Source organism: Microtus pennsylvanicus, chromosome 2 (assembly GCF_037038515.1).
Source record: "Microtus pennsylvanicus isolate mMicPen1 chromosome 2, mMicPen1.hap1, whole genome shotgun sequence".
In the NCBI taxonomy this organism is placed as follows: domain Eukaryota; kingdom Metazoa; phylum Chordata; class Mammalia; order Rodentia; family Cricetidae; genus Microtus; species Microtus pennsylvanicus.
This window is the reverse complement of record NC_134580.1, coordinates 32,458,630-32,525,328: the sequence shown is the minus strand read 5'-3', so window position 1 is coordinate 32,525,328 and position 66,699 is coordinate 32,458,630. Positions and strand designations below refer to the sequence as shown.

Genomic DNA, 66,699 nt, shown 5'->3' with positions numbered 1-66,699 from the left:
TGCTGGGATCAAGAGCATTTCCATCTCCCCCAACCTGTTATCATCTTTTTACCCTATCCCTTTTGTTTATCCTGCAGACCCTCCTCTGGCTGTGCTCAGGTATTATCTCACCCTGGGCATACACCGGTCACCAGCTTGGCTTGGGCCCCTAGTGGGGGGCGGCTGCTCTCAGCCTCACCTGTCAGTGCTGCTGTTCTGGTGAGTGGTTCCCACCTGTCTGTGGCGGAAAGCTTGGGGGAGTGAGATTGTCTCTCTTCAGTTTATCTAGTGAAGGAGCTATCCTCAGATCTCACACTGAGGTAGCCGACATTGTAATCATAAACCGAGGTCTTCCCTAGGCCTTTGTGCATCGAAGAGGGTGGCCTGAGTGAGCTGATTGATAACACTGAGTTTCTACACCACCTCCTTTGATCTTAGGTATGGGATGTCTCAACAGAAATCTGTGTCCCCCTTCCTTGGTTCCGAGGAGGAGGGGTTACCAACTTGCTGTGGTCCCCAGATGGCAGCAAAGTCCTGGCTACTACTCCTTCATCTGTCTTTCGGTGAGTGGGTGAAAAGCCAAGATTCCAGAGAAAGGGCACCTGACTCTGGGGACTGCAAGATGAGACAGTCCAGGTTTGAAGCATGAAGGCCCCAGGCTGTAATCTTTGTCTTTCTCTGGCACAGAGTCTGGGAGACCCAGATGTGGACTTGTGAGAGGTGGCCAACTCTTTCGGGGCGCTGTCAGGTAAGAGGGGCCTATGGCCCACAGACTTTGGGAGGAAGGGGATGTTAGTAGGCTTGGCTCCCCATCTCTGTTTCTCTCCTGCTGTAGTCCTCTTCCAGACCTCTTTTCTCCTGGCTTTTCCTTCCTGTCCCCAGACCGGCTGCTGGAGCCCAGATGGAAACCGACTGCTCTTCACTGTGCTGGGGGAGGCACTGATTTACTCCTTGTCATTCCCGGACCCGTGTGGTGAGTTACAGCACTGCAGAGGGAGACAGCAGCCTGTAGAGTGCACCGGGGGTGAGGGATGCACGGAAACCTAGGAACCATCACTGCACATTAGAAACCTCTGCCCTTACAGGGACAGAGAAGGGACACGTTGGAGGTGCGAAGTCAGCAACAATTGTGGCAGATCTTTCTGAGACAACAATACAGACACCAGATGGAGAGGAGAGGTGGGTTTCAGTGCCCGTGGGAGGAGGGGTGAGAAGTCGGGAGAGCCACACTGACTGCACCTGTCCTCGCACAGGCTCGGGGGAGAGGCCCACTCCATGGTTTGGGACCCTAGTGGTGAACGCCTGGCTGTGCTCATGAAAGGTAAGGGTAAAGAGAATGGGGCTTTGTTGAGACCGGGTCTCTGATTAGCCCTGGCTGTCCCAGAACTTCCAGAACTTACTCACTGGATTAAAGGCAGGTGCCATTACACCCACTAGAGAAAAGGTGCCTTTCTAGAGTTTCCTGTATTAGCGGAACCGTTTCTTACAGGAAACCCACGGGTACAGGATGGGACTCCCATCATCCTCCTTTTTCGAACTCGGAACAGCCCTGTGTTTGAGCTTCTTCCGTGGTAAGTGCTGAGCAGACGTGTAGGTCTGGCCTCCGCAGCCCGTCCCCACATACAGCTACAGAAACTTCCCGCTGCCCTTGGCCTCACCTCTTCCCCTTCTTGCCACAGTGGCATTATCCAGGGGGAGCCAGGGGCCCAGGCTCAGCTCATCACTTTCCATCCTTCCTTCAACAAAGGAGCCTTGCTCAGTGTGGTGAGTAGACAAGGGCTTGGCCGTGTGCGCGTGAGCATGCTCTGTAGGGTCTCCTGGATGGCTAGAGACCCAGTGGTTTGAGCCTGTCACAGGCCACTTCTAGGTCCATGCTCTTGACTCCTTTTCCTACCCGTTTTCTGCAGTGCTGGTCCACAGGCCGAATCGCCCACATCCCTCTGTACTTTGTCAATGCCCAGTTTCCACGCTTTAGCCCAGTCCTTGGCCGGGCCCAGGAGCCCCCAGCTGGAGGTGGAGGCTCTATTCATGAAGTGCCACTATTTACTGAGACACCACCAACCTCTGCCCCTTGGGACCCTCTTCCAGGACCACTACCTCCTCAGCCCCACTCCCCTCACTCCCACGTGTAAATAAAGTCTCTGGGTTCTGTTCATTTTCTAGTATGTTGCTGGGTATAGTAGGAAAAAAGGAGTTGGACCACGGGCCAAGACTGTACTGTCTCTTCCTCGCTACCTGCAAATTTGATCAAGTTATTTAGTCCTCAGATGGCTTCCTTTTTCTTGTTTTTTAAAGATTTATTATGTATATGGTGTTCTGCCTACAGGCCAGAAGAGGGCACCACATCTTATTCTAGATGGCTGTGAGCCAGTATGTGGTTGCTGGGAATTGAACTTAAGACCTCTGAAAGAGTAGCCAGTGTTCTTAACCTGTGAATCATCTCTTCTGCCCTTTATTTTTTAAAGATTTAATATTTATGTGTGTGTTGCCTGCATACACATATGTGTGTGTATCACATGTGTCCAGTGCCCACAGAGTCAGTAGGGGGGTTGGATCTTCTGGACCTGGAGTTATAGACAGTTATGTGAGCCGCTGTGTAGGTACTGGGAATCGAATCTGGCTCCTCTCCTAGGGCAATAATACTCTTAACTGCTGAGCATCTGCCCAGCCCACTGACGGCTGTTGGTGTTTGCCAAGCTGAGAATGCTAGGGCTGTCCATAGGATGCTGTACTTACTAAGTCTGAGAAAATGACTGGGCTGGTAGATAAGGGCCTGGGTCAGTGAGAGATGAAATTTTATTGGACTACAGAATTTGCAAGGGGCGTAGTTGCTGGGTGCTGGGCAAGAGTGGCACGGGCCATGTTTAGGGCACCTTCTCGAGTGTGGTGCCCACCAATGAAGCCACTGGCATGGACGAAGATGCAGCCAGGGATCCCACTGACTTGGTCCAGGGCCTCATCCCGAAGTCCTCGCCATGGCTCTGGCAGGGGCAGCCTATGTAAGAACAAAGGGAGGCATGAGGAGACTCCAACAGAGCTGAAACACCTGAAGGTAGGCAGGGTAGTTTTGGGGGACTCACCGGCTTTGGAATGAGTGAGGCTCCTTGGGTACACATTGGACTCGCCACTGTCCGGCCTGATCAGTGTAGATAACAAAGGTGATGGCTGCTGGTGGGGACAGCTCAGATTCTAGGTGGTAAAGATGCTCTTTCCAAGGGCATCCGCCTTGTGCAAGTTCCACTATCTTCCCACTTGGGTCCACCTGGAAGGGAAACAGTATGTGGCTAGGTCTATGTAGGAGCAGAAGGCCCAGTTGACCAGATGGCCCAGAAGCATCCCTGGCCCTCAGGCCACCTGCCCAGTTTACCTTGAATCGCTGGGCCAGGGCCTCTTCTACCAATGCCCGGGCTGGCAGCCAGCTATGCTGGTAGAAATTCAGTCTCTGCAGAAACTCTTCTTGTACCAGGTCCATTGCACGCCTGAACCCTGCCTGGGAATGGTGAAATCACAGAACATGATCCCAGGCCTTGGATGGAAGGCATCTGTCCTTCCTTTGTCCTCGAGTTCTACTGTGACACAGGCCAGCTCACCTCAGTGTCTTGGTTGGGCTGGTTCCAGGTGGGATTGAGCCGAGCCACCCGAGCGCTCAGTGTAGTGGTCAGCACATACCGCGGCTCCCCTTCTTCCCACTGCGAGATCCCATTGTCCACTGCGTCTACCTCTTCCACGAAGTTCTCATACATCTAAAGCAGCAGCGGGGAGGTAGGCTTGAGCACACCCATCATGGTAAAGTTGGTATCGGTTTCAGAGTGTAAACACTTTCTCACAATAGCCAACTTTCCAGTCCTCATAACAAAATTAGCTGGGCACTGTGGCACACATGTTTAATCCTAGCACTCAGGAGGCAGAAGCAGGCAGATCTCTGGCCTGCTTGGTCTACAAGCCAACCTGGTCTACATTATGAGTTCCTGGACATCCAGGCCTACATAATGAGATCCTATCTCAAAAAAAAAAAGTTGTTTTGCTTGTATGTATGCCTGTGCACAGTGTGTATGCCTAGTGCCAGTGGAGGCCTGAAGAGGGCATCAGATCCCCTAAAACTCACAGATGTTTGTGAACCATCATATGGATGTTGGAAACTGATCCTGTCCTCTGGAAGTGGATCCTGTGCTCTTTTCCAGCCTGGCTATGATTTTGAACAGGGATTTCAGTTCCTATGTACGATTGTGGAAATGGATTCCTGGGACAAGGAAGGGAAGAGTATGTGGGCTAAGTAGGCTGCAGAGCAAATGAATGAGACAGAAGGTCTGGCAAATACAGTGGGAAAGAGATGGACATTAAGAGCTGAGACGTGGGGCTTTGAGATGAGGCCATGTGTTTCAGCTTATACAATACGTACCATGTGTTATCAGCATATACCATTATGTTAGGAGCTGCAGCATTTGAGTTTGAAGGAATAGTAGAATACACCTCAAATCCTAGGGCAGAACCAACATAAGCTGTTCTTGACAAACTCCCCTACAAAATGCACTTCCATACTAGTCCCATGCGGGATGTGTAGAAAGAACACTAGTCTCAGAGAGATTCGAAAAAGTTAACTTCTCTCTGCACAGCACCCCTCGTCTGTACCAAGCCTTGATAGTCACTTAAAACTGGCTAGCTGGGCAATGGTGGCGCACGCCTTTAATCCCAGCACTCGGGAGGCAGAGGCAGGCGGATCTCTGTGAGTTCGAGACCAGCCTGGTCTACAGAGCTAGTTCCAGGACAGGCTCCAAAGCCACAGAGAAACCCTGTCTCGAAAAACCAAAAAAAAAAAAAAAAAACTGGCTAAATCAGCTACTTAGAAAACCCATCAGCAGAGGAAACAAATGACCCCAGTTGTTTAAAGCCTTGCCATTCCCAAAACTGTTACCCTAATCACCACAAACAGGAGTAGATGCTGGAGAACTAAGCTTGAGGCCTGAACTCAGCAGCCTACCTGCAAAGTGAACCCTGGGGTGACGGAGACTGGATGGATCTGAGGGTTGACCAGTGAATTTCACAGGAATAGGGTTAAGTGTTGTTCTTGGTACTGTTTGGCCTGAACTTGGAGACGCTTCTGCAATCTGTCCCTTTCCTCCTGAGCCTGCCAACTACTGCGCACCAGTGAATTATGGAGATACTGAGAGATGTACGATAGCATCTCTGAGCCCAGTGCCTTTGAGTATAAGCAGCCTTATCTGTTTAGTTTGGTCAGGTTTTTGAGTCAGGATCCAAATTGGTCTGAACTCAAGATCCTCCTGTCTAAGCTTCTCAAGTGTTGGGTGAAGTGTGTATACCACCACGCCTGGAATAATTGGGTTTCTTTTTTTTTCTTTTTAAATGTATGGCACAAAAAAGACTAGAAAATGCTGCTCTCAAAGTCCTTCCCCAGACTAGTGTGGGAATGTACACTTATAGTCCCCACTTAAGAGAAGGAAGCAAGCATACTGCTTAAGTCACAAGTTCAAGACCAGCCTGAGCAATATAGGCAGAACCTATCTCAAAATAATAAAGTAGTAAGACCCCTTTCCTAAACACTAATGTCCAGTCCTCTCCACTCCAGGATGTAGACGGGGAAGGCACAAAGGACATACCTGATGGGGAGACTGACTGTTGGGTCCCTTTGGTGGGCTGAGTAAGAATGGCCCCTATAAGCTTATATATTTGAATGCTCAGGCATTAGGAGTGAGGCTACTCGAGAGGTTAGGAGGTGTGGCCTTGTTGGAGGAAGTCAAAAGACAAGCCTTGCCTGCCCACCTGGATGTAGAATTCGCAGCTACTTCTTCAGCATTGTCTGCCTGCATGCCAATATGCTCTCCACCATGAGGATATGGACTAAACCTCTGAGACCATACACAAGTTCCAGTTAAATGCTTTCTTTTATAGAGTTGCTGTGGTCATAGTGTCTCTTCACAACAACAGAGCCGTGACTAAGACAGTCCCCACAACCAGTAACTGACAGGCCTAGTCCAGTGCTGCAGCACCCATGCTGTTCCTGGCCAGCTGGGTGGGGTGTAGACAGTCCCTACCTTGTCATAGAGGGTGTCCACCACGCTGTCCTCTTCACCAGTGCCCAGCAACTGGGCCAGTAGCTTATGCCCGAAGTGCAGATAGATAAGTCCCGCACTGCTCAGCTTCGTCTGCCATGGCTTCCCAGGGCACAGGGAACTCATGGTTTCTGTGAAAGTCCTGAGGAGCACAGGGAGGGGCTGCAATGGAGGAGTTGGTCCAAAAGTCTAGTGTGTGCCAAGTTTATATCCTGGGTATCAGCAGGATGGGAAAAGGAAACCCACTCGAATGATGTTGGCTTTTCCTCCAGTGCCAACATAGGCCTTGGTTGAAAGTTCCTATTCCTGCATTCACTCAACAACGGCTGGAACTCATCGCTTACTGTATGCCAGGCTCTGTGTTTTGCAACCTAAGCTCCTGTCCTTTATAGTTCGCGTAGGGACGGCAAACAGCAGCAGCTGTGGCTCACAGGACCTCGAGGACCCGACCTCCAGGTGCTCAAATCCTTTATGTAAAACGGGACAGCATTTGCCTAGAAGACACACATATCCTCCTGTATATATATTAACATTTTTTTATTTATTATGTATACACTGTTCTGTCTGTCTGTATGCTTGCTGGCCAGAAGAGGGTACCATGTCTCATTACAGTTGGTTGTGAGCCACCATGTGGTTGCTGGGAATTGAACTCAGGACCTCTGGAAGAGCAGTCAGTGCTCTTAACCTCTGAGCCATCTCTCCAGCCCTCCTGTATATTTTTTGTTTTGGTTTGGTTTTTGGAGTCAGGGTTTCTCTGGGTAGCTCTGGCTGTTCTGAAACTCACTCTGTAGACTAGACTGGCCTCAACTCAGGAGATCTGTGTGCCTTTGCTCCCAAGTGCTAGGATTAAAGGCATTTGATACCACAACCGGCTATAAAATTTTTCTCTTGGGACTGGAGAGGTGGCTCAGTAGATAAGACCACTGACTATTCTTTCGGAGGTCCTGAGTTCAATTCCCAGCAACCACATATGGCTCACAACCATCTGTAATGAGATCTGGTGCCTTCTTCTGGCCCAGTAGGCATACATGCAGACAGACACTGTGTAGATAATAAATAAGTAAATAAATTAAAAATAAATTTTTTTTCTCTTGATGGTAATTTTTTTTTTTTTATTTGGTTTTTCAAGACAGGGTTTCTGTGTAACAGTACAGTCCTGGCTGTCCTGGCTTTGTAGACCAGGCTCAAACCTGCTCACAAATGATGACCTTTCTCATGACCTTCCTGTCTTTACTTCCTAAGTGTTGGGGCCTTATTCTTCCACCTGTATCTTTTCTTTTTCTTTTTTTCGAGACAGGATTTCTCTAGCTTTGGTGCCTGTCCTGGAACTAGCTCTTGTAGACCAGGCTGGCCTGGAACTCAGAGAACGGCCTCCCGAGTTCTGGGTAAAGATGTGCACCACCACTGCCTAGCCTCCTCCTGTATCCTTTCGATCATCTCTAGATTACCTGCGATGCCTAATAGGATACAGATGTTAGGTAGGTGGGTGTTATACTTTAGAGACAAGGAAAGTCTACATTCCGTGCAGATGCTCTTTACTTACATATTTACTTTAAAAAAAAAAGAAGCAGCGGCAGCAGCCAGGTGGCACACAGCTTTAAGCCCAGCACTTGGGAGGAAGAGCGGGTGGATCTCTGAGAGTTCCAGGGCTACAGAGAAGCCTCAATAAACTGCAAACACAACAGAAGGGAGTACATTTTCTTAAATTGGAAGGGAGAGTTGAGAAATTTTGAAGGTGGGAACATGAAGAAACAGGAAAAGTTTATTCTCTTTTAGGAAAAGTGGGGATGCTGACGGAAGTGTGAGCAAGGGTTTGGGGGGTGGGAGAAGGGTGACGATCATGCTGTGGTTAAGAAGGGGCTCACTTCATTTCTGTGATACAATGTCCGACAGAGGTCAACACAGGGTCAACACAGCAGAGAAGGGGCAGGAGCTTACACAGCAAGTCACATCTCACCCACAGGCAAAAGCAGAGAAAAAACAGGCGCATGCACGCTTGTAGTGCTTGGCTTCCTTCTGACTCGTGCAGGCCAGGATTTAGTGCCTCCTACTCTATGCCCACAGGCCAGCCTGATCTAGATAATCCCTCACTGAATCAATTCTAGGTGAATGTCAACTGAAAATTAAAACTAGCCATCACGGGGTTGGCAATGGTAAAAAGCTGGCTCCTCTTGCAGTAGAGGCAAGTTCAATACCCTACATCCAAGTGACAGCTCACAACCCTCCTTAACCCCAATTCCAGGGTATCCTGACACCTCCTGACCTCTGTGGGCGTCAGTACACTTGGTGCAGACATGAATGCAGGCCAGACATCCATACACATAAAATAAAAAAGCAGCCGGTCTGTGGCGGCGCACCCTTTAATCCCAGCACTCCGGAGGCAGAGGCGGGCGGATCTCTGTGAGTTTGAGAACAGCCTGGTCTACAAGAGCTAGTTCCAGGGCAAGCTCCAAAACTACAAAGAAACCCTGTCTTGAAAAACAAACAAAAAAAAATAAAAATAAAAAAGCAAAAGGTCCTTGAATTAGAAGGACTGAACTGCCTGCTGCAAGGCCATGGGTTAAAGCAGGGGAGGCCTGTGGGGGTTTCAGTCCCAGGGCGATTAAGGGCGATTCCACGATGAGGCAGCGATGAACTTGTGCATTTGAAGGAGGGATTGCGGCACAGACGGAAGTTAGGAAAGCCAGAGAGCAGGTGTATGTGAACTCACCTCTGGTGATGATCATAACGGTGTCTCAGAGGGTTGTACTCGCCACCCACATCCACCACGATGTCACACGAAGCCAGTTTTTCAGGGTCCCGAGTCCGCACAATTTCTGCATCCTGCAGACATAGAGGGGCTGTCAGGCAGCAGTCAGAGGATTGAGGCTAGGTCTCTAAGGGGATGTGTCTTGGGGAGGGTCGTGCTCAGGGGAAGCAAACACTAGAGGGTACCCAAACAGTTAGGTTCGCAGGCGGTCCGTACCCTGTACTCGGGCAGGAGGCGGAGTAAGGCGCAAGCCAAAGCCTCGTCGCAATGGAAGATGCCGTTGTGCGTCCCGATTCGGGGTGGTGCCATGGGGCTGCAGCGAGGCCTTTTAGGGGCCGAAACGGACTCTGAACCGAGCATACGACACTGGGTTTGGAGAACTGACCGCAGAGGCAGCACCAGTGTTAGAATACCATGCAGGAAACGAAAACCCATACGGTTCCCTCGACGGGAAGGTCGACCCGGAAGAGGAAGTGTCTAGTGCAGCTCCACTTCCGCCCGCAAGCCGTCCCCACGGCAACCCAGAAAAAATGCGTGCACTTTCTTCCCGTTTCTGAGAGCCCAATGTGGAACCTCTAAAGGCAGTGTAATTGGCCCATTTTCGGGTTCTAGGCAAGAGCACTCCCTTTGGACACTCCTCGTTCATCACCCGACCCTTTTTTAATATAAGAGACCACCATTTGCCCAGCTGGCACATTTATTAACATTAAACACAACTCTTCCCAGACACCAGTAGGCCACTGTCCACAAGGTCTCAGGCCCCTTGAAACAGGGCCCTTCACTGCTTCATCTCCGCAGCACATCCTCACGCCTTGGCCGTAGCCTGCGTCGCTCCCAGGGCTGTGAGCTGCTGGATCTTCTGGCTCATCATTTCCATGACGGCTAAGAAAGGAGGAGCAGAGTTACAACCCAGGGGGACTATTCCGGAGAACCCAAGACGGGGAACACACACACTCCCTGCACCGCGTCAGTCAGTATACTAACCGCTGCAATGTGGTACAGAATGAGACTCTGTCTCAAAACAAAAACAAAAGGCCACCAACTCCCCTGACTTTATAAATCAAGATCAGCTTCCCATACCCTTTCCAGTTTGACTTAGTTGGTGTGAATTGGATCTATGCTCTTTTTAAACTTCCTGGAGGATTGCTGTGTGCAGCCACTGTGGTTGTGCTAGGGTTTCCTTAGAATTCTGCTGCGTTTATAAGCACTTTATCCCAACCGTGAACAGATTTCTTCTCAATCACTCAAACCCCAAATCACCCATCAGGACACCAAAGAGAAAAAGAAACATCATTGTTGTTAAGACAGCACTCGCTGGCATTGAACTCAGAGCTCCACCTGCCTCTGCCTCCCACTCCATCCACAGAGACATGCTTTTAACCTGGAGAAGATACCTCCAAGTTTTATGTTACAACCCATGTTCTTTCTTTGAACTCGAGTGTGTGTTTATCTATGTCCACCACTAGACATACGTGTGAAGACCAAAGGAAAACATGGAATCTTATCTTGCTCTCTCATTCTCTGTCTATTCCTGAGATAGGGTCTCTCACTGAAGGTGAAACTCACCCAGCCAGTGAACTCCCAGGATTTATTTGTCTCTGTCCTATTAGCACTGAGGTTACAAGCATTTGGGTCATGCCTAGCTGGAGATTTGAACTCAAGACCACTGAGCCATGTCCCCATAGTTTAAGTATTAAATTTTTAAATGTTCCTACTCGCGTGTGTGTGTTCATGTGCACTTGAGCATATGCATGTGCACCATTTTCATGCAGGAGTACAGAGGTCACATCTCCTGGTACTGGAGTTTTAGGTGGCTGTGAGCTGCCACAGATCTGAACCTGTGCTTTTGGCAAGCAGAATAAATGCTCTTAAACCACTGAGCCATTTCTCCAAGCTGTTGTGTTTCCTGAGACAGGATCTTGGCAATGTACTCTAGTCTGGCCTCTACCCTGGAATCCTCTTGCCTTAGCCTTCTGAATGCTGAAATTACAGGAAATCCACCACATACCGCTGGATTACTCATTTAAATGGATAGTATTATACATGAATTATGTCAGTGTATGTGCATACATTTAAATCTTATTTATACATACATATAAGTAAATATTTTAGGTTTTTCTTGTGGGTTTTTTTTTTTTTTTTTTGATTTTTCGAGACAGGGTTTCTCTGTAGCTTTTGGTTCCTGTTCTGGAACTACCTCTTGTAGACCAGGCTGGCCTCGAACTCACAGAGATCCGCCTGCCTCTGCCTCCCGAGTGCTGGGATTAAAGGCGTGCGCCACCACCACCCGGCGGTTTTCTTGTGTTTTTGTTTTGCTTGTTTTTGTGGTGCCCAGGATTTAATCCATGACATTTACATGCTAGGAACTTTTATTTTTTAGAGAGAGGGTTTCCCTTTGTAACAGTCCCGGCTGTTCTGGACTTGATTTGTAGACCAGATTGGCTTCAAACTCACTGAGTTCCCTCTGCCTCTGCCTCCCAAGTGCTGAGATTAAAGGCGTGCGCCACCACTGCCCAGCATGCTAGGCACTCTTACTACTGAGCCATATATCCCCAAGCCTACACCAATTATGTCTTTTTGGAGGGGAGGGACAAGAGTTTCATGAAGTCCACAGTGGCCTTGAACTGACTATGTAGTAAAGATGATCCCCCTGCCTCTTCTCCTAAGTGTAAGGATTAAAGTGTATACCACAAAACCTGGCTGCTGTTTTTCTTTTGAGACAGGGTCTTGATATGAACTCTTGATTTAATCTCCCCTGTTTTGGGGTTACAGATGTGTGCTGTCACGTCCTATGCAATGAATATTCTTTATCACGGCAGAATGGGTAGGAAGTTCCCTGGGAGTCTGGAAGACAGCTTCACAGCTAAGAGCATTTGCCAGCCGCCTGGTGACGAGAGTTTACTCTCTAGAACCCAGGGTGAAAGGAGAAAACTGATTCCTGAAAAATTTCCTCTGACCTCCACACATGCACCACGGCGCTCATGTACCCCACCCCCACCTCCCAGAGACGGAAAGACAGACAATAGATATAATTTTACAGAAGAGGCGCTCTGGGCAGAACTCACCTTGCTTCATAGCGTGCTTCTCCTGCAGAGCTGGCTGGATTTTCTCCATCTGCTTGGTGAGAAAGTCTATCTTCCTTTTGAAGAAGTCCTTGGCATCGTCAGCTGTCTGCAAGATCAGAGGTAAAGGCAAGAACACAAGGAGACCCTGCCCTCCACGCCCTTCTCACCGCCTCACCTTCTCCACGTAGTAGCCAGTTCCCACATCGATGAGCACGTGTTCCACGTCATGGAGCTTCCCAGGGACATACATCTGAGACGCAGGGGTTAAGAAAAAACTAGCCCGGCATGAGAAAGGTTTGTCAACCAGAGCCATTAGCCCAAAGTCTCCTTTTCTAAAACAGCTGCAACTTTTTAGACCAAGGAACAGAATGCTCCTTGTGAGGACAATAGAAGCTAGAAACTTTCTTGTCCTGATCCCATGCCTCACCCTTGGAGGAGTTCCTGGATTTCCCCAGTAGTCTTTCCAGAAAGACAGAGCAGATGCAACCATGCTTTCCAAAGGTTCTAGAACCGTACAAGTGGAACGCCAACCATAAATCCTGATGGATCATTACAAATTCTTACGTTTTGTTTTTAGATTGCATGCAGTGCATCAAGGGCATGGCTGGCACTGCACACGTCAGAACAGATTCCTGCCTCATGCAGCTGCAGGAACCAAACCCGGTTCTCAACCACTAGGCTGTCTCTCCAGCCTTGGGTTATTACTTTCATGTTACACTTGCTAGTTTTGTGTATTTGTTTTCACATGTGTCTGCCAGGGAACATGCGTAGAGGGTGGGAGTGGTTTTCTCCTTCCACCATGTGAGTATTGGATGTTTCTGCATATTTTTACACACTAGATACTTTGCTTAAATTTGTTTTAGTGCATTGGTGTGAAAGCATCAGATCCCCTGGAACTGGAGTTACAGACAGTTGTGAGCTGCCGTGTGGATGCTGGGAACTGAACCCAGGTCCTCTGGAAGAACAGTCAGTGCTCTTAACTGCTGAGCCATCTCTCCAGCCCCATATTGATATTATTTTAACTTAGACATTCTTCACACATTGCTATTTTTAGGTTTTTCTTTTAGTCTGTCATTTCATGGATGAGCACTTTCAACAGATGGAAATAATCTAGGTTTCTTATTGAATGTAGTTTTGGAATGAGGCACAACTAAGCTAAAACTAACAGAGCCAAGTTCTCAATTTCAATGTCCTACTATTTTCCTATTGCTTTAGCCGACTGCCAGCTCTATCTCCATGTTAGATTAACATCCCCACACAGCAGAGACAATCATTACACTTCAATTCTCTTTTTTTTTTCTTTTGTTTTTCAAGACAGGGTTTCTCTGTAGCTCTGGAGCCTGTCCTGGAACTAGCTTTGTAGACCAGGCTGGCCTCGAACTCAGAGATCTGCCTGCCTCTGCCTCCCGAGTGTTGGGATTAAAGGCGTGCGCCACCATCGCCCGGCTACACTTCAATTCTCCAATGAATTCTGATAAAATATGAGAGAGACACTGGTCCTAGTTAGACAAGAGAACTATGAAGTGTGTATGACTCTTTTTGTTTTACAAGCCTGGGTTTCTCTGTGTAACAGCCCTAGCTGTCTAGAACTCACTCTGTAGACCAGGCTGGCTTCCAGCTCAGAGATCCGCTTGCTTCTGCCTCTCAATTGCTGGGATTAAAGGTGTGCGCCACCATTGCCTGGCTATAACTGTTCTTAAAATCATTGTGTTACTTATCAAAATTCTCCCCGTTTGTGGGAACTGAAGGGGAAGGCAAGGTAGCATTTCCTGTGGAAAGGATACAGAACTCGTCAGTGGGACCAGTAATTCTTTTCCTGTGAAAGTAATGAAGACAAACAGCTGGGGAAGGCTGGCCACTCCCACGTGAAGACTTTAAGGGGAGCTCCAACAGGACTCAGTATCCAGACAGTGAAAAGAACAGCAACAGAGGTGACGGAAGCTGCGGAATGTCTTGCGCATTTGAGCTTTCCGTAGGCAACATGCAGGGGCTCGTGTGGCTACACACAGTACGTAACCGATAGTTTTCTCTAAGGAAAACTGGATTAGGAAGAGGCGACAGAGAAGACGGTTCCCCAGGCGCCCTCACCCGCCTAACCCATACCCTCGTTGTTCTTGTTCAGCACGTTCAGACAGTCCTTGGCTTCCACATACTTGGTCTGTACCACCTTGAGCTGAGCAATGGACGTGGACAAAAACTCCACTTCCTATAGAAGCCAGGAAAAACGGTCAGCTTGGTAACCCGAGAGAGATGAGGGCACGGCCAGAGGGGGCGGGACCTGGGACCGGATAGGGGTTTCCCTGGGAAAGGAAGCCTCCCCCAGCGGGAAGGCGCGGGGACGAGGGACTTCACGCGGCCGGAGAACGTGAAGCGCGAGGAAGGTGCTGGCTCCGGTCCTCACCTGGTCCAGCTGGTTCTTGAGCATTTCCAGTTGTGGCAGATTCAGCTCCGTGATGTTAATCGACTGCGCCATGTTGGGAAGGAGAACTACCGGAGAGGAAGCCGGCTAGGCGAGCGGCGCTCTAGCCAGCCGCGGCGTTGGCTCTGTGGTGCCGCCAGGGGAGACGCTCTGCGCCCGTCGTCTCTATGACCCGCGCCTCTGATGGGAGATTAGGATCTCAAGCTAGGTTTGGAGAAGATCACAGCGCTTTTCCGCAGAGTATACTAGAGTAGCACGATTAAGTTGCAAACAGGACTTCAGGCTTCAAGGAACTGGAAACTATTGAAAGTCCGCAGGACGCAATCACAGAACTGTAAAACCGTATACTCTACTGCGTGTTGATGGGACACCCCTGGCGGCCGAGCAGGAGAGAACCACTAATGTGATGTGAAAACTGGGCTTTAAAGGACACCAAAGAGCCGCCACTGCCACCCAACGAGTGTAGCCAAGTTTGTGTGTGTGCTTCTGTGTGTGAATGTTTTGTCTGCATATATATAAGTGCGGTGTCAGGGACTCTGGATTGCTCGGAGCTGGGTTTTACCCTGATCGGTAGCCTCCACCCGAATGCTGGGAACCGAACCTAGGTCCTCTGGAAGAACAGCCCAGTGCTCTTAACTGCTGAGCATCTGTCTAGCGTCATCATAATTTGTTATTGTCTGTTGGATATGAATGGTATATAAATGTGATACATGCTTTCCCAAAACAACTTAGCTGGGGAGACAAGCCATATGTGAGTAGTCAAAACCCATAGAATCTGGGCTAAGTGTAGCAGCCTTAGTGGGAAGGAAGAATAGTGGTTTCTAAAATCTCTGAGGAAAGAGGCAAGAGCATTGGAGGCATTAGAACACCCTCCCCGCTCTCTCGCTTCCTCTCTCTCCGCTGCCTTTCCTCTCTCTCCATAGGCTTGCCTTTCACTTTGAGGGTTTTCAAGGCCTGCTGTCAGATCTATCGCCCAAGGGCCAGCCACACCCAACTGTTTGGAGTTGGGGCAGGATTCTGTCCCGATCTGCTAGGCGATTCAGAGGAGACTTTTGGTCCCAGAGGCAAGGTTCTCACTGGAGATGTGTGTGACTGAGGATGAGTTTCTTCCTTCCTTCCTTCCTTCCTTCCTTCCTTCCTTCCTTCCTTCCTTCCTTCCTTCCTTTCTTTTTTTTCTGATACAGGGTTTCTCTATGTAGCCCTAGCTGTCCTGGAACTCACTCTGTAGACCAGGCTGACCTCAGACTCAGAGACTGACCTGTGTCGGCCTCCCAAATGGTGAGACTAAAGGCATGCGCCACCACTGCCCAGCTCCCTACTGGAATTCTTTTTTGTCGTTGTTGTTGTTTAGTTTTTTGTTTGTTTGTTTTGTTTTTCGAGACGTGGTTTCCATGTGGCTTTGGAGCCTGTCCTCGAACTAGCTCTTGTAGACCAGGCTGGCCTCGAACTCACAGAGATCAGCCTGCCTCTGCCTCCCGAATGCTGGGATTAAAGGCCTGCACTACCACTGCCCGGCTACCTACTGGAATTCATATGCAGAGAGAAGATAGTATTCTGGAATGTATATTTTAGTCACACAAACAGAGCAAAAAAAAAAATTAAAGGGGGTTGGCGAGATGACTCAATGGTTAGGAGTACTTGCTGCTCTTCCAGAGGTACTGAGTTCAATTTCCAGCAACCACATGGTGGCTCACAACCATCTGTAATGAGATCTGGCGCCCTCCTCTGGCCTGCAGGCATACATGGAGGCAGAATGTTGTATACATAATAAATAAATAAATCTTAAACCAAAACTGACATGAAAAAAGGCCATTACAACTGAATATTAAAGAATGGCTTGTAAATAGGAATAGCTACAAAAAAATTTAAAGACCTATGTAAATAAGGTTTCTGAATTGATTCCAATAGAAAAATTGAGATTTTTGTCAATGAACAGGAATGAACACAACAGAAATTGTAGTATCTTTTACTAATGCTGAATTTTCCTCTATCAGCAAAATGAACATTGGCAAAGATATTGCAGTAATTTTGGGGGAGAGATTAACAACAAATATCCCAAAAGTAAGAGACTTCAATTTATAAAATGAACAAATTGGGTCCTTCCTCACATTGTACAGGAAACAGCAGTATCTGGAGCCCTTACAATCTATACCGCTGCAAAGAAATCTGGAAATTTAAGCAGAGTGGCTCAAAGTCCTTATGATTGTTGTAATTTAGAAAATAAAGATTGACTGGGCTACCTCAGCATAGGTTTCTGACTCATTCTTCTTTTTTTTTACATTAGTTATAAACTGACTTCCCATTAGCTCAGGCTTCTTATTCACTCTTTTTTTTGAAATTCTTTTTTATGCATTTTTTAATGCTATTAACATAGTTGAGCACATGTCCTTGTGGCACAATTGAGCATCCTTTGGATATATACCAAAAGTGGTTTTACTGGGTCTTGAGGAAGGTTGTTGCCTAATTTTCTGAGAAATCGCCACACCGACACCCAAAGGGGCTGTACCAGCTTGCACTCCCACCAGCAATGCAGGAGTGTTCCTTTTTCCCCACAACCTCTCCAGCATAAGTTGTCATCAATGTTTTTGATCTTGGCCATTCTTACAGGTGTAAGATGGAATCTCAGAGTTGTTTTGATTTGCATTTCTCTGATGACTAAGGATGCTGAACATTTCCTTAAGTATCTTTCAGCCATTTTAGATTCCTCTGTTGAGAGTTCTCTGTTTAGGTCTGTACTCCATTTTTTTTATTGGATTATGTGATCTTCTGGTGTCCAATTTCTTGAGTTCTTTGTAAATTTTGGAGACCAGACCTCTGTTTGATGTGGGGTTAGTGAAGATCTTTTCCCATTCTGTAGGCTGTCGTTTTGTCTTGTTGACAGTGTCCTTTGCTTTACCAAAGCTTTTCAGTTTCAGGTCCCATTTATTAATTGTTTCTCTCAGTGTCTGTGCTGCTGGCGTTCTATTTAGGAAGTGGTTCCTTGTGCCAATGCGTTCAAGTGTACTTCCCACTTTCTCTTCTATGAGGTTCAGTGTGGCTGGCTTTATGTTGAGGTCTTTGATCCATTTGGACTTGAGTTTTGTGCATGGTGATAGATACGGGTCTATTTTCATTTTTCTACATGTTGATATCCAGTTATGCCAGCACCACTTGTTAAATATGGTTTCTTTTTTCTGTTTGATATTTTTTTTGCTTCTTTATCAAAGATCAGGTGTTTGAAGATGTGTAGATTGATATTCGGTTCCATTGGTCCTCCTGTCTGTTCTTATGCCAATACCAGTCTGTTTTCATTACTGTAGCTCTGTAGTAGAGTTTGAAGTCAGGGATTGTTAAGCCTCCAGAAGTTCTTTTATTGTACAGGATTGTTTTGGCTATCCTGAGTTTTTTGCTTTTCCATATGGAGTTGAGTACTGTTCTCTCGAGGTCTTTGAAGAGATTTGCTGGGATTTTGATGGGCATTGTGTTGAATCTGTAGATTGCTTTTGATAAGACTGCCATTTTTACTATGTTAATTATGCCTACCCAAGAGCATGGGGGATCTTTCCACTTTCTGGTGTCTTCTTCAATTTCTTTCTTCAAAGATTTAAAGTTCTTGTCATACAAGTCTTCCACTTGTTTGGTTAGAGTTACTCCGAGATATTTTATTGCTATCTGTGGCTATTGTGAAGGGTATTGATTCTCTGATTTCTTTTTTTTAAAAGATTTTTTTATTCATTTATTATCTATATAATATTCTGTGTTCATGTATGCCTGCAGACCAGAAGAGAGCAGGCCAGACCTCATTACAGATGGTTGTGAGCCACCATGTGGTCGTTGGGAATTGAACTCAGGACCTCTGGAAGAGCAGGCAATGCTCTTAACCGCTGAGCCATCTCTCCAGCCCCAAGATTTTTATTTTTATGTATACAGGGTTCTTCCTGCATGTATCCTACCTACAGTACAGAAGAGGGCACCAGATCTTATTACAGACGGTTGTGAGCCACCATGTGGTTGCTGGGAATTGAACTCAAGACTTCTGGAAGAGTAGCCAGTGTTCTTTACCTGTGAGCCATCTCTCCAGCCGCTTCTCTGATTTCTTTCCTAGCCCCTTTTTCATCTGTGTACAGGAAGGCTACTGGTTTGGTTTTTTTTGTTGTTGTTGTTAATCTTGTATCCTGCTACATTGCTGAAAGTGTTTATGAGTTGTAGAAGTTCCTTGGGATTACTTATGTAAACTATCATATCATCAGCAAACAGTGAGAATTTGATTTCTTCTTTTCCAATTTGTATCTCCTTATCTCCTTTTGGTGTCTTATTGCTCTAGCTAGGACCTCAAGAATTATACTGAATAGATATGGAGAGAGTGGACAACCTTGTCTTGTTCCTTATTTCAGTGGAATATTTGGGAGTTTCTCTCCATTTAGTTTGATGTTGGCTGTTGGCTTGTTGTATATTGCCTTTATTATGTTTAGGTATGTTCCTTGTATCCCTGCTCTCTCCAAGATCCACCAGTATCCCGGGTTGGCTTCTGGGACTGGATTTGCTCCTGGCTTCTGCTCTCTGTCTCTACCTCAGTCCAAAATGGTGATCCTACCTCCAGAAATCTCAGAATGAGACAGCAAGGTTCTGTTCGGAGTCTGTCTCTGGTGGAGCCACATGGATTCTCATGACTCCCTGTAATTCTAATTTTTATACTTGATATTTGTTTTTATTGTATATAGTTTTATATTAGGTCTAGAACTCTCTATTTAGACAAAAGGGGAGATAGATATTATAATGATTTCAGCCATATAAGGCTGCTACTTCTGGGTTCTGGAGCCATGCAGGTGAAGAGGGGCCCTCGGGCAGAGGTGCCTGAATGTTAAAGGGCCCTGTGTGGCATCATCTGCATATGACGTAGTCACACCAACCCCGTGTGCACGTGCTAGGCAGCTTTTAAAAGCTGGAAGCCCCATCTCTCTCTCTGCACACTCCCTCTCATAAACTCCTAAGCGGGTTTGTTGCATGTTCTATTTCCTTCTCACTCGTGCCAGGTAATTTCAGATATGATAGGGTTAAAGGTAGATTATTGAATCTACTTTCAAACTGAAGCAACTACTAGCCGTAAATAATTTACATTGGTACAAACTTATTGCCTTCATATTACATGTTTCTATTTTTGCTTAAGGTATTACCTATATAGTTCATACCTATACAGATTGTTTAATTATACAATATAAAGTTTTAATCTTTAAACACTATTCAGGATAATAAAGAAATACAGGTTAAGGCTGGAGAGATGGCTCAGTGGTTAAGAGCTCAGTGGTTAAGAGTGGTTAACCTGCTCTTCCGAAGGTCCTGAGTTCAATTCTCAGCAACCACATGATGGCTCACAACCATCTGTAATGAGATCTGGTGCCCTCTTCTGGCCTGAAGGCATGCTTGCAGGCAGAATACTGTATATACAATAAATAAATCTTAAAAAAAAAATACAGGGCCAGGCGGTGGTGACACGAGCCTCCTTTAATCTCAGCACTCGGGAGGCAGAGACAGGCAGATCTCCCTCCCTCCGCGAGTTCAAGGCCAGCTTGGTCTACCAGAGGTAGTTCCAGGACAGGAACCAAAAGCTAGGAGAAACCCTGTCTCGAAAAAAAAAAAATACAGGTTAATAGTCACCCATAACTATCAAACATATGGTCTCCTTACGTTTTCAAGGTAATACAGAGGTATATTTTAGATGAGTAATCTTCAAACACTTCAAAGACCTACAGAATATAGCATTTAAAATGTTTTAATAATTTAGATTTTTCTCAACATTAGATGCATCTGCTCCTGGCAGCATTGACCAATCTACTTTGAAAGAGGATAATGGGCATCAAAGAAACTCCCCATGGAGTTTGCTTTGAGGCATAAGCTAGGCATTAGGGAAAGGAGCTGCCCTTGCCTCAACTGCTGACAATATGCTGTCCAACCAGGACAAGCAGGACACAAAGAAAGGCAACTGCCAACTTTGCCAAGATAGAAGTTCCTGCTTCTTACAAAGTCTGTCAGATACTCAAGGCCGGTAGACCAACATGGCAGAGGAACTCTGGTGACTGTGCAGGCACCAGTCATTTCTCACGTTTTTTGAAGTTGCTTGTTTGCACTTTCTGCTTACTCAGGTAATATTATTCCTTCTCAGGTCTGTGATGGGGCTGAAGATTAGACAGTTACAGTTCTCCCAAATCTCAGCATAAGAAATATTAGGTATGAAACTTTGAACTTTTCAGGACAGTTAATGGGACTTATTTTTATAAATTTGCCAATTACTTATGGACTGAACATTAAGAATGTATTTTTTACTTGACAATTATTCTTGTTGTATGTAGTTTTTCACTTTTGCTAAGGTTATTTCCTCTCTATTTGGACAATACTTGATAATTATTACTGTTTTACTATGGTAGAGTTTTCCTTTTCCTTTTAAGTTAAACAAAAGTTACAGTAATTCTGTCACCGGTCTGCTAGCCAATTGAGAGGAGCATCTTGGTGCAGGAGGCGGGGTTTTTGTTGGGGATATATGTGATGTGACTGAGAAAGAGGAGGCGCTTTTGAGCAAGGAAGCGCTCTAAGGCAGGGGGCGGGGTGTTTAGCAGCTTGTGATTCGGCTCAGCTTCCTTTTTGCTTTTTAATATTTGTGCACAGAACTTTGCATTTTAATAAACCACAAAGAAAACTTTTATCACCCAACTTTGTCCTCTGGTTTTGCCTTTCGTTTCAAAGCCTCCTGCAAGCTCCTCCCACCTGCTTATATTCATGCAGCAAGACTGAAGGAGAGAGCTGTCACAGAATTTTAGATGCTCTAGAACTCACGCAAAATGAGGCTTGGCATATCTTTATTAAGGTCACATTAAAAGGAAACATTTCATACAAAACACCAGGGAAAAACCACTTTAAAAATTCTAAATAGTAGTTTGAAGGTAGACAGTCACATAGCCTCCACCATAGCTAAGACAGCTCAGGGTGTTTGTAGAGAGACAGGTAGGCCATAGGCTACAGGTGCAGCACCAATAAGGTACTTGAGTCGAGGAGCCTGGCGGGCCTGGCTGACATAGTAGAGAAGAGGGGCCCCTGGGCCTGCTCCTAGCCAGCCCTGCAGCAAAGCCTCCGTATAACGGTCAATGTCACGGTCAGTCACATCCCAGAGGTTACCTAGAAACAAAGGGCTGGGAAGAAAGGATGAAGAAATACAAAGTAAGGGCTCTGTAGCAGAAATATTGGAAAATAAAACATTATTGGTAGATGTGTAAGGAGGCTTGAAGCACTGAGGGGCTCCCTGGGCTTATAGTTCTAGGGGGGCCCAAGATAGGCGGGACATGGGGATGGGGATGGGGGCATGAGCTGTAAGCCCAAAGGCAGGCCTCACCAGCCAGCCATGATGTACTTGAGCACGATTCCAGCTCCCTCCAGACTGCCGTGCACAGCGAGGGCTGCACTGCTACAGCCAAACAGCAGGGCCACTGCCCGGCAGCTCAGCCGCAGGATAGCCTGCCCATCAAGGAAACGGGCACCAGCTCCGTGCCCTGCATAGCTAAGGCAGAGGAAGCGAAATAAGCATTTGAGTCAACATTCCCCGGCCCTAAAATCAACCCCAGTGATCCCCTCCTCCAGAATGCCTGTCTTTCTGCTACCCGGAGCCAAACACTCACATGTATAAGTCATGCTGTGTCAGGGCAGCCTGGACCTGCTCAAGGCTCGGGACTTCACCAATCACTCCTTTCCAGCCAGTTTCACTGCAAGGAAAAGCTGGAGGTCAGCATACAGCAGACACCATGTAGCAACAAGGGGCAAGGGAATAGCAGACAGAATGAAACAGCTGATCGTGGAGCAATCTCTAGCCTTTCCCACCCTACTGTATGCCAGTGTCCCCAGACCTGCTGAAACTGGCTCGAAATCGCTCCTCTGTGCTTGTCAGGTTACTGTGAGGGTTTAGGACATAGAAGGTATTCCGTGGGTCCACACCTTGGCTCAGCACCGATGACGCCCCAGCCTGGAAGGCAAGCACTGTCAATTAGGGTCTTGGCCTGTCCAGCCCCAGCCTACTCAAAGCCCAATTCCTAGCTCCCCAGGGCTCCAGCCTTCTTTCTTTAGGCTTTACCCAATTTCCAATCTTGGTTTCCCACCTCTTTAGTGATAGAGTAGCTGAGTAGGAAGTGGAAGGAGGGCAGCCGGGTGACCGGCAGTGCCCGGAGGCTGGGCATGCTTTCCCATGGTAGTTTTTGCAGGTCCTAGGGAAAAAGCAGCCCAAGGTTACCATCTGCAGGCACATAAAGGCACGTGTCTGAAGGAGTCTGGGGACGAGCTCAGTGCTCAGCACCCTCTGACACCGTTCAGTGCCCCGGCTCTTTACCTTGTCTAGCACCAACACCAGATGCTGACTGGGAGGGGTCACCTGGCTCTGCACCCGTCCTATCGCCTCACTCAGGAGCACTCGGGCACGCTCTGGCTGGGCTGGGCACAGCCCATATGCCAAGGCCTGAACATCCCGACTGTTGAGGATTCTGGCACCACTAAGAATGACCTATAGGAGAACAAGGGTTAGTGGGTGTGGGCGCTACAACTCTGGTAGAAAAGACCACCGTCTCAGCTTCCCCTTCTAGTTCCTGAACTCACTTTTAGGAGAGTGGGGTCAGGGTATCTCCAGCCACATTCCTGCAGCAGCTCCTTTAAGCGGGAGGCCTCCTGTGCAGAGCTAGGGTCTGCACTGGATGGCAGCAGCAGCCCCCGCCAGCAGCCCAGGACATGCTCCTCCAGGGAGGTAATGAGTTCCTAGGGCAGGGGCAGAGCTTTCAGTTAGACAGAAAACGTATTTTGGAAATTAGGGGTTTCTATCAGCCTTAGAAAGTCTATAATGTCTTTCATTTTCTGAGACACTCAAAAAAATGAAAGACACAGCTAGGTGGTGGCGCACGCCTTTAATCCCAGGCAGAGGCCAGAGGATCTCTGTGAGTTCGAGGCCAGTTTGGTCTAGAGAGTGATTTCCAGGAAACCAAGGCTACCCTCTGTGCCAGGCCTCAGCCTCCCCGCCCCCCGGGAGCACACACCTCCATTCTTTGATCTAGGGCCAGTCTCCCTGTCCACCATGCCCGCTTCTCTGTACAGCTGCTGTTTTCTTTCTGGTCCTTCTGGATGGCATCAAACTCTTTCAGAACAGAGCTTAGTGGTAACTACAGGAGATGAAGAATTTGTAAGATTTGCTTACCTAGTGACTATCACCTTTTCATCCTTCAGGCACTGAGGCCCATGTCTGGCAGATTCTAGTCCTTGTTACAGGAACCCTACCTTGTTTTGGGCAGTGGGAATCTTCACAGTAACTGGGGGGTTGTCCTTTTCCAGTCGCGTCAGTAGGAGAGTGTTGCTCGAGATTCCAGGCTGGAGGGTGGCCAGAGCCAACACACAGACGGTCACCCCTAACATAAATAGAAGACACACGGCATCAGCACACTTTCCGGAGGCATTTGCAGACCTGCCTTCTACAGAGTCCCTCAAGACAACTCCATGAAGTCTACCCTGGTCAGTGGAGTTCTCCTAGGAACAGGCAGCTGGTACTTCTCTGTGTTTCTCATGGCAGCTAACAAAGGCTGCGCTGGTGCAGGTGCTCCTATCATCGGCTAGTAGGAATGACAGAAGACTCCAGACATCTCAACATACTCCTGAAGAAAAACTGTGTGGTGGCACATGCCTAAAAATCTCAGCACCCAGATGGCTGAGGAAGGAGGATGTTGAGCCTGAGGCCTGTGTTACATAGTAAGATTCTGTCTCAAAGGGAAAGAATAAAAAAATAAGATAAAAGGAGCACAAATCTAGGTAAACTAACCAATTCCTAAAGTTCACCTACCCAGTTCAACTAGATGTGTAAGAGACCCAGCTAGAAGCAGACACCATACCAGTGGGGATTTCAGCCAGGCGTTCCTGGAAACTGTCCTTCTCTGCCTGGGGGAAGTAGCCAGATCCCAAAGTCCTGAAGGAAAAGAGGCGCTGGATGCGCGCCAGGGGGACATCTCCAGATCTCTCTTTCAGGTTCAGCTCTTGTAGATGCTCTGCTAATTCAGGTGATCCTTGCTGCTTCTGGGCCTTGCTGCAGGCAACACGAACAGGAATGAGTCCGTCTCCAAACAAGGCAGGACCCTTACCCGGCAGTTTGCCCGTACGCCCGGCAGCACTCACCTGAGCTGTCGGTGCAGATGGGTGAGCAGCTGGTGGCGACAGGTGATAGACACAGATTCAGCAACGAGAAACGCAGTGGCATAGGGATCCCGGTGGCCCAGGCACAAAGCCAGGAGTCGGCAGAGGTGGGAGTAGAGGCTGCTTGGAGGGCAGTGACTGACACCACGGAAAGCAATACTCAGTGAGTCAGTGATGGAATCCAGAGTAGAAAGATCTAGAAAAAGGTAAAGACCATGGCCGAATATAAACCCCATTTCTTAATTAAGGAGCCCCACAGAGAAGAGCAGCGGCTACTTGTGAAGGAGACATGCCAAGAGGATCGATACGATCCTAACGGGCGTCGCTTCATCCTATCCTCCCTAAAGTCCCGTTTTACAATGCAGGAAACAGAAGCTCAGAGTGATTAAGTCCCTTGCACAAAATGCAGAGTTCAACCAGGCTCAGAGACTGCTGGACCCAGGAAGCCAAAACAATAGACACAATAGACTGGAAGATGTAGAACTGCTTAGCCTGTAATTCCAGAACTTTAGAGACTGAGGCTCAGTATCCCCATGTTATAGGCCAGCTGGAACCAAAGTGATATCTTGTCTCAAAAACGAGAGGAAAAAAAAGCCTGGCATGATAGTATGGTGGTGTATGATTGTACTTGTACTCCCAGCACCTGGCAGGTGGAGATGGTAGTATGGTGTGTGATTGTACTTGTACTCCCAGCACCTGGCAGGTGGAGATGGTAGTATGGTGTGTGATTGTACTTGTACTCCCAGCACCTGGCAGGTGGAGATGGTAGTATGGTGTGTGATTGTACTTGTACTCCCAGCACCTGGCAGGTGGAGATGGTAGTATGGTGTGTGATTGTACTTGTACTCCCAGCACCTGGCAGGTGGAGATGGTAGTATGGTGTGTGATTGTACTTGTACTCCCAGCACCTGGCAGGTGGAGATGGTAGTATGGTGTGTGATTGTACTTGTACTCCCAGCACCTGGCAGGTGGAGATGGTAGTATGGTGTGTGATTGTACTTGTACTCCCAGCACCTGGCAGGTGGAGATGGTAGTATGGTGTGTGATTGTACTTGTACTCCCAGCACCTGGCAGGTGGAGATGGTAGTATGGTGTGTGATTGTACTTGTACTCCCAGCACCTGGCAGGTGGAGATGGTAGTATGGTGTGTGATTGTACTTGTGGAGACACGGGGATCATGCACGAATCATCCTTGGCTACACAGAACAGCCATCTAGAGGGCCAGCCAGCCACAGCGGCACCACTGCAATCCCAGTGCTGAGGACGCAGAGGCAAGTGGACCCCTGGGATCCGCAGCTAGTTGAACTAATCAGTGAGCTCCAGATTCAAAAACTAAGAAGGAGGGCTGGAGAGACGGCTCAGAGGTTAAGGGCACTGGCTGCTCTTCCAGAGATCCTGAGTTCAATTCCCAGCAACCACATTGTGGCTCACAGCCATCTGTAAGGAGATCTGGTGCCCTCTTCTGGTGTGCAGGCATACATGGAGGCAGAACACTGTATATATAACTAAAAAAAAAAAATCTTAAACAAAACAAAAAAAACCCCACTAAGATGGAAAAAGCGACTGAGGAAGACACCAGATGTCAACCCTCTGCCCTCCACACAAAAATACACACCGGTGTGAACACACAAGTGACACCAGATGTCAACCCTCTGCCCTCCACACAAAATACACACAGGTGTGAACACACAAGTGAAACCATATACCAACACATACATGAACACATGCAGTATACCCATGTGTATGAACGCACACAAACTCATTCACACAAAGCTGAATATGATGGTGCTTCCCTGTAATCATAGAAGCCAGCCTAGGCTACACAGACAACGTCAAGAAAAATTTTTTAGAAAGTTTGTCTCCCAAAAAGGACCTACCAAGAGACCTGTGGGCTCAGCCCTCCCCAGGTAACCCTACCGCAGTGGTCAATATACTCACCAATGGGTACAGGAACTGAGTGGGGTGGGAGCCAAGGACTAGGGTCACTCCCAGCCTCCTTGTCAGGGTATAGGGCAGGCAGCTCTGCCTTGCAGGACTCCCGTCTCAACACCTCACACTCTCCTATGGGCAGGCCAGGGCCTGCAGCTGCCGTCTTCACACCTAGGGAGGCAACAGGACTTTTCGTTTTTTGTTTTGCTTTTGGTTTTTCGAGACAGGTTTCTCTGTAACTTTGGTGCCTGTCCTGGGACTCTCTACACCAGGCTGGCCTCAAACTCACAGAGATCCACTTGCCTCTGCCTGTACACCAGGCTGGGCTCGAACTCAGAGATCCGCCTGCCTCTGCCTCCCAAGTGCTGGGATTAAAGGCGTGCACCACTACTTCTGGGCTGAGAATACAAGTTTTCATAATGCTCCCTCCTACTCCCCTAGCCTGTCTCTTCTTCTTCTATAATACATTCCGCAGAGCTAGTAAAGGCCTTTTCTAGTATTTCTTTGGTTTTTGGTCCCAGGGACACACTACAGAACACAAGCCTCTGCTTCTCTTCCTTGCAGACCTACCTGAGGCTGAGTCTTCCCCATCGGAACCCCTGAGCGTTTCAAAGCTCACTTCCAGGTAGCTGTCTGTCAGCTCCTCTTCAGGGATAGTTCTCATGATCTCGGGTCCCAGGCTAGCCCGGACACAGAGCGCTGAACTGGAACTCTCTTCTTCACAATGTCTTGAAGCCACCTTCTTGGCCCGACGACCCCTCCCACTGAGACTGATGTGTCCAGGGGCACTACCTGCAGCAACTACTGCATCTGTCTTCAAGCTTGAGCCCTTCCTAGTTCGGCCCCGACCCCGGCCAGCAGGCCCTCTTCTCTTAGGTTCCTCTACAAGTTGTGCTTCAGCTGAGACAAGGTCTTCCAGGTCACTATCATCACTGAAGTTCACCTTTGACAGAGGGAATGGAAGAAATTAAGGGCCAACACTCTCAACAATACTTTCCAACCGCAGGGGGCACTATGGAGGCATTGACAGATCTCTCTGACTTCAGATCTGACCTCCCCCACTGTACTTGCCACTCCACTCTCAAACCCGGTGGCAACTCAGTTTGGAAGAAGGGGAAAGGAACAGAGGATAGGGACGAAGGGTGACAAGGCAAAGGACTACAGAGCTGACGAAGTGTATGGCACTGCAGACATGGCTATGGGAGCCCCTCTACAAGGACCCTCTGCAGACACCCGTCTTCACGCCACGCCCCTAGCCACAATCCCAGCTTACCTTGAGGCGAGTCTGGGCCCTCCTATGCACCTTGGGGGCCAAGGGAACCTCAGGCTTGCTCTTTGTAGTGTAGACTTCTTCAAATATGGTAAAAGGGACATGAGGGCCAGCCTGCCTAGCCCGGCCAGGGGGCTTAGGTGTACAAGGTAGCCCATCCTCTTCCAGACCTTTCTGAGAGATATTACAGACGGGAGGGAGAGCAGAGGCTGCCTGCCGGCGCCCTCGTCCAGAGCACTTTTGTCTCCGAATCTTAGAGGGTTTTAAGACTGTGGGACTTTGTGCCAATGGTGGCTGCCAGCCCCAGGTGCTTGCAAAAAGTTGGGAAGTACAGCAGCTGAAGCTGGCCAGCTTTGCAAGGGCCTGAATCAAGAGCAGGTTGGCTCGCCAGAACTCCAAGTATTGTATCCGTGTTGCCACAAACTTCAGCCCCGTAGCCAGAACCTTTCCCAAGCTCTTTTCAGGTGTCTGGTTCAGGCATTCCAGTGCCAAGCGTGTGTACACTTGAGCCATGAGCTCATCGAAGAGGCTTGGGACAGGAGTGGGGGGTGTCCTGTGTTTCAGCGAAGCTTGAAGGTTTTGTGTAAAGCGCTTGGTGGTTGCAGGGGAACCTTTCAGCACAGCTCGCAGCAGATCCAGGCCCGGGGCTTTATGACCCATGGCCAGCTTTGCTCCTGCAGTGACCAACATCCAGCGCAGACAGACTGCCGAGAGAACAGGGCTGGAGCACAGCAAGCAGTCACAGGTGGGTGAGTGGGACAGAAAGCCAGGGTCGGGTGGGGGCTTGGTTTTCAAGACTGGAGAGGAGTTTGCAGAAGGTTGGGTAGGGCCGGGTTCCTTGAGCACAGTGGCCACCAGCTCCAGGGCAGGGCCTCTTAGGAAGGGTTCCTCCTCTGGGAGCTGCGGGCAACAGGAAACTTGGGCCTGCTGCTTCCCTTTCTGCATATGGACCTTTTTCACAGAATCTGGGTGCTGGGTCACCCCACCAAACTCTGGGGATAGAGATCAAAAATCACAGAACTAGAGTGACTTCAAGAACTCTACCATAGGGTTCAACCCACTTCACCATCTACGTGCAAATTATTCAGAACATCTATGCAACACACACAAAAATAGGGAAATTCTTTTACAGAAAACACAAAAAGAAAAACCCAAGTATTTTCTCTTCATTCAACAAGGACTCAGTAGTCACTCTACACCCCACTCCTGTAGCCCAAAACTCTGTTCTCAGCTGGGTTGGGGGAGGTGCACATGAGATAGTAGAGGTAAAAATATTTGACAAGCTGGGCATCATGGCACACACCTTTAATCTGCAGACCCCAAACTGTAGCAGGGTGTACTGGCATGCACCTTTAGTCTTAGTACTGGGAAGACAGAGGCAGATATACCTCCTCCTATACCTCCTTGAGTTTAAAGCCAGCTGATTTCCCTGACGTACAAAGTGAATTCAAGACAGTCAGGACTACACAGTAAGACCCTCTTCAAATAAACAAACAAATAAATAAAATAAGCCAAAGGCATTCGGCAGCACTGAAATCCAGCCAGGAAAAGTTGGGCCTCTGTGGAGTCTGGAGGAGGGACATTAATGTTCTGCCTAAAGTCATGTCATTTAGTACAGACACCTGTCTGGTGTGGGACCATGGTCTGTACTCTGTCAATTATATTTTAAATAAACACCGATTGGCCAGTAGCCAGGCAGGAAGTATAGGTGGGACAACCAGACAGGAAGTAGAGTCAATGAGAACAGGTGAATTCTGGAAAGGAGGAAGCTCTCTCAGCAGTTCTGACCCAACCGCAGAAGAAGCAAGCAAGATGTGACTGCCCTGCCACATGGCTAACACAGATAAGAATAATGGGATGTTAAGTTATAAGAGTTAATAAGAAGCCTGAGCTAATGGGCCAATCAGTTTATAACTAATGTAGACCTCTGTGTGAGTTCTTTGGGACTTAACAACTGTGGGAACCGGGCAGGACAGAAACCCTGACAACACCTGTCTGATTCAGAATGACCCAGACTTTTCCACAGAAGGACAAGCTGCAATACGGATGCCCCTCCAAAGCTCGGGAGGAACCTGGCAGCTTACCTGTGGAAGACTCCAGCAGGAATAGAACCTGCTCCAAGTCTGACTGACAGAGGTCAATGTCGCCTCGGGCCAGCTCCAGCTCACCTTTCAGTACAAGGAACAGAGCACACCTGTGAGAAGAGAACCAGTCAGCAGGTGGCTGTTTCCTAGAGACTCTTCTCGCTCTTTCCCAGGCCCTGCCCTCGTCATCTTTGAGTCCTCAAGCTGACTTACGGCCTCTCTGGGAAATTGCTTTCCACACCAAGCTCCATAGGCAGAGGAGCTTAGGGAAAGGCAGTATGTGAGCTGTCCTGGACAGACTCCTCAGGCATTTCCTGTTCAGCCATGGAATGCCTGCCTTCTCCCACCACTCTCTAGATAGAACACAGAACACTTCTGCAATCTTTGGGGAATCCACACTCAAAGGCACGTGGCAGGAGCTAGAATCTTTACTTACTGGTGAGGTATCTGCAGCTTGGTTGTGAGTTTCAGGGCCTCTAAGCAAAAGGCCTTGGCTTCATTTACATTCCCCAGATGGCCCAGGCGGCCGACAAGCTTCTCTGAGCAGCTCAGCACCTCTGTAAGAACCTGCCACTTTTGCACTAGATTTTCTCCTGTAGGGAACGAGAGAGACAAGACTTCAATATAGGCCACGGTCAGATACTCTGGAGACAGGCACCCAGCCCGCCATATTGAGTATGTCCAATCTCCGAGGGTCCTGGTCGCTTCTTTACTCACCATAGTCCAGAAAGAGTGACTGCACAGCTGCTTTCTGAAGTGAGAGCACATCACCACCCATAAGCAGGATGACGATGCTTCGGAGGAGTTTGTGGGCGTCTAAGAGTGCTGTCTCAGGGGTCTGCCAGCCTGGGGGGCCAAGGGGAGAAAGATGACTGCAGCAGTAGCCTAACACCTTCAACTAAGACAGCAAACACGGGACTGGAGAGATGGCTCAGTGATTAAGAGCACTGTCTGCTCTTCCAGAGGTCCTGAGTTCAATTCCCAGTAACTACATGGTGGCTCCAAACCATCTGTAATGAGATCTGGCGCCCCCTCTGGCGTGTGGGCACACATGGAGGCAGAGAGTTGTATACATAATAAATCTTAAAAAAAAAAAAAGACAGCAAACACAAGAGGGCGGTGGTGGGCACCCTTAATCCCAGCACTGGGGAGCCACAGACAGGAGGCCAGGCCTGGTCTACAAATCTAGTTTCAGGACAACCAGAGGAGGAAAAAACAAAAGCTAACAAACACAAGGTACTCTTCCTTCTTCACCTTAGGCAGACAGAGCTAATCAATCACAGAACTCCTTCCCACTAAGATCCCTTGTGTGTGTGGTGGTGCGGATCTTAGAATTCCTTTTAGCTTAATACTCCAAAAAGCTACTGGTTAAGTGACTAAATGTAGTAGGTGACACGAAACCCATTTGCTACCACAGGCATAGGTAGGTTCTAGAGAGGCTGTTTCACATGCTCGGAAGTATGGGCAGACGGCTGCAAAGAGCAGACAGCACACAAACCACGACCATCATCCAAGAAAGCCTCCTTTCACCTTGATCCCAGAGCTGCTCACGTAGAACACTTGAGAGAATGTTCGATGAGAGGCTAAGGTAGGAAGCCAGTATTTGCAGGGCCTGGACACGCAGAAAGTACCAAGCCTTGGATGACTTCTGGAGGGCAGGATTCCCAAGGACAGACAGCAGTAGAGAAACACCTTCAGTCACCTGGGAGAGACAAAAAGTTAGGTAAGAGTTACGTACAGGCGGGCGGTGGTGGTGCACGCCTTTAATCCCAGCACTAGGGAGGCAAAGGCAGGCGGATCTCTGTGAGTTTGAGGCCAGCCTGGTCTACAAGAGCTAGTTCCAGGACAGGCACCAAAAAACTACAGAGAAACCCTGTTTGGAAAAATCAAAAAAAAAAAAAAAAAAAGAGTTACATACAGCCAGGTGGTGGTGGCACAGCTTCAGTCACAGCACTTGGGAGGCAGAGGCAGGCAAATCTGTGAGTTCAAGACCAGCCTGGTCTACAGCACTAATTCTAGGGCAGACAGGGCAACACAGAGAAAACCTGTTCTAAAAACAACAATAAAACTAAAAAAAACAACACCCCCCCCAAAAAAAAAGGAAAGAAAAAAAAACCAGGAAAACTACAGCTTGATCAGAACAAGAGATCGATCATCAAGACGCAGCTAACCTGGAGCGAGACTGCGATACTGTGAAACCCACCCAACTGTCCGGACCAGCGTTCCCATGTTTCCTCACACCCCAGCCACTCACTGCTGCCTCTCTCTCTTTGGGAAAGGCTTGCTGTGCAGGCCAAGCTGACTTGAAATTCTAGTTCTCCAGCCTCAGCCGTTGAGTGTTGGGACTGCAGGAATGATGACCATACCAGGCTATCTTCCCCAGTTCCCGAACCCCTTTATGTATGTTTCTACTGCAGAAACAGGCAAAGAAAGAAATTAATCTCTACTATTAGGTCAGGGAATTTCAACCACGTTTCAGGGCCCTGAACATTTTCCCTAGCTGCAGGAAAATCTCAGAGGCCAGACAAATAACATGAAAATCCCCACTATTTCCTGAGGTCTAGAGCCTTTGGGAATTAGGGAAGTAGGAAAAGAACTGGGGTGTAGCTTAGTGGCAGAGCACTCGGGTAGCACACAGGAGGTCTTGACAGTCCCTAGCACCACAAATTAATACAACAAACAAAGGGGGCTGGCTCATGGACGAAGACTCTGCCGTGTAAACATCAAGCTTGAAGACCAAAGTTCAGATTGCCAGAACAGCAGCCCATCAGTAACTCTTGCACTTGAGAGGCAGAGCAGGGCTGGAGAGATGGCTCTGCAATCAAGAGTCTGACTGCTCTTCCAGAAGACCCGTTCAATTCCCAGCATCCACATGGCAGCTCACCGCTGTCTGCAAGTCCAAGATCTGAGGCCCTCACATAGACATACATGTAGGCAAAACACCAATGCAAATAAAAAATAGATAAAAATTGTAAGAAAGAAGGAAAGAAAGAAAGAAAGGAAGGAAGGAAGGAAGGAAGGAAGGAAGGAAGGAAGGAAGGAAGGAAGGAAGGAAGGCAAAGGCAGTGATTCCTAGAGCAAGCCAACTCAATATACTAGTTACAGGCAAGCTCTGGGTTCGACTGAGTTCTTGTCTGTAAATAATGTGGGCAGTAGAAATCACCTTCTGGTCAGCCCAGCAGAGCTGACTGCGCAGCAGAGCACAGGTGAGGGACAGCAGCTGACAGGTGTCAGTAGTCTGGTCCAGACTCTTCAGGCCTGACTCCGCTTCTTCCAGGTACAACTGAAGGATCAGAGAGGTAATGTCAGCAAAATGTAGTTAGACTCTTCAGATTAAAATGGAATGAAGCATTTGCAAGCAAGGCATTGAACATTGCATTATTTCAAATATTACAATTTATATAAAGCAGCCGTGCACGCCTTTAATCCCAGTACTCGGGAGGCAGAGCCTAGTCTATAAACTACTTCCAGGACGGGCTACAAAGCTACAGAGAAACAAAAACACACACACACACAAAATTTACACAAAGCTACTCATTTGATCCTTAGAACCACATACAGATGCCTGAAGAAATCACCCTCAGTCACCTGGAGAAAACAAAGCCAGAGAAGTGTCACATAAGCTTGAGATGTCCCTGAGGGTCTGCAGTTCAAATCTTGGCCTTCAAGCATAAAAAAGGGCCGGGCGGTGGTGGCGCACGCCTTTAATCCCAGCACTAGGGAGGCAGAAGCAGGCGGATCTCTGTGAGTTCGAGACCAGCCTGGTCTACAGAGCTAGTTCCAGGACAGGCTCCAAAGCCACAGAGAAACCCTGTCTCGAAAAACCAAAAAAAAGAAAAAAGAAAAAAAAGGGGGGGAGCTAGAGAGATGGCTCAGCAGATAAGAACACTAGCTGCTCTTTCAGAGCTTCTGAGTTCAATTCCCAGCACCCACATGGTGGCTCACAACCATCTGTAATGAGATCTGGAGCCCTCTTGCAGCCTGTAGGTGTACATGTAGAACATACACAAACTATATAAACAAAATGAAAAAAAATAATTTTTAGAAAAAAGTTGTGTTATAAAGTCAGGATACTATCTTTCAGGTTATGAGAAGCCATGGAGTCTTTTTAGAAGGGAAAGAAATTATCAGACCTGTGCCAACTGGCAAAAACCAGAAGATGAAAAGCCGGGCAGTGGTGGCGCACACCTTTAATCCCAGCACTCGGGAGGCAGAGGCAGGCGGATCTCTGTGAGTTTGAGTCCAGCCCGGTCTACAAGAGCTAGTTCCAGGACAGCTAGGGCTGTTACACAGAGAAACCCTGTCTCGAAAAACAAACAAAAAGTGGGTTTCAGTGTAGTGGCAAAGCACTTATCTAGTGTGCCTAAGGCCCTGGGTTCAGTCATCAGCACTGCCAAGAAAAAAAAAGAGAGTTTAGGGAGTCAGATGGTGGCGGCAGCACATGCCTTTGATCCCAGCCGAGGCAGGTCTGGTCTCTAGAGTTCTAGGACAGTCAAACCTACACAGGGAAACTTTGTGTGGTGGTGGTGGTGGTGGTGGGGAACGGGACAACCACAGTGGGTATGGTGGGTGGAGAAACTGAAAGACAATCACAAGTATGACAGTTACATCAACTAAGTCAACAGAGAAATGGGTCAGATCTGCAGACCCATGAATGACAGTTCTTGTAATAGGCAGAAAAGAAGCCTCCAATTCCCACTTTCTAATTACGGCCAAATGTGAGGTAGCTGCCTCTTTACTACCCCATCTTCTCAGGGAAAGGCGAGCCCTTAGAGCCACTTGCCCCACTAAGCCTCATACTCCACAACCAGCACTCACCTGGGCATAGCTGGGACAGCCGAGGCTCAAGAGTTGCTGAGTGAGCTGACAGGAAACGCTGACTGCTTTTGCGTGGTCCTGTCGTCTCTTAGACACAGTCTGAAGAAGCAGGAGGGTCTCCAGGGCCTGTAGAGGCTGGTCATCCCAGAGCAACATGTTACCTGCTCCTACCCCTCAGGGTGTTCACACATACTCAGAATCTACCAATGCTCAGGAGAGCCATAAACCACCTGTCCCCCAACCCCGTTTTGGGACAGGGTCTCATGTGATCCAAGTTTGTGGCCTCAAACTTGGCTATGTTATTCAAAAAGATTCAGAAAGACGAGGGTCCTGTAAGTGTTCACATGGTAGAGCCAAGACTGAAGCCTAGGTCTAAGCTAACTTTTCGACCTCCTTGTGCTGGAAAGATGGCTGAAGCGTTCACAATAACAAAGGATGTGATGTTTAAAACCATATTTTATTTTTGGTGGTAACTGGAGGTTTAACCCAGACCCTGAACATACTCAGCAAGTAAGTGCTCTACCACTGAGCACTTCCTGCCCAGCCTCCTCTCAGTTTTGGAAGCAGAGTCATTACAATTTTACGGCTAGAATAAAGCTTCATTCTTGCCTGAGTGTCCAGGTAGCTGGGACTGAAAGTGTGTGCCACCACACTCTGGCTCTCCTTTCATGGCTCTGAATACGGGGTGAATGCAAGGAAGAGCATCAGTCTGGAAAATCCCTTCATGTTGCACATAAAAACAAAGTTGGCAGGCTGCCGAATAGCTCAGCAGATAAAGGCTCCTGCCACCAAGCTTCAGCACCTAAGTTAGATGTCAGGACCCACATGGAAGGAGAGAACCAAAGCCCACAAGTTGTCCTGACTGCCACACTCACATCCACATACATTCAATAAACAATTGTTCAAAGTGTGTAAAATTGGGCCTCATGGGTACTCAGGCCTATAACCCAGAGGCAGAAGCAGGGGGGTTACAAATTTAACCCTGGCCTAAGCTCCACAATGATAGCTTAAAAAAAAATTATTTTTATTTTACATGTATTGGTGTTTTGCCTACATGTATGCCTACATGTTCAAGGATACCAGATCCCCTGGAACTGGAGTCAGACAGTTATGAGCTACCATGTGGGTACTGAGAATTGAACCATCTCTCTAATCTCCACAATGAGATCTTGTCTCAAACAAAAGAAAAATGGGGCTGGAGAGATGGTTCAGTGGTAAGAGCATTGGCTGCTCTTCCAGAGGCCTGGGATTTGATTGGTAGCACATACATGGCTGCTCACAGCCGTCTGTAATTCCAGTTCTAGGGGATAAAACACACTTACGACCTCAGCAGGCACTGTGCATGCACAAAGAACACATACATAGATGCAGGCAAAACAGATGCAATTTAAGATAAAATGATCTAAATACTGTAATTGTAATTCTTGCTTGATAACTGTTTTGTTATATGTAATTTTCCTATGTTAAAGTTAAAGCCTTTCTTTTTTGTTTAAACAGAAAAAGGGGAAATGGTGTAGGAGGGTCATCTGTCTATGTGTTACTTTCATTGGTTAATAAAGAAACTGCCTTGGCCTTTTGATAGGCCAGCCCTCAGGTGGGTGGAATAGACAGAACAGAATTCTGGGAGGAAGAAAGCAGAGTCAGGCAGATGCCATGAAGCTCTGGCCCGAGATGGACGTAGGTTAGAATCTTCCCGGTAAGCCATGACCTCGTGGTGACATACAGATTATTAGAAATGGGTTAATTAAGATGTGAGTTAGCCAATATGAGGCTAGAAATAACGGGTCAGGCAGTGTTTAAAAGAATACAGTTTCAAAAAAGAAAAAAATACAGTTTCGGGCTGGAGAGATGGCTCAATGGTTAAGAGCATAGCCTGCTCTTCCAAAGGTCCTGAGTTCAATTCCCGGCAACCACATGGTGGCTCACAACCATCTGTAATGATGTCTGGTGCCCTCTTCTGGCCTGCAGACATACACACAGACAGAATATTGTATAGATAATAAATAAATAAATATTAAAAAAAAAAAAAGAATACAGTTTCCGTATAATTATTTTGGGTAAAGCTAGCCGGGATCCAGAAGGGAACATAGCCTGCCAACCTCTTTACAACAACTGACTCCACCAGTTTTCCCATTACCTTTGCCACCAACTGATAGAGGGCCACAAGGATTTGAAGGGAAGCTGAGGTCTGCTGGAGACACCGTACGGCTGGGGCTGGCTCCTTTGTCAGCACTTCCTTCCACAGGGTCAAGGCTTGGTCTAGGCATTTGGACTGAGCTGTAAATCAGAAGTGACCACTTTTTCCACTTGGCCATCTGGAAAGAACTTGGGTTTCTCTATAACACGTTCTGACCTTTGTGCCAGCCCCTCCTCACTCTCCCACATCCCCGGCACAAGCCTGGCCTCTTTCACAGTAGTGGTCTGTTGTCTACACTATGTTTACTGCCCTCACCCGCATCAGCAGCCAGGTTGAAGGCGATGTTACTATACAGGAAACGATCTTCCTGGAGTTTATCTTCATAGTTCAGGTCATTGACTTCAAACTCCTCCATGTTAGTAGGTACCTGGGCCCTCCGATCCCGCTCGATACCCTGGTTGAGAAAGCAGACAGACAGAAGCAAAAACAGGGACTGGCACCAGCTCAGAGGGAGCAGCCCAGGAGAAAAACTATTGGTCCATGCCCAGTAGCAGGAGCTCAGTTTTACTTACTTCCTGCATTTTGGTCTCCAAGGTACAGATATAGAGCCATAACAAGGCCTGTGCTTTATCGTCCAGAAGGCAATCCTGTTCCTGCACCTCAGGCCTCACAGACTCCAAAAGCTGCAGGGCTTCCTGGATAGCATCCAAGGCAGAGCTGTAGAGACAGACACACTTGAGTGGGGTCCACTACAGACAGCTCCAATGTCCATAAAATGAAGGACACTTTCAGGAACAGAGCAGGAGACTGACCCCATATCAGCAATATTAGGGCAAGCAGCAAAAGAGGCCTCCCTAGTTATCCCTCCTCACCAGTCGGTCTGCTGGGCAAAGTTGTGGTAGCATAGCACCTGAGCCAGTTCCACCAGATGGGTAGCTCGTGCCCAGGCTCCAGATGCCGTCTCTTCAGGGCTGAGCTCCAACAGATCACAGATGACATTGAAGCGTTCCTGCCCAGTGTCAACACGCACTGCCTTGTAGGCCCGCAGCTCCTCCCTCAGCAACGAGACCTGTGTCTCTGGGTCCCAGCAATGTAAGCTGTCTCGCAAAGTCCTGAAGGGTAGATCAGCACCTGGGTAAAGACCCTGACAAGTCTCCGCACCCTCACTAGGGAGCCTCAGCCTTAAGCTGGCATTCACTGTCTTCTAGTTGTGCCTTTAAAACTCTTAATCAGGCCGGGTGCTAGTGGCGCACGCCTTTAATCCCAGCACTCGGGAGGCAGAGGCAGGTGGATCTTTTTTTTTTTTTTTTTGCTTTTTCGAGATAGGGTTTCTCTGTGGCTTTGGAGCCTGTCCTGGAACTAGCTCTGTAGACCAGGCTGGTCTCGAACTCACAGAGATCCACCTGCCTCTGCCTCCCTAGTGCTGGGATTAAAGGCGTGCGCCACCATCACCCGGCAAGTCAGGCGGATCTTTATGAGTTCGAGACCAGCCTGGTCTACAAGAGCTAGTTCCAACAGAGAAACCCTGTCTCAAAACAAACAAACAAACTCTTAAATCAGGTTACGTGGCTCCTCTAACATAGGAGGGATCACATCCAAACCCGTACCCAGGACTTGTAAAACCCAGTGTTTTAGGGCCTGGCTCCTGCCCACCTAGACTGCCTCATCCAGCATGCCATGCCCCATCCTATCTCCTTCCTCCATGCTGGCTTTCTCAAGCCACTTCCCATTCCCAAGCTTGTTTTCACCCCAGTGCCTTCCCAGTCTGTGAGTCTGTATTCCAAGGCATCCAATGATGGATTCCTCTACATCTTCAGATCTTATACTTCTCCAAAAAAGACTTCCCTAAATAACCCACCTAAACGTCATCCCTCTTTTAACAGGTCATGGTTTGTCTTCATGAAATACACGTACAATGTACTTGGTTATATTTCTCCAAGTACAGCATAAACCCAACAAAACAAGAACATTGCTTCTTACCACTATGCCCCTATACCTAGTGGCTGGCATTGCATCAAGCACTCAATGTGTAACTGATGGATGGATGAGTCATTGCCTTTCTCAAAAGTAAGGATCGAGGACACTGCACATGGTGGCACATGCCTTTAATCCCAGCATTAGGAAGGCAGAGGCAGAAAGACCTTTGTGAGGTCAAAGCTAGCCTGGCCTACATAGCAAGTTCCAGGTCTATACAGAGATACCTTGTCTAAAAAAACAAAACAAACAAAAAGCCTAAGAGATCTGCCCAATCCACGGACAGCTACCGCAGTCCTCCTGTGCAACTCACTTCAGCTGCAGCTCCTTGTCTCCTGTCCTGGCTGCATCCATTTTGACCCGAACCCAGAAAGTGACTGGCTCGACCATGTGTTCAAAACTGTAAGGTTGCAGAGCTGCCAGCCATAAGGTCACCATCTCGCAGCCCTGGGCCTGTTTACCCAGCTTCTTCAAACTCTCCACATGCAGCCGGAAGCACCTATGCAGCTGAGCAGACATAGGTTAGAGCTGGGGCATGGAGCCACTCAGAGTATACAGACAGCACGGCGAACACACGCTTACCACACGGAAGAGGGACAGCAGGGGTCCTGCTCTCTGTACGCCCTAACAAATGAGCATCTTAGTCCTCTCTGCTTCAGGGGCCCCTCATGGTCAGCACCAACAGCATTAAGGACCTGATCCCCCTCCTGTGACCCTTTCCTCAGCCTGTGGCCCTGTCTGGTCCTGGCAGAAATGCAGGAACTCTTACACCTTCCTTCTTCCTACTCTACTGGTTAAACTCAGGTTAAGCCTTGATTTCTTGCACTATCCACTTATTCTAGGCCCCCCTTCCTGCCCAGGCTACCACAGTAGCCCCACTACCTGGGCTTATGCCCCATACTTTTCGCCACAGTGATGGCAAAGCAATTCAAATGCCAACTTGAGGGGCTGGAGAGATGGCTCAGAGGTTAAGAGCATTGCCTCTTCTTCCAAAGGTCTTGAGTTCAATTCCCGGCAACCACATGGTGGCTCACAACCATCTGTAATGGGGTCTGGTGCCCTCTTCTGGCGTGCAGGCATACACACAGAAGGAATATTGTATATATAATAAATAAATAAATATTAAAAAAAACAAATGCCAATTTGATGTCGTGGCTCCACTTACATCCTTCAGTCACTCACTCCTCACCTGAGAGATGATAACTCAAGGCCCGGTACTACCCATATATCACTTTCCAGTCCAGCCAACCCATGCTTTCAGCTCATTCTTGCTTAAGATATTGTCTTTTACTCTGGCTGTGCAAAGGGCCACCCTGGGGGTGGGGAAAACTTAAAATATATAGAGCCTGAGCTCTAGGGCAAGAACCTGATGAACCTGGAGGCAAGCGTTAGAACAGAATGGCTCTGGTGTTCACTCAGGTGATTCTGATGTGAAGCTAGGATTGGAAGGCAGGTGGCAGCAGAGCAAGGGTGTTAGGAAAAACCCCGTAGGCACTGGTGCCCACGCCACTGTACTCACGGCCACCAACATAACTCCCTCCTACCTTCTCAGGAGGCACCTCAGGGTGGGCACCAAACTTTGCCAAGCCCAAGTGCTGACAGACTGGCTCCAAGATGGCACAGGCCTCATCATAGAGCTTGTGACTGAAGAAGCTGTAGGCCAAGTTGCTGCTGTAAGAGGCTGCAGGGAAAGAAGAGACAACTGAGCATCACAGTGCCGAGACGTTCAGCCTGGGGTCAGCCTGGGGTCAGCCATCAGCTTCTGGATGAGCACATGGGAGGACAGGCTCTCCCTTGGCTCCACAGAAGCCACTGACCCCTCCACACTGACTCCCCAGGACACTAAAGCCATAGCACCTTCCTTTGCATTCCCTGGACATATTAGACCCTCTCCAGCCTTCAAGATTTGGCACTGATTGTCTGCTGTTTCAGAGATGTTTGTTCCTAGACATCACCAGGCTAACATCTTCCAAGTCGCATGCCCATGAGGCAGACCCTAAACAACTAACTCAAAATGGTGCTTGTACTCCTTACCCTTCCTGAATTTTTCTTTCATTTTTAAATTTTTTTTACTTTATTGATTGATTGATTGTTTTGCGGGACAGGGTTTCTCTGTAGCTTTTGGAGCCTGTCCAGAAACTCGCTCTGTAGACCAGGCTGGCTTCAAACTCACAGAGATCCGCCTGCCTCTGCCTCTGGGATTAAAGGCGAACACCTCCACCGCCCAGCTCAGCCAGTGCTCTTAACCACTGAGCCTCTCTCCAGCCCCATGGGCTTCCCTTTGTAATCTCCTATTCTACTCCTTGTCTCAAATTTATCACCACTTCTTTTAAACCTGTATTTATTTTGTGTGTATGTGCTTGTATGACACAGTGCATGTATGAAGTGCAACCTGAAGGAACTGGTTCACTTTCTATCATGTGGATTCCAGGGATCAAACTCAGGTTATCAGTCTTAGTAGCAAATGCCTTTACTGGCTATCTCCCCTGTCCCCACTTGATTTTTGAGACAGGGTCTCACTCTGTAGCCCAGGCTGACATTGAATTCATGGCAATCCTCCTCTCTTTGCCTCACCAGAGCTAGGATCAAAGGTGAGTCAACTCTTAATGCTTAAAAAGGATTTTAGATTCTGATTTTATTATATATGAATGATTTGCCTGCCTGCATGGGTACTATGTGTATGCCAGGAACCCATGGAGAGCAGAAGAATGTGTCAGATCCCTTGGATGGTTGTTAGCTTGTTAGCTGCTATATATCAGTGCTAGGATTTGAACCCATGTCCTCTGGAAGAGCAGTCAGTATCCTTAACCGCTGAGCCATCTCTTTATTCCCCCCTCACTTTTTTTTTTTTTTTTTTGGTTTTTCGAGACAGGGTTTCTCTGTGGTTTTGGTTCCTGTCCTGGAACTAGCTCTTGTAGACCAGGCTGCTCTCGAACTCACAGAGATCCGCCTGCCTCTGCCTCCCGAGTGCTGGGATTAAAGGCGTGCGCCACCACCGCCCGGCCCCCCCCTCACTTTTTAACATATTAATTCATTTATTCAGTTACCTTTTCCTGGGGACAGGGAAATCTAATATTGCTTGGCAGGTTGTTGAATAAATAAATCTCAGTAAGTTTTATGGAATTGGAGAAGGGGGCAGTTCTAAGACTAAACTCGGTCACTGCACATGCTAGGCAAATACTCTACCACTGGTCGACATCCTCAACCTAACGCAGTTTCTCAAAACTGACGGCTGTAGCCAGGTTTGGTGGTTTGTCTTTAATCTTAGCATTCAGGAAGCGGAGGCAGATGGATCTCTGTGAGTTGGAGAGCAGCCTGGTCTACAAGAGCTAGTTCCAGGACAGGCTCCAAAACCACAGAGAAACCCTGTCTCGGGGAAAAAAAAAAAAAAGAAAGAAAGTAAAACAAAAACAAACAAACAAACAAAACGTTTTTTGCCAGGTAGTGGTGGCACACACCTTTAATAGCACTCAGGCAGAGGCAGAGGCAGGTGGATCTCTGTGCGTTTGAGGCCAGCCTGGTCTACAAGAGAACATAGAGAAACTCTGTCGGGGGTGGGGGGAGGGGGGAACGACAACAACAACAACAACAAACAAACAAACAAACAAAAAACAGGCTTTTAGGGCTGGAGAGATATGGCTCAGCGGTTAAGAGCATTGCCTGCTCTTCCGAAGGTCCTGAGTTCAATTCCCAGCAACCACATGGTTGCTCACAACCATCTGTAAGGAGGTCTGGTGCCTTCTTCTGGCCTTCAGGCATACACGCAGAAAGAATATTGTATATATAATAAATAAATAAATATTAAAAAAAAAAAAGACATGTGCTATACCAGCATTATCTGGTTCTTAAACGTTTTAAGTTATGGGGCTTGAGAGATTGGCTCAGTGTTTTAAGAGCACCTGCTATTCCTGCAGAGGGCCCAAGTCTGATTTCCAGAATCCACATGGAAGCTCCCAACTGACTGTAACTCTGTTCCACAGGATCTGAATCTTCTTCTGACCTCTGTGGGCACCAGGCACACATCAGGTGCACATAAATACACACAGGTACTCACACGCACGTAAAATAAATTTTTAAAAGAAAAGGTTAGCCAGTGGTGTACATCTTTAATCCCAGCACCCAGGAGGCAGAGGCAGGCAAGATCTCTGTGAGTTCAAGACCAGCCTGGTCTACAAAGTAACTTTTAGAACAGCCAGAGCTATGTGGAGAGACATGTTTCCCAAAAAAAGAAACTATAACTCGTGACCTCGGCACTTGGGGAACTGAGGCAGGAGTACTGCTGTGAGTTTTAGCCCAATTTGGATTCCATAATGTGACTGGCTTAAAACACTAACAAATATAAAGGCTGTAATGTTGCATATCAGGTACAAACATTTTTATAAAACAAATACCAAATCAAACTACAAAATATAAGAAGAATGAAATCAGAACCCTCTGTCATAAGCCCCATCAAGTCTCTCCTGGCACTAATCAGAGAGACAGATCCTTATACACAGTTCTCCTTAAACCTAGGGCACTCGGTGGTCAGAAATACACAGCAGGTACTTGCCAGCCTATCAGGTGACAGCCCTCCCCCAGAACTGTGCATCTGAGACACAAGGCACTAACCAGTCGTCCCCAGGTAGTCAGTCAGCTCTCTGCCTGACAGATCCGCTAAGGCCTCCAGCATCCAGGTAACAGTAGACCTGCAACTGTCCACTAGCTGGGCCAGCTCAGCTGCCTGTGGACAAGAAGGACAGAAAGTGACAAGAGTCATGCAAGGTCCACGGGGACGTCCACCTTCCCCACGCCTGAAACCAAGATACCCCAAAGCTCAGACCCTAAGACTAAACATGAAACCAAGATACCCCAAAGCTCAGACCCTAAGACTAAACATGAAACCAAGATATCCCAAAGCTCAGACCCTAAGAGTAAACATATTTCTTTTTTTGTTTTGTTTTGTTTTTCGAGACAGGGTTTCTCTGTGGTTTTGGAGCCTGTCCTGGAACTAGCTCTTGTAGACCAGGCTGCTCTCGAACTCACAGAGATCCGCCAGCCTTTGCCTCCCGAGTGCTGGGATTAAAGGCGTGCGCCACCACCGCCCGGCTCTAAACATATTTCTTGATTCCCAGATGGTACCTGGCAGCCTTGGGCAAAGTCGTAAACCATCCCGGTGAAAAGATGAAGACCCTGGAAGTGCATCTGAAGCAAAGACTGCTGCTGCTTGGAGGAAACTCCACAGACCTGAAGGTGGAAGGGGAGCTCCATGCTGAATGCTGCCTGGAGTCTCTGACTCCTGGCACAGACCAGAGAGAAGGAAAGACACTGGGGAAATCACAACCCTCTCAGTTTACAACAGGATGCTTACCAGGCACACTCAGAGGGCAGCTTGCCAAGGACCCAGAGCATCCCCACCCTAACTCTAGGTCCTTAACTCACATCTTGAAGCTGCCGGACAAGGGAGCAGTACCCTCCAAGGAAAGCAAAGAGGTTCAATATGACATCGAGCCCATAGCGCCCCTTGATGCCTCTCTCCAGGCTTGAGAGGAAGAACTGGCAGCTGTCATACAAGGCCCGGAGCAGGGGCAATGGTGCCTCCAGACTGTTGTTCAGAAGAGCCGATGCCTTCATCAGAAGCTGGGCCACTGTCCCTGGTCTTTTTTCCACAGCTTCCAGCAGCTCAACCCCCACCTGGCATAACTGGAGGCTGGGAGCTATGCTGCTGTTCTCTAGGTGGTCGCGAGCCTTCTCCACTGTGCTAGTAGCCTTGTGGTGGTGGTGGCTCCAGCAGAGGCGACGACAGTGCTCCAAGGTGAGTTCCAAGAGGCAGAGGGCCCTTGCGGGAGAAAGAGGACCAGGAGAGCGACCACCCTCACCTACCAAGACGCGGATCACATGCCTAGAGAGCGAGTCATACAGGAAGTCAGCCTCCGCTTCATCTAGGCCACGTCCACTAGCATCAAACAGCTGGTAGGCAGCTACTACGCGACAGGCCGTTGGAGAAGCAAAGTGAGGGATCTCACAAGGGACACTGCCATCCTCCAAGAGTACTAAAAAACTCAAGGCCTTCAGCCGGGTTGAGAAGGCCGCTCGCCGCTCTGACAGTGCTTCTGCTCCCTTCCAAAGCAGAGAGTAACTGCCGCGGGCCACGGCCTCATAGTCCTGAGGCACAGCCTCTCGAGAGCTCTGCACCAAACAGGCATGGAGAGGCTGGGCAAGGCAGAGCACAGGGTCTGGGCTGCCCTGAGCCAAACCATTCCGAAGTAAGATAAAAAGAATCCGTTCCAGATAGAGAGGAGGGCGCTGTGGAGTGGACGACAAATAGCCATCACAGGCCAGCTCTGCCAGCTTCAGCAGACTCTGCAGGTGCCCGGGGCAAACAATCTTGGCAGTCAACTGCTGGTTGCAAGCCCTCAGGATGGTGTCACAGACTTGCCTTCTCTCAGCGTCATATCGGCTGCTGGGAAAATCAGTTCGCGATCTGGACAGGAACTCCTAGGAGGAGGCAGAGAAAAGCAGGGTAGAAAAAGAAAAGGAACTACAAGTAGGGTGGCACAGACAAGGATCTCTCTCTCTTCAAATTAAGGCAAAACACAAGTCAGGCTTGGTGGTACAGGCCTGTGCTAAGGTAAAGAGGCTGAAAGTTCAAGACCTTCCTGGACTTGAGTGGGTTCAAGGCCAGCTGGGGCAATTTAGTGAGACACTACCTCAGATAAAAAAGTGAAAACAAGCCAGGAATAATGGCACACGCCTTTAATCCCAGCACTTGGGAGGCAGAGCAGGAGGATCTCTCAGAGTTCCAGGACAGCCAGGGTTATGTAGAAACCCTGTCTCTAAACTTAAAAAACAAAGTAAAAACAGATACAGCTCAATGGTGAGGTCCTTCCCTGTTCAATGCCCAGGATAGAAAATGAAAAAAAAAAAAAAGAAAAAAGGAGAAAAGAGAAAAGACAGATGGTCTCAAAAAACTAGTTGTGTCTTGAGACAGAAAGCACCCCACCTTCAAGTCAGGCAGCAGCTCCTGGGCCTCCTCCTTGCTGCAAAGCAGAGTCACGAAGTCGACTCCTTTGAAGTTCCTCATGGCAAAAGGCTAAAGAAGAGGAAACGGATTGGAGAATTGTTGTAAACTCTGCGGAAATTTGTAATGGAAATAACTGGAGAAAAGGGATTGAGGCATCAAAAGAATTCTATCACAAATCCTACGGGGCGGGGAGCAGGGGGACCATGCCTAGACGCTGGATCCCGTTCTAAACTGACGTGTCCAACCTTTCTTCGTCCAGGCCGCCCCTTGTCCTCCTGTCCCCACCATGCCACCCCTGAAGTCTCCACAGGGTCACTGGGCGCCGACCAAGCGGGGCCCCCGAGCCTCCGCAGAGGCGTCCCATTTCCTTCGAGGTCAGAAATGGGAACACCATTCACCTCGGCTTGAACACGCTCTCAGGAGATCCTTCGAGCCTTACTTCACCCAAAGTCGCCGTCCTTTACGGGTCTATGACTAACCTCCAGTCAGAGCCGCCACCAAACATCCGAAAGATAGTCTTTTTCCGCGCCAGCTCCTCCTTTCAAATATCCTAGTGGCCAATCAGCGAGAAGGCGTAACGCCGGCCGGCCGGCCGCGTGGCGCTCTGGGAGTTGTAGTTTACCAGCTGCGCTGACTGTCACGTGAAACCTGGCGGGGCGGGGTTCCGCTCTGTACCGGAAGGCCTCTGGAACACCCAGGTAGTTCCTTTCCTCCCGCCCCTCCAAGTCTGGGATGAGTTTTCTAACTGCAGCAGGCTATAGTCGCTTCGCTCTCGGGATGGCCAACCGCTACCTCCTTCTTGCCTTTATCTCCCGAGCTCAGGCAGGATTTTAAACTTCAAGAGGATTAAAATACTAGGAAATCCTCATGACTTGTTACTAGGGAGGAAAAGGGTTTAGTAACCTTCCATGTAGAACCGGGTCTCACTGCATGAGTCCTGGCTAACCTGGACCGGGCTCTGTAGACCTGTAGACCAGGCTGGCCTCTCTGCCTCGGAAGTGCTGGTATTAAAGATGTGCCCACCTTTATATAGCTCAGGCTGAACTCTTGTCTCAGACTCTCCTGTAAGAATTTTCTAAAAAAAAAAACCATAATATATATTAAAATTTTTGTTTTGTTTTTGGCCAGGGTTTCTCTGTGTAGCCCTGACTGCCCTAAAACTATCTCTGTAGACCAGGCTGGCATTGAACTTACAGATATTTGCCTGCCTCTGCCTCCTTAGTGCCGGGATTAAAGGTGTATGCTGCCATCACCCATAATAAAGTAAAATAAAATAATTATTATTATTTTGGTTTTTTTGGGACAGGGTTTCGTTGTAGCTTTGGGTCCTGTCCTGGAACTAGCTCTTATAGACCAGGCTGGCCTTAAACTCATAGAGATCCACCAATGCCCGGCTAATAAAATTAATTTTTAAAAAAAATAATATTTGTTTTTTTCTACAAGTTCGTTACAAGGTGGGCCTGTTAAGGCACACCAATAATCCCAGATACTGGGAAGCCTGAGGCAGGAGGATCTCTAGTTCAAAGCCTGCCTGAACTACCGAGTGAGTTCAAGGTTATCAGTATGAGCAACTTTTTTTCAAAATAAAAAGTAGGAAAACCGGAGAGATGGCTCAACAGTTAAGAGCACTTGCTTTTCTTGTTCCCAGCATCCACATGGAGGCTCACAAACGACCTGGCCCTGAGTTGTCTTTGGACCCCTTCTGGCACTAGACACATCTGGTCCACATATGTACATGCAGACAAATAACGCATGAAAAAGTGGGGAGTGGTGGCGCACAAATCCCAACACTGGAGGGCAGAGCCCGCAGGGTCTCTGTGAGTTCCAGGCCAGCCTGGTGTACAAGAGCTAGTTCCAGGACAGGCACCAAAAACTACAGGGAAACGCTGTCTCAAAGAAAAAAAAATTGACTCAGGTAATTTATTTATTTATTTATTTATTGTATATGTATTCATAGGGAGCCATGGGTGTGCATGGAGGACAGAGAACAGATACCAGCTTGTAGAAGTCTGTTTTCTCTCTCTCAACTATGTGGGTTCTGGGGCTGGAACTCAGGTCATCAGGCTAGGCAGCAGGAATCCTCAACTTCTGAGCTATCTTACCAGCCCTAATCATGGACTTTAATTTTGCATCTGAATCCTAAGTATAAAAAGAGGCAGCGCAAAGCGGGGCGGTGGTGGTGCACGCCTTTAATCCCAGCACTTGGGAGGCAGAGGCAGGCGGATCTTTGTGAGTTCAAGACCAGCCTGGTCTACAAGAGCTAGTTCCAGGACAGGCTCCAAAACCACAGAGAAACCCTGTCTCGAAAAACAAAACAAAACAAAAAAAAAGAGGCAGCTCAAGATAGTGGAAAGAATTTTGAACTTGAGACTGGGTAATGGAGCTAGAGTCTAGTCCCAGCTTCATTTGTCTGGTCTTTATAAAAAGGGGTACAAACGGGGTACCTGCAATCCCAGCACTGAAAGTAGGTGGGTCTCTGTGAGTTTGCGGCCAAGTCCAGGCTAGCCAGAGCTACGTAGAGATATACTGGGTTAGTCCCAGCTCAAAAAAAAAAAAAAAAGGAGGATGAGGGAAAATAATGGAGCTGGAGAGATGCTCAGTGGTTAAGAGGAGCACTTCGTTGTTCTCACAGAGGATCTGGTTCCTCTGCTGGTTCCACACGGAGCTCAAAACCATTTGTAACTCTAGTTCCAGGGAATCTGATGTCTCTTCTGACCTCCTTGGGCTCCTGAACACGTGTTGCATGCATGTATACATTCAGAAACACACATACATAAAAGGGGGAGGGGACCAGGGATACAGGCAAGTGTATTTAATGAAATACTTAGGGTTACATCCTGTAACGTTGAACACTCTGGAAGTGCTTCGGATTTCAGATTTTAGAAATTTTCTCTGTGTGTAGCATATGCATATACATATTTATATACATTCACACGTATATTATGTATTGGAGATAGGACCCAATTTAAATACACAGATTTCTTTGTCGTTTTAAGACAAGGTCTCATATACCTAGACCATCCTAGAACTTGCTTCTGTATCCAATCCCTAAGTACGGATTGTAGGCCTGGAGCATCACACTTAGTTTAATTACAGAATTTATATATTTAATTATCTGTAGTGCAATCGGTTACACCTAGGTACCACTAAGTTATACATCCATTTCCAACAAAACAATATGGGTTTGTTTTGTTTAGTTTTTCAAGTCAGGGTTTCTCTGTGTTAGCAGTCTTGACTGTCCTGGAACTCACTCTGTAGTTCCAGATTGGTCTCGAACTCTCAGAGATTTGCCTACCACTGCCTCCCAAGTGCTGGAATTAAAAGTGTGAGCCGTCACACCCAGCTCAAAACAATTTTATTTTATTTTATTTATTTATTTATTTTGTATACAATATTCTGTCTGCATGTATGCCTGCAGGGCAGAAGAGGGCACCAGACCCCATTACAGATGGTTGTGAGCCACCATGTATTTGCTGGGAATTGAACTCAGGAACTTTGGAAGAGCCGGCAGTGCTCTTAACCTCTGAGCCATCTCTCCAGCCCCTCAGAACAATATTTTTAATGAATCTTTTATTTGTTTGTTTGTTTGACAGGGTCTCTACATAGCCCTGCCTATCCATCCCAGTATAACCCAGTTTTTCTTTTAAAAATCACTGGATCCAGCACTTGGGACGCAGAGGCAAAGTTCAATGCCAGCATGGTTTACAAAGCAAGATCCAAGACAGTCAGGTCCACGTGATGATATCCTGTCTCAATTAATTAAAATCAATAATTTCCAGGTGTGGTGGCACACACATTTAATCCCAGTGCTTGGGAGGCAGAGGCAAGCAGATTACTGAGTTTGAGGTTAGGCTGGACTACATAGTGATTTCCAGGCCAGCCAATGGTATGTAATAATACTATCTAAAAAATAATAATAATAGCACATGCCTTTAATCCCAGCACTTAGGAGGCAGAAGCAGGTGAATCTCTTGGTTTGAGGCCAGACTGATCTATAGAGGGAGTTCCAGGACAGAGAAATCTTGTTACGGATGTTACTTTAACCGGGCAAAGAGGTATTGCATTTGTTTACTGCTGCATTTGTTTTAGGGTGTGAAGATGTGTTGCTGTTTTTACCTTGTTTTCCTAAGGCATCTGATCGATCTCATAAAAAGCTGAATGGCCAATAGCTAGGCAGGAGGAATAGGCAGGGCTGGTGGGCAGAAAAAATAAGTACGAGAAGAAAAAAGGGAGAGAAGAGAATGAGGGAGAAAAAGAGGAAGATGTCTGGGGCGAGCCAGCCAGCCAGCCAGCCAGCCAGCCAGCCATGGAGTAGAACATACACAGTGAAAGAAAGGTAAAACAGGCAGAGAAACAGGTTAAAATAAGTTATAAGAGCTAGTGAGACAAGCATAAGGTAAGGCCAAGCAGTCATAATTTTTTTGTTTTTGGACTTTTGGGACAGGGTTTCTCTGTGTAGCTTTGGAGCCTGTCCTCGCACTCTTTTTGTAGACCAGGCTAGCCTCAAACTCAGAGACCCACCTGTTCCCAAGTGCAGAGATTAAAGGCGTGCACCACGACTCGCCTGGCTTTTATCCTTTTTGTGGGGAGGGAATTCATAATGAATAATAAGTCTCCATGTTATGATATGGGAGCTGGTTGGTTTTTCTGTCTCAAAAAAACAAAAAAAAAAAAAAAAACAAATCAAAAACTGACAAATAAAGGTAGGGTGAAATGATGTAATAATAAGATCATAATAATTAGTGGGGCTGCAGTGGTGGCTCAGCAGTTAAGGAGCACCTCCTTCTCTTCCAGTGGACCTGGGTTCAGTTCCTAGCACACATGAGCGTTCACAACCATCAGCAACTCCAGTTCCAGAGGTTTTGATGACCTCTTCTGACCTACTTGGGCACACATGTGGTATACATACATATATAAAAGCAAAATACTTATACACACATAAAATAAAAAAATCTAAAAAAAATTAAATACAACTTTTTAAAAAAATGTATTTTTACATGCATTGGTGTTTTACTTGCATGTGTGTCTGTGTGAGGGTGTTGGATCCTCTAGGGACTGGTGTTACAGACAGTTGTGAGCTGCCATGTAGGTGCTGGGAATTGAACCCAGGTCCTCTAGAAGAGCAGCCAGTTGCTCTTAACTGCTGAGCCATCTCTCAAGCCCCTTAAACACATCTTTAAAAATTAAGTTAAAAAGTAATGTAGGGGGCTGGAGAGATGGCTCAGAGGTTAAGGGCACTGACTGCTCTTCCTGAGGTCCTGAGTTCAATTCCCAGCAACCACATGGTGGCTCACAACCATCTGTAATGAGATCTGGTGCCCTCTCTGGCGAGTAAGCATATATGAAGACAGAACACTGTATACATAATAAATAAAAATATTTAAAAAAAAAAAAGTAATGTAATCCAATGGAGCAGCAGACTGCCAAAATACATTTACTGTGGCCATATCTGATGTTGACCTTCTGACACTTGGTCACTTAACTCATAACTTTCTGTTTAATGACAGACCACAGATATGACAGGAGCCCCTAAGGTTTGTCATCTATTGACTTTATGCCCATCTAATTTTGTAGGTACACTCTATGACATTCACACAATGATGAGATCAGCTAGCAAGACTTACTCAGAATGTGTCCAATCAAATAACATTAATTGCTTAAAGCAACAATACTGCTATAGTATAAATGTGTTTTAATAAAGCATTTACATGTTTATCATTACATATTTATATTAAATATTCAATTCTGTATTCTCATTTGACCTTTACAAGGAGCCTATAAAATTTTGATGTTCTGGGTATTTTGTTTGTCTGAGACAAGATTTCCTTACACAGCCCAGGTTGGCCTTGAATTTCTGGCAATCCTCCTGCCTCTGCTTCTGAAGTACTGGAATCACAGGCCTATATCATCACACTCATAATTTTCTTAAAAACTGCCTGCCTTGGTGACACACATGGGCAAATCTACCAGTCCAGAGGCAGAGACGGAACAATCACAAGTTCAAGCCTAGCCAGGGTTAAAGAGTGAGACCTTCTCTCCAAAACAAAAGGCAGGTTTGGGGTGGTGATACACATCTTTAATCCCAGCACTGGGGAGGCAGAGGTAGCATATCTCTTTAAGTTCCAGGCCAGCCACAGCTAAATAAGAAAAAAAAACCTTAGGAGGGGCTGGAGAGATGGCACAGAGGTTAAGAACACTGGCTGCTCTTCCAAAGGTCCTGAGTTCAATTCCCAGCAACTACATGGTGGCTCACAACCATGTATAGTGAGATCTGGTGCCCCCTTCTGGCCTGCAGGCATATATGCTGGCAGAACATTGACCATAATCTTTAAAAAACAAAACAAAAAACCCAGAGTATCTTTGTGTAGCCTTGGCTGCCCTGGAACTTGCTCTCTAGACCAGACTGGCCTTGAATTCACACAGATCCACCTGCCTCTGCCTCTGAAGTGCTGGGATTAAAGGCAGATGGTGCACACCTTTGAATCCTAGCACTTGGAGAGCAGACACAGGTGGAGCTCTGTGAGTTTAAGACCTTAGCCCAAACAATAATAAAACAGAGGAGAATGGAGTCAGAGAGATTGGGAGGGGTGAAGGAGAATCACAGGGTTGAGTTATGGGAAGAGCACTGGGGAATGGGACGCACGCCCTTGACAGTCAACCAGGCCTTGGAACCGATTACTCCCTTTTTGTCCACGTGGTTCTTTGAGATGCTCCTCTTCTCTCCTCAGGACCATTTAAAAGCCATAGAAAAGCATTATGTGTCTGGCTGTGTGAAAATGCGCAAAGGTTCTAGAAGGAAGATTGTGGTTGGTATCAAGTCTGACCCCAAGCTGACCTTCCCACTTGAGGAAGAGGAAAGGATTCAAGTGGAATATACTGAGACTCAGCTGCACACATACACCCAAGGCAGAAGGTCACTTGGATAGCCTGATTCTTCCATCTGGGCTGGGACCAAGAGTAAACACTGCTGGGAATCCCCCAGCCCTTGGGACAGGCTGGCAAGCTCTGTATCCCTCACAGCCCATCCACTCTCTCTCATTCCCCAATGAGAAACACAGCTGCATTAGAAAAGTCGAGAACTAAAATGTAAAAACAAACAGCTAAGGCTGGGATGCATTTCAGTAGCAGGGCACTTGCTCGGGACGTCAGTACGTGTGAAGCCCTGGTTCAGACTCCGGCACTGAAGATAATCAAACACTTATGTAGTACTTAAAGTGCGGGCCAAGTGCTATCTGCAGGCTTAAGCACAGCAATTCATTCAGTTTTCTAAGAGCTCTAGGGTAGAAACCATGTTGTCCTTCCCATTTCACAGATAAGGAAACTGAGGTAGGAAACAGAGGAACCAGATTTGGACCAGAGAGCTGGGTCTGGATGCTATTATTTTGTTGTTATTGCTGGGTTTTTTTTGTTTGTTTTTTGTTTTTTCGAGACAGGGTTTCTCTGTGGTTTTGGAGCCTGTCCTGGGACTAGCTCTCGTAGACCAGGCTGGTCTCGAACTCACAGAGATCCGCCTGCCTCTGCCTCCCGAGTGCTGGGATTAAAGGCGTGGGCCACCACCGCCCAACTTATCAACTTGCTTTATAGCTAAAGATGGCCTTGAACTCCTGACCCTCCAACCCATACCTCTTGAGTGTTGGGATTGTAGACTTGTGCTACTTTACCTAAGTTTTTTTTTAACTTATTATTTGTTTTTTTCAAACATTTATTTATTATGTATACAGTGTTCTGTCTGCATGTATACCTGCATGCCAGAAGGCATCAAATCTCATTATAGCTGGTTGTGGTTGTGAAAATTGAACTCAGAACCTCTGGAAGAGGAGCCTTAACTCTGAGTCATCTCTCCAGCCCCACCTAAGATTTTCTTTTCTTTTTTTCTTTTTTCTTTTGAGTAAGGGTCTTGCTGTGTAGCCCAGACTACATTTAAGTTTGTTATGCAGCTTTAACGTGACCTTGTACTTTTGCTCCCAATGCTCAGCTTCCCAAGTTCTGGGAGTACAGGCTTGAACGCCCATGCAAAGGGTCAGTTAACCAACTGTGCAGCCTCAAACAGCATGCCTATGTGGGCATCAATATCTACATATGAACTATTATTAAGGATCGGATGGCAGAGCCTACAAGCTCTCACCCTGGTCTATCTCTGGGGACAGAGCTTGGGATGAAGAGCAAGGCTGGAGAAGAAAATCCAAGCAGATGAAAACCCAGTGGACATAAGCAGTGTGTGTCTCACGGCAGGGTCACCGGGCTGGTAACAAGAAGCAAGCTTTAATCTGTTTACACTCACTTGCTACATGACTTTTTTCCCCCCAAGACAGGGTTTCTCTGTGTAGCTTTGGAACCTCTCCTGGAACTCACTCTGTAGACGAGGCTGACCTCAAACCCACAGACATCAGTCTGCCTCTGCCTCCCAGAATTACAGGTGTGGCCACCACTGCCTGGCTTTGTTAGTCAAGAACTCCATTTACATGGATTTTCCTCTCAAGTTTAGGAAATAAAATCACTAGCAATACAATGCACTGCACAAAGTAGGTACTCAGTTAAAAAATGTTCACAGTGATAGCAACAATTCTAAGCTGCCCTAAGAGCTTCGCACAGAGTGGGACAGGGAAGAATACACCTAGCCCTGACCCTTTGAAATGAGCTCACCAAGGACAAAAGCAAAGGAACTTCCTAGTCTCCCTTTCCCTTGCATTCTTTTTTTTTAAATATTTATTTATTTATTATGGATACAATATTCTGTTTGCCTATATGCCTACAGGCTAGAAGAGGGCACCAGACCCCATTACAGATGGTTGTGACCCTCCCTTGCATTCTTATCATTTAAAAATATAAGCCCAGGGGCTGGAGAGATGGCCCAGTGGTTAAGAGCACTGACTGTTCTTCCAGAGGACCTGGGTTCAATTCCCAGCAACCACATGGCAGCTAACAACTGTCTGTAACTCCAGTTCCAGAGGACCCAACACCCATGGCAAAACTCCAATGTATATAAGAATAAATAAATTTTTAAAAAATGAGCCCAACCCCCATCATAGCTCTGTCAGTAAGTACTACTGTCATTTATAAAACAAGCCACTAGCTATGCATGGACATCTGTAACTCCACGCGGCCACCTGAGACTTCATGGCTAGGCTGCTCTATAGATTCAGGTTCAGGCCAGACAGGACTGCACAGTGAGACCCTTGTCTCAAAAACAGAAACCAACAACAAAACCAAATCATGAGCTAAGCTCTAGATTCTCTGTATTCTAATAGGTTTCTGCATGGGCCACTCTTGACTATGGGAGGTAAACTCTTTCTTCTCCACACACACACTGGGCACGGGCACTTGTGTGTATATATGCAGAGGCTCGAGTGAATGAGATGTTTTCCTCCCACCCTCAAGAGATCACAATATGACAGGAAAAGACAGAATGTCTACAGATAACTATAAAATGCATCATGGTCCAGTTCAATGGGCAGAAAAAGGAAGTTAAATTATTGCAACAGACTTTCTTTAGCCTCAAGATGATGGGGGCAGTGTGGGGGGGATGATGATGGTACCTGCTTTTGTACTTACCCTCAACTTCCACAGCCTGGGTGGGAAGACATTGCCTTTTTCTGCTGAGTGGGCATTTGAGACTGGTCCATTTCCCCAGCCCCCTGCTGCAGAAACTCCACCATCAGCTTATGCTATTTCTCCACACAGGCTGGTACTTACAGGATTTGGAACATCCTGAATTCTTCTAAGACCCAAGGAAAAGTAATTAATTCCTTTCCAGAATATGTGGGTCCCCCATGCCCATCTCAAGCACATTCCAGGACACACCCTTGAGGCACTCTCCCTCCATCCCCACCCTTTTTAAAGTAGCCTCCATTTTCCTTGGGAAGCCCAGGTTCTGCTGGGAGGAGGAAAGACAGATACAATCAGAGGCGAGGCAGGGAGGGGCCCACAAAACTGGTGTTCCCACTGGTACTATTTCCTGCCCTGATGACTTGCTAGCCTTCACCCAGGCTGGGTGGGGAAGAATCAGGTACAGACAAGATGTCCTTGTCCCTCAGCCCTTTCCACTCTTTTCTTGGTGGCCCTTTGCTTATGTTCCAAGGAGGGACACAGGACCTATATGCCTAGATGGCCCTGGACAAATGGGGCATTTGTAGCCACAAAGCAGAAGGCAGGCAGGCATGCATGTTCAGAACGGGAAAGAACTTAGTTTATTCTAACGGGGCAGTCACTGCAGAACAGCAGCCCAAACCTCTGGAATCTTTGTTCAATGGCCTGATACACAGGGCACTGACCACATGCTCAAAGGCCATCTTCCCCTTCGCAGCTCGAGAGACGGCTCAGTGGTTATGATGATGAGATGGCTGCATGTAATCATGAGGACTAGAGCTCAGATCTCAGCACCAGGTAACAAGTCGAGCATCCTGCACATGCCTGTGACCCCAGCTTCAAGAGCTCATCTTCCCCTGCATGTGGACCACTGGGGAGGGCACCTGGCACAGTCGAGAAGATGGAGGATTTCTGCCCAGTTCTGCTGAGAAGCACTTCACAGTTCTGGTTGACTGGAAACAGACTTGAAGATGTCAGGAATAGAGAGTGGTTGCTAGTAATCCCACGTCTACCCCAAAATCTCCAGTTGCCCCCTCACCAGAAACTGAGGTGGATACAGTAAATCAAATCAATGATCCATTAAAAGTGTTTATTTTTATACGGCGAGGAGGAAAGGAATAACACAGTCAACTTTTGGCACCTTTCTAGTCCATCACCCCCATGTCCTTCCCAATACAAAGCACTGGCAAGAGGGGCTGCAGGACAGAGTCACAAAGTGAGTCGTACAGCTGGGTAGGTGGGATTCAAGAGTCCATCCCCGACCCCTTGTCCTGGAAGCTTCAAAGCTCAGGGGCATAGGGTTCCCCTGTGGGCGAGGGCACCCGCAACTCAGCATCGTGTCTCACCACCGTGAAGAGTCCCACTACTGCCAACAGAGCCATCACCATGACAGCAGAACAGATGCTGAACATATTCCTAGTGCCTGTTTTTCGATCACTGTCATGGAGGACAAGGAGCCCCAGACAGGCCAATAAGTGCAGGGGCACTCGGAACCAGTTGAGAACACCAGCCTGCTCTGTCTCTGGGATCACCTTTCTTCGAAGGAAGCTCATGCTGGGGAAGTAGAGCCCACAGGCCAACTCAATAAGTAGAAAAGCAATGAAGGATTCCACAGGATTTTCTTGGCCAGGGCTGGTAGAGAAAGTCAACATAAAGAGAGAGAAGACGACGATGAGGACAGCAAGGGAAAGTAGGTGCATGGGTTGAAGGTGGTACCTCTTGGAGGTAGCAATGCGGTACAGGGAAGAGCCCAGCAGACTGGCAGCCATGAAGCTGGAGAACACAATGCCCAGCGGGGCCCCGTGTGGATCCAGCACAGGTGTCCAGAGGAAGACAAAGATGAAAATGACACTCTCAAACAGGGCTTGTATGGTGCCCAGCAGCAACACGCGGCGGTCGGACAGCAGGCAGCGCAGGCCTCCAGCACAGGTCTTGGAGAAGGCACGCTGACGGTCATAATTCTCTCCCCAGTTACGAAGGGCCAAGGCCCCTGCCAGAGCCAGAAGAGGGATAGCAGCCACAAAGGGTGCCACGGGCCCCAGTCCCATCCAACTAGCCACAGCCTCAGCCGCCACACCTGCTGCCACAGCCAGCACATGGTTCCAGAAGGCGGCTCGGGCAAAGGTAGCCGGGATCCACTCGGCAGGGAAGTCATGACGCTCCACATGCTCATGGATGTACCAGGCCTCAAAGGCTGAGAAGAGCAGAGCAGTTGACAGCCCACCAAGGGCTCGGCCCACCAGCAGCACAAAGTAGTCTTGAGAAAGCTTGGTTAAGCAACACAGAGAGTAAGTGAGGGAGAAAAGGACACAAGACTTCTTACGACCCAGCCAATCCACAAGGGAGGAGGCCACCAGGCCAAAGAGGACTGTGGAGGCAAGGCCACAAACGTAGAGGATGGCAATCTGACCCTCCAGGAAGTGGTAATGCTGATAAAGTTTATACAGGTAGGGGGCTTGGAGCCAATCTGCTGCCAGGGCCAGAAAGTAGACTTGATAGAAGTCTAGTTGAAACTGAAGGAAGGAGGGGTTGCTGCAAGCCCTTCCAGGGGGCTTGGCTCGGCATCTTGACAGCTCCAGGCCCAGGCAGGAGGCCAGGAGGCCCACGAAAGACAAATAGGCAGTCACCAGCATGGTGGGCCCCCGGACGACCTGGGGAGAGAACGTTGGTCATAGTCACATCCATAATCCAGGTGGCACAGTCAAGGGGTTGTGTGTCTAAGCAGAAGGCAGCTCCACCCAACTCCGTGTCAGTTCCACTCCCCCAGAGCTCAGACCGGAGGGACCAGTCGGGTGGGTGGGAGGAGTAGTTGTCTCCTAGGACTCTGTGGGGCAGGGAGATGGGGGAGAGGCCAGAGCACTCGCCCCACCCTGGCCTGGCACTACTGCAAAGTGGGGCTCCTTTCAGTAATCCCGGTCCCGCAGGTTCTAAAGGGGCTACTGCCCTTCTCCATGATAGCTCCTGTACGTTTCTTCTGTTACCTCCCATTCGCACTGATAAGCCAGTTTTGGAGCTCGATGTCTCCACATCTAACCCGAGCATCCCTTCCGCCCGCGCGGGCCTCCCCAAGTGCTTCACGGTCACGCGCGTGCATGGCAGGTTCCCCCGACTCTAGGTCACGCGAACTCCCTGCGCCCCCTAGCCCCAGCCTAGCGTCCCCTCATCCGCTGGCGCTTCGCCCGGCCTCCGTCTCACCTGCTGCCCCGGTCTGCGGGGACGCTCCGGACACGTCCGGCTCCAGGCCGCCGGGCCGCCCTCCCCGCACTGGCTCCGGCTCCGTTCGGGTTCCAGCAGCGCGCCCGCCCCTCAGAGCCTGCTTCCGGGAGCCGGGCTGGCCCGTGGCCGCCGCCATGATGGCCCCGTCACGTGACGGGGGCGCGGCGCCGAAGCCCCGCCCCTCCATCCTGCCCCCGCCCTGGAGCCCGAAGAGCAGTGGGGAAGGGGTTAGCCGGGAGGCCGGCGGCTTCTAGTGGCGTTGTGTCCGGTGCCGTTGACTCCTCGACCTCGCGGATACCCGCGGACATCCCAGATGAAAACGTATTTTGTCTGTTTTCCTCCACGCGGTACCTCGGAAGGAGGCCGGCGGTCCCTCCGAGCCAGCGGCTGCCCTAAGCCGAGGCTATCCAGGGTTTGCATCTCCGATAATGACATCCCGGCCAGCAGTCAGTGTTGTCCAGACACCTGAGGGAGGCGGTGTGGTGTAAAGAACTTGGACTCCGGCTGCACGTAGATTGAGGTTCCAGGTTTACCCTTCACTTTACTAGCTTAGCCAAGCTTCCTTACTTCTTCCCTCGAGTCCCACCTTCTTTGTGTGAACTCATAGGAGAGCAGTGCCCAAATGAGGAAGGCTAAACGTTCAGTGGCAGCATAGAAAACTTCAGTCCTTGAGCTCAACTCCTACTTCCTGCTTCCTAGGAACTGCTTTATCTTGGGATGTTTGTTAAATTTTCTTCAGCCTCAATATTATGCCCTGGAGACCCTCCAGTGGCTTGCCTTTTCCCTGAGGATGGAAGTCAAATCTTTCTAATGGTGTACAGATACATCTGTCCCCGGGCTTCTTGCTACTTCCATGACTTCATACTCTATCACCCTACCTACTGCTCTGTCTACACTTCCTTCCACCTGGGCCTCTGTACACTGCTTCCTGCAAGGTTCGGCGACAAGATATTTACCTTTTTTTTTCCGCCTCCAGTTTTCTTTTCTTTTTTAAATATTTATTTACTTATTATGTATACAATATTCTGTCTGTGTGTATGTCTGCAGGCCAGAAGAGGGCACCAGACATCATTACAGATGGTTGTGAGCCACCATGTGGTTGCTGGGAATTGAACTCAGGACCTTTGGAAGAGCAGGTAATGCTCTTAACCACTGAGCCACCTCTCCAGCCTTCTTTTCAAATGTCATGTTATTAGAGAAGACTTCCTACCATGATATGGTGGCTCATATAATACTTGTACTTGTGTACTTGGAAGGCCGAGGCAGGAGAATTACTGAGAGTTTAAAACCAACTTGGGTTACATAGTAAGTTCCAGGACTTGACTAGAATGAGAATCTGTCTCAAAAAAATAAATTAATAATAGTAATTATTATTATTAGCTAGAGAGAATGTTCAAAGATTAACAAATTAAGAGCACTTGCTGTTCTTGCAGAGGACTAGAATTTGGTTCCCAGTACGTGATTCAGACCCCCCTGTACCTCCAGCTCCAGGGGATCTGACTGGCCTATTCTGACGGGTAACAGTATCTGCAGGAGAGTAGTATGTGTGCAATCACTTAGGCCCACACGCATACCCATAAAAAATGTATTATTCTTATTATTTTGGTTTATTGAGACAGAATTTCTCTGTGTAACAGCCCTGACTGCCCTGAAACCCACTCTGTAGTCCAGGCTGGCCTTCCGTTAAGTATGTAGTCAGAATTAATCTTGAACTTCCATCCTTCGTGCCTCCACCTCCCAAGTCCTTGAATTTCATTCAGCACTGTGCTGTCATTATTTTTTTCTGCTGTGTAGTACTCCATTGTATAAATATACCACATTTTCCTTATTCATTCTTTGGTCGAGGGGCATTTAGGTTGTTTCCAGGTTCTGGCTATGACAAACAAAGCTGCTATGAACATAGATGAGCACACGTCCTTGTGGCAAGATGGAGCATCCTTTGGATATATACCCAAAAGTGGTATTACTGGGTCTTGAGGAAGGTTGCTTCCTAATTTTCTGAGAAATCGCCACACTGACATCCAAAGGGGCTGTATCAGTTTGCACTCCCACCAGCAATGCAGGAGTGTTCCCTTTTCCCCACAACCTCTCCAGCATAAGTTGTCATCAGTGTTTTTGATCTTAGCCATTCTTTCAGGTGTAAGATGGAATCTCAGAGCTGTTTTGATTTGCATGTCTCTGATGACTAAGGATGTTGAACATTTCCTTAAGTGTCTTTTAGCCATTTTAGATTTCTCTGTTGAGAGTTCTCTGTTTAGGTCTGTACTCCTTTTTTTTATTGGATTATATGATTTTTTTTAAGATTTATTTATTTATTATGTATACAACATTCTGCCTCAATGTATGCTTGCACGCCAGAAGAGGGCGCCAGATCTCAGTACTGATGGTTGTGAGCCTCCATGTGGTTGCTGGGAATTGAACTCAGAACTTCTGGAAGAGCAGCTGGTGCTCTTAACCTCTGAGCCATCTCTCCAGCCCCTGTTTTATGTGATCTTTTGGTGTCCAATTTCTTGAGTTCTTTGTCTATTTTGGAGATCAGATCTCTGTCTGATGTGGGGTTAGTGAAGATCTTTTCCCATTCTGTAGGCTGTCGTTTTGTCTTGTTGACCGTGTCCTTTGCTTTACAGAAGCTTTTCAGTTTCAGGAGGTTCTATTTATTAATTGTTTCTCTCAACATCTGTGCTGCTGGGATTATATTTAGGAAGTGGTTCCCTGTGCCAATGCGTTCAAGTGTGCTTCCCACTTTCTCTTCTATAAGGTTCAGTGTGGCTGGCTTTATGTTGAGGTTTTGGATCCATTTGGACTTGAGTTTTGTGCATGGTGATAGATATGGGTCTATTTTTATTCTTCATGTTGATATCCAGTTATGTGAGCACCATTTGTTAAATATGCTTTCTTTTTTCTATTTGATATTTTTTTTGCTTCTTTATCAAAGTCAGGTGTTTGAAGATATGTGGATTGATATCTGGATCTTCTATTTGGTTCCATTTGTCCTCCTGTCTGTTCTTATGAAAACAGGCTGTTTTCAGTACTGTAGCTCTGTAGTAGAGTTTGAAGTCAGGGATTGTGAAGCCTCCAGAAGTTTATTGCCCAGGATTGTTTGAGCTATCCTGAGTTTTTTGCTTTTCCATATTAAGTTGAGTACCGTTCTTTCGAGGTCTTTGAAGAATTTTGCTGGGATTTTGATGGGCATTGCATTGAATCTGTTCCAGGGCACTCTTCTAACAGGACTTGCAGGATTAGAATCTGTACGAGAAACATGAGAAAATCTTAGCTTTCAGGGAGAAATGCTCAGAGACTTGTTAGAAACCAATTTACCAGCACAGTTTCTTTCTGAACTTTTATTATTAAAGGGTTCAAACGTACTCAAATTTCGACTACATAATTTCATGAGCCCATACATATTTAATTCAACCATTATAAAGTCTGCCACTCTTACTTCTGATTTCTACGTTGAAACATTTCACATTAAGTATGTTTTTTTTTTTTTGATTTTTCGAGACAGGGTTTCTCCGTAGCTTTTGGTTCCTGTCCTGGAACTAGCTCTTGTAGACCAGGCTGGCCTCGAACTCACAGAGATCCGCCTGCCTCTGCCTCCCGAGTGCTGGGATTAAAGGCGTGCGCCACCAACCGCCCGGCTAAGTATGTTGTTTTATTCCATACTTCTGTATGAGATCTAGGAAATAACCTTAGAGCCATGCTTACATCTGAAAACTTAGCACTGATTCCTTGGCATCATAAAACCTCAGTCCAGCCAGGTGGTGATGGCACACGCCTTTAATCCCCGCAGATGGGAGACAGAGGCAGGCAGATCTCTGAGTCTGAGGCCAGCCTGGTCTACAATGTGAGTTCTAGGGCAGCCAGGACTACACAGAGAAATCCTGTCTCAAAAAACAAAACAAAACAAAAACAAACAAACAAAAGTTCAGTCCAGGGCCAGTGGGATGGCTCAGAGAGTTAACTGCTTGCCACCATGCCTGACATGCTCAGTTTGATCCCAAGACCCACTTGGTGAAAGGAAAGAACAGAACAGACTTGAAAAATATTCTCTGACCTCCACATCCATAGTGTGTACTTGTGCACACACATATGCACACACACGCTTGCACACAAACACAAAATAGGTAAATGTTAAGTAAATTTTAGAAAAAGCAATAGAATACAAAGTGGGAATGGTAATACACACATTTAATCCTGGCACTGGAGAGGCAGAGGCAGGTGGATCATTTTGTGTTCATGACCAGCCTGATCTATATAGTGAGTTCTAGGTCAGCCAGGACTGAATAATTCATTAGACCTTGTCTCAAAAACAAAATACAGCCCAGTCTACACTTAAGTGTTCTCAACTTTTTTTTTCTTCAGACAAGTTTTCTCTGTGTAACAGCCCTGGTTTTCCTGGAACTCACCCTGTAGACCAGGCTGGCCTTGAACTCATGGAGATCCACCTGCCTCTGCCTCCTGAATGCGGAGATTAAAGGCATGCACCACCACCCTGATTGTTCTCAACTTCTAAACTATCCTTTTATCATGGGCACCCCCAAATCTTGAACAAAAACAGACCCATATATCCCTGCATGGCTGTCCGTAGTCTCCTCCCCGCAGGCCTCACCGATGCAGCTCTCCCCGCAGGCCTCACCGAGGCAGCTCTCCCCGCAGGCCTCACCGATGCAGCTCTCCCCGCAGGCCTCACCGAGGCAGCTCTGTAGCTCTAGTTTAAGTCCTTTCTCGTTTTCCCACAGCTATCAACTTATGTAGGTAACTGGCTCAGATTTTCTTAAAATTGCCCACATTTTTTTTTGTTTTGTTTTTTGAGACAGGATTTCTCTGTAGCTTTGGAGCCTGTCCTGGAACTAGCTCTTGTAGACCAGGTTGGCACCGAACTCACAGAGATCCGCCTGCCTCTGCCTCCCGAGTGCTGGGTTTAAAGGCGTGTGCCACCACTGCCCGGCTTTAAAATCGCCCACATTTTACCAGCGTCTACTTATTTCCTCGTTGGGTCATTTAATGTGCTTCTCCGTCTCCTGTATTTCTAAGGGTTAGTTCTGTAGGTGAAACACTTGCTTGGCACACAAACTTGGTATGACTTCAGTCCTCAGAACCCATGTGAAAACTGGGCATGGTGGCAGGAGTGACGGGACCTAATGAAAGACTGTTTCCAAAACAAAAAATCTGCTGAGCAGTGGTGGCGCACGCCTTTAATCCCAGCACTCAGGAGGCAAAGACAGATGGATCTTTGTGAGTTCGAGGCCAGCCTGGACTACAGAGCGAGTTTCAGGACAGCCAGAGCTACACAGAGAAACACTGTCTCACAACAAAGCAAAATAATCTAAGGTGGACCATGCTCTAAGGAATAAATCTCTGGTGTATATGAGCACCTGCACACACATGGCGTGCACACTCACGAACATGCACACTCGTGACATGCACACTCGTGACTGTGTACGCACATGTGACATGATGTGCACACTTATCAACATCGTGCACACACACATGATATGCAGTGGGGTTTGATTTAATTCATGTTGAACAGTTTGTGTGTCTCTTTGGCCAGCGTCTTTTCTAGTCTGAATGCTCCAGACTGCATCATGACAGCAGGCAAATGGTCTGGCTCTTCACGTTTAGTGATGCTAAGCTTCATCTGTGGACTCAGGTGATGGCATCACGATTACTGCTCCAAAGTCCTCTGTGAATCAGCTAGGCATATGGTATGCATCTATAACTCCAGCACTGGGGAGTGAGGCAGAATAAGACAGAGTTTGACGCCAGCCTGGGCTTGTCCAAAACAAAGAAAAATAAATAAAACAAATGAATGAAACAAAGAGAAAAAGAAACCCACAGGAAACAGAGAACAGGGATTGGACTAGCAAAATGGCTCAGCATGTAAAAGCACTTGCTACCAAACCTGAAGATCTGAATTTAATTCCTATGTCCTACATGGTGGAAGGAGAGAACTGATTCTCAGAAGCTGTCCTCCGGCATCCACTGGTATACATGACAGTGCTCACACACATTAAATAAAATGTAAGAAAAGCCGTGGTGGTGGTGACTGCCTTTAATCTCAGCACTTGGGAGGCAGAGGCAGGTGGGTTTAAGGCCAACCTGATCTACAAGAGCTAGTTCCAGGTCAGCCAGGGCTGTTACACAGAGAAACTCTCAAAAAACCAAAAAGAAAATAGAGAAGGAGGAGAAATTGAGAGTTGAGGTAAATTAAAATCCAAGGGAGAGTTAGGTGTAGTGGCACATGCTTGTCATCCTAGTCCTTGAGAAGTAGGGACAGGAAGAATTTTAAAGCTAACCTTGGCTATATGGTGAGTTCATGAGGCTATATAAAACTCTGTCTCAGGGTTGGGGTAGAGAGCTTGCTTAGTAAGCACAAGGCTCTGAGTTAGGTCCTCAGCTCCAGGAAAACAAAATCAAAACAACAAGAGCCCAACCCACCAGAACAGAATTCAAAAAGCCACCTCACTTGGTGGCTTTTGAATCTCTCATCTCCACCGCAACAGGGAGCATACAAGTAAAATCACCCACCTGTGGGTAGGACAACTGGGAGCCGAAGAGAAGTGTTCCCAGCTCCCCTCTTCCCCAAGACAGATGAGCATGGCTGTCTAAGACCGAGACAGGGTTACTGCTACAAGATTGAGGTCATGAGGCTAAGCGAGCTTTCAGAAACGTCCAACACAAAACATCTGGGCAGAAGGTTCCTGGATGGACGCAAACGACAAAGATATCAAAGCTATCCCAGGGGAGGGAGAAACCAAGAGCCCTCTGCTCAGTCATCTCTTCTGGTCTAAGGGGTGCCAACCACCTTTGTCTGGCTGAAGATGAGAGGTTAGGAGGCTGGAAACTCTGAGACAATCGAGAGTGTGAGGGGAGGTCCAGAGTCAGGAGTGGCCGCTGAACAGTTTCCTCCCCTAAAGAAAGAGGAGCTTGTCATAGCTATGTGAACTGCAAAGGAGATAGGCAGAGGTCTCTCCTGGAGAGGAAGGAGCCAGGGACATGCTTACCTTACCCTTTCCAGAAGGTGCAGAGGAGGAGGTTCTGGAACCAGCAGAAGCACACCCAGAAACTAGTATCCGAGGAGTGGTCCCCTTCCGGACTTGGGGAGGGGGTGTCCACTTGATTCCATCTCTACTCCAGGCAGAGCTTCTGCCTGAGGAAGTAGCTCCAGTACTTGTCCTCTCAGCCTAGATTATCAGACAGAGTCCTTGAGAAGCCCTCTGTCTCCTGAAGCAGAAACTGCAGCGGCCTGTGGAGCCCCGAGGCTTCCAAGCAGTACCACGGCCATAACTGCAGCTGCTGCTGCAGCCCAGGTGGGAGCTCCCACAGGCAGTCTGGCCTGTGGGACAAGGGTAAATGGGGCAAGGCGAAGGCTGGCAGTAGGTCAAAGGTGGACTTGAGCAGGGGATGCAGTACGTATGGGGACAAGTTGAGGGAGGACAGGTAGGGCAAGGAGAGCAAGAGCAGGTGCAGGGTGGGCCAGGGAGGCCTGGGCAAGAAGGGCAGGTATATGAGGGACAGGCAGTGCAGGAACAGGTGGGCGGGGGACAGCTGGGACAGGGGCAGGCACAAGTAGAAGGGGGACAGGACAAGCAGGGAGAGGTAGCTGGAGGCCCACGCCCAGAGGATGGAGGGGGCTTCTGATAGGTAGCCTTCTTATTCCGGGGCCCCAAGCGTAGGCCCAGGGAGAAGTCCATTTGGCTGAGGGATCAGGCAGGCTAGTGGCTGGGTGGATCTGTGGGGAGGGGGGCAGGATTAAGTCTAAGACACTCTGAGCCTTACTGATCCTGCAGGGAGCTCAGACCTTGCCACCTGGCCATTCCCTTCTCAGTCTGCCTGACAATACTTTCATCCATCCTGCTCATGGTCCTGTCCCCGCACCAGATCAGGACACAGTCTTCAAACAGAATGTGCACTTTCATGCCAACAGCTTTTATTCACACTGGTTCTTTGCCTGGAATGGACTGGTCTTACCTTCCTCCCTTCTAGGCGTGGTTACCTGCCTGAGTCTCTCTAACCCTGGGAGCCAGAACTAAGGCTTCAGGTTCTCCCTAGGCTCCCAGAGGTCTCCGAGAGACAGTCCTGCAGTAGAAGCGCTCCAGGAGACTGAGTCAGGGATGTTGCTGGAGATGATAGTGTTAAGGAGGCCTGGGTTCTGGGAGCTGCTAGAGAGCCAGTCCCAGGTGTGGGTGTGGGTGTGCCTGGCTGTCTATGGGAAACAACAGCTGAC

The 66,699-nt window shown here is 47.8% G+C and overlaps 6 protein-coding genes across 11 annotated transcripts in view; 1 reads left to right on the top strand and 5 right to left on the bottom strand.

The window, feature by feature from the left end:
* The window catches only part of Aaas (aladin WD repeat nucleoporin), a 13,305-nt gene extending 11,171 nt beyond the window's left edge, over positions 1-2,134 (top strand). For all 4 annotated transcript variants that reach the window (XM_075960771.1, XM_075960769.1, XM_075960768.1 and 1 more), the window contains exons 8-16: positions 78-198; positions 418-542; positions 667-727; positions 862-952; positions 1,065-1,158; positions 1,233-1,300; positions 1,469-1,550; positions 1,659-1,743; positions 1,887-2,134. In XM_075960771.1, coding sequence (XP_075816886.1) covers positions 78-198; positions 418-542; positions 667-727; positions 862-952; positions 1,065-1,158; positions 1,233-1,300; positions 1,469-1,550; positions 1,659-1,743; positions 1,887-2,111 — 952 coding nt within the window. In that variant the 3' untranslated portion in view covers positions 2,112-2,134. The remainder of the gene's footprint in view (positions 1-77; positions 199-417; positions 543-666; positions 728-861; positions 953-1,064; positions 1,159-1,232; positions 1,301-1,468; positions 1,551-1,658; positions 1,744-1,886) is intronic.
* A 623-nt stretch (positions 2,135-2,757) lies between these two features.
* Positions 2,758-9,279, bottom strand: Myg1 (MYG1 exonuclease). The gene is made up of 7 exons (XM_075960773.1): positions 9,013-9,279; positions 8,758-8,870; positions 6,030-6,189; positions 3,570-3,722; positions 3,347-3,469; positions 3,060-3,241; positions 2,758-2,974 (listed from the first exon to the last, which is right to left on the bottom strand). The coding sequence occupies exons 1-7, from the start codon at positions 9,229-9,231 to the stop codon at positions 2,776-2,778; spliced, it is 1,149 nt and encodes a 382-aa protein (XP_075816888.1). The 5' UTR covers positions 9,232-9,279; the 3' UTR covers positions 2,758-2,775.
* A 196-nt stretch (positions 9,280-9,475) lies between these two features.
* On the bottom strand, positions 9,476-14,415 carry Pfdn5 (prefoldin subunit 5). Its single transcript, XM_075960774.1, has 6 exons — positions 14,263-14,415; positions 13,965-14,067; positions 13,646-13,677; positions 12,037-12,111; positions 11,862-11,967; positions 9,476-9,678 (listed from the first exon to the last, which is right to left on the bottom strand). The coding sequence occupies exons 1-6, from the start codon at positions 14,332-14,334 to the stop codon at positions 9,602-9,604; spliced, it is 465 nt and encodes a 154-aa protein (XP_075816889.1). The 5' UTR covers positions 14,335-14,415; the 3' UTR covers positions 9,476-9,601.
* Positions 14,416-21,093: 6,678 nt separating this feature from the next.
* Espl1 (extra spindle pole bodies like 1, separase) lies at positions 21,094-46,193 on the bottom strand. 3 transcript variants are annotated; one of them, XM_075960766.1, is made up of 31 exons: positions 46,151-46,193; positions 45,651-45,740; positions 44,090-45,145; positions 43,790-43,894; positions 43,280-43,391; positions 40,216-40,352; positions 38,985-39,178; positions 37,570-37,809; positions 37,270-37,414; positions 37,013-37,151; positions 36,698-36,837; positions 34,561-34,695; positions 32,906-33,025; positions 31,273-31,444; positions 30,460-30,588; positions 30,179-30,335; positions 29,743-29,852; positions 27,662-28,650; positions 26,959-27,331; positions 26,398-26,559; positions 24,442-24,655; positions 24,162-24,352; positions 23,557-23,684; positions 23,319-23,441; positions 22,888-23,043; positions 22,625-22,795; positions 22,398-22,502; positions 22,149-22,264; positions 21,924-22,007; positions 21,641-21,805; positions 21,094-21,440 (listed from the first exon to the last, which is right to left on the bottom strand). In XM_075960766.1, exons 2-31 carry the CDS (start codon positions 45,729-45,731, stop codon positions 21,233-21,235), a joined length of 6,357 nt encoding a protein of 2,118 aa, XP_075816881.1. In that variant the 5' UTR covers positions 45,732-45,740; positions 46,151-46,193; the 3' UTR covers positions 21,094-21,232. The 3 variants fall into 3 exon arrangements, with proteins under 3 accessions (XP_075816881.1, XP_075816880.1, XP_075816882.1); XM_075960765.1 differs by having other exon boundaries at positions 46,070-46,167; XM_075960767.1 differs by having other exon boundaries at positions 27,181-27,331; positions 46,070-46,167.
* A 10,139-nt stretch (positions 46,194-56,332) lies between these two features.
* On the bottom strand, positions 56,333-58,592 carry Slc61a1 (solute carrier family 61 member 1). The gene is made up of 2 exons (XM_075960764.1): positions 58,452-58,592; positions 56,333-57,907 (listed from the first exon to the last, which is right to left on the bottom strand). The coding sequence occupies exon 2, from the start codon at positions 57,887-57,889 to the stop codon at positions 56,537-56,539; it is 1,353 nt and encodes a 450-aa protein (XP_075816879.1). The 5' UTR covers positions 57,890-57,907; positions 58,452-58,592; the 3' UTR covers positions 56,333-56,536.
* Positions 58,593-65,656: 7,064 nt separating this feature from the next.
* Positions 65,657-66,166, bottom strand: LOC142844784 (uncharacterized). Its single transcript, XM_075963591.1, has one exon. It carries the CDS (start codon positions 66,164-66,166, stop codon positions 65,657-65,659), a length of 510 nt encoding a protein of 169 aa, XP_075819706.1.
* Positions 66,167-66,699: the final 533 nt, after the last annotated feature.

Coding starts and splice junctions, on each gene's coding strand:
- LOC142844784 (XM_075963591.1), bottom strand. CDS start 66,166: ATGGACTTCTCCCTGGGCCTACGCTTGGGGCCCCGGAATAAGAAGGCT.
- Pfdn5 (XM_075960774.1), bottom strand. CDS start 14,334: ATGGCGCAGTCGATTAACATCACGGAGCTGAATCTGCCACAACTGGAA. Junction 13,678..13,964: donor GCTGAACAAGAACAACGAGG/GTATGGGTTAGG, acceptor TTACTTTCACAG/GAAAAGAATTACTGGTCCCA. Junction 9,679..11,861: donor GAAGCACGCTATGAAGCAAG/GTGAGTTCTGCC, acceptor CTCCTTTCTTAG/CCGTCATGGAAATGATGAGC.
- Espl1 (XM_075960766.1), bottom strand. CDS start 45,731: ATGAGGAACTTCAAAGGAGTCGACTTCGTGACTCTGCTTTGCAGCAAG. Junction 22,796..22,887: donor CTGACCCCACTCTCCTAAAA/GTGAGTTCAGGA, acceptor GTTCTCCTATAG/GTCATTCTTAGTGGTGCCAG. Junction 21,441..21,640: donor AAGTACATCATGGCTGGCTG/GTGAGGCCTGCC, acceptor CTTTCTTCCCAG/CCCTTTGTTTCTAGGTAACC.
- Slc61a1 (XM_075960764.1), bottom strand. CDS start 57,889: ATGCTGGTGACTGCCTATTTGTCTTTCGTGGGCCTCCTGGCCTCCTGC.
- Myg1 (XM_075960773.1), bottom strand. CDS start 9,231: ATGGGTTTTCGTTTCCTGCATGGTATTCTAACACTGGTGCTGCCTCTG. Junction 8,871..9,012: donor GCCTCCTGCCCGAGTACAGG/GTACGGACCGCC, acceptor CTATGTCTGCAG/GATGCAGAAATTGTGCGGAC. Junction 2,975..3,059: donor CCTCACTCATTCCAAAGCCG/GTGAGTCCCCCA, acceptor GTTCTTACATAG/GCTGCCCCTGCCAGAGCCAT.